We start from the raw sequence: 72,089 nt of genomic DNA, 5'->3' as shown, positions 1-72,089 counted from the left end.
TGGAGCCAGGTCTCCGTGATGCCAATCACATCATACCCGTTAACTGCTATCTGCGCAGTTAATTCGTCCACCTTATTCCGAATACACCTCGCATTGAGCCACAGAGCCGTCAGGCTTGTCTTTTTAACACACTTTGACCCTTTTTGTTTTTTGCCTTGGGTTTCTCTGCCCTCCACTTTTACTATTCTCGTTTCTATATTTTGCTTCTGTCTCCATTTTATTCCCCTCTGTCTCCCTGCATAGGTTCCCATCCCCCTGCCATATTATTTAAACTCCTCCCAAACAGCACTAGCAAACACTCCCCCAAGGACATTGGTTCCGGTCCTGCCCAGGTGCAGACCATCCGGTTTGTACTGGTCCCATCTCCCCCAGAACCGGTTCCAATGTCCCAGGAATTTGAATCCCTCCCTTCTGCACCACTGCTCAAGCCACGTATTCATCTGAGCTATTCTGCGATTCCCACTCTGACTAGCACATGGCACTGGTAGCAATCCTGAGATTACTTCTTTTGAGGTCCTACTTTTTAATTTAGCTCCAAGCTCCCTAAATTCGCCTCGTAGGACCTCATCCCGTTTTTTGCCGATATCGTTGGCACCTATATGCACCACGACAACTGGCTGTTCACACTCTCTTTTCAGAAGATCCTGCACCTGCTCTGAGACATCCTTGACCCTTGCACCAGGGAGGCAACATACCATCCTTGAGTCTCGGTTGCAGCCGCAGAAACGCCTATCTATTCCCCTTACAATTGAATCCCCTATCACGATCGCTCTCCCACTCTTTTTCCTGCCCTCCTGTGTAGCAGAGCCAGCCACGGTGCCATGAACCTGGCTGCTGATTCTCTCCCCTGATGAGTCATCCCCCTCAACAGTACCCAAAGCGGTGTATCTGTTTTGCAGGGGTATGACCGCAGTGGACCCATGCACTACCTTCCTTGCACTGTTCTTCCTGTTGGTCTTCCATTCCCTATCTGGCTGTGGACCTTTGACCTGCGGTAAGATCCACTCACTAAATGTACTATTCACATCATTCTCAGCATCGTGCATGCTCCAGAGTGAATACACCCGCAGCTCCAGTTCCGCAACGCGGTTTGTCAGGAGCTGGAGACGAATACACTTCCCGCACACGTAGTCGTCAGGGACACCGGAAGCGCCCCTGATTTCCCACATGGTACAGGAGGAGCATAACACGTGTCTGAGCTCTGCTGCCATGACTTAACCCCTAGATTAACTTAATTTGGCAACAACAATGCTAAAGATTCCTTCCTGATTTAGAAAAGAAAAAGAAAAGCTACTTACCAATCACCAGCCATTCATTTACTCCGTTGGCTGTGATGTCACCTTTCGATTTCTTTCTACTTCTTTTTTGCCTTCTGTCCCCGCTGAAGCTGCACAAGCTGAGCCTTTATAGGCCTCACTCACACTGCTCCCGCCTCTCGCCAACTGCCGCTGCCTCAGGAACACCCGCTGAGCCTTTATAGGCCTCACTCACACTGCTCCCGCCTCGCGCCGACTGCCACTGCCTCAGGAACACCCGCTGAGCCTTTATAGGCCTCACTCACACTGCTCCCGCCTCTCGCCAACTGCCACTGCCTCAGGAACACCCGCTGAGCCTTTATAGGCCTCACTCACACTGCTCCCGCCTCTCGCCAACTGCCACTGCCTCAGGAACACCCGCTGAGCCTTTATAGGCCTCACTCACACTGCTCCCCCCTCTCGCCAACTGCCGCTGCCTCTCGATCTCCCGCTGAGCCTTTATAGGCCTCACTCACACTGCTCCTGCCTCGCGCCGACTGCCACTGCCTCAGGAACACCCGCTGGGCCTTTATAGGCCTCACTCACACTGCTCCTGCCTCGCGCCGACTGCCACTGCCTCAGGAACACCCGCTGGGCCTTTATAGGCCTCACTCACACTGCTCCCGGCTCTCGCCAACTGCCGCTGCCTCTCGATCTCACGCTGAGCCTTTATAGGCCTCACTCACACTGCTCCTGCCTCGCGCCGACTGCCACTGCCTCAGGAACACCCGCTGGGCCTTTATAGGCCTCACTCACACTGCTCCCGCCTCTCGCCGACTGCCGCTGCCTCAGGAACACCCGCTGGGCCTTTATAGGCCTCACTCACACTGCTCCTGCCTCTCGCCAACTGCCGCTGCCTCAGGAACACCCGCTGGGCCTTTATAGGCCTCACTCACACTGCTCCTGCCTCTCGCCGACTGCCGAGGGGATCAAGGGGTCTGGAGAGAAAGCAGGAAAGGGGTACTGAGGGAATGATCAGCCATGATCTTATTGAATGGCGGTGCAGGCTCGAAGGGCCGAATGGCCTACTCCTGCACCTATTTTCTATGTTTCTATGTTTTTATGTTTCTAATTGCCTAATACTATGGTTTAATTGACAAATTTCTTGTCTTAAATGCTGTATTTCTCCCTCTTTTAACTGCTTCACAAGTTGGAGGCCTTCTTCCTTTTGTTGTTTTATACCTTGATACTCTTTTTCTTTTAGTTGAATCTCTTTTACTTACAATTCTTTTGATTTCCTGTATTTCTTTTGCCCTTTGTTTCACGCTTTGAACCTCTTTTACTTGGAGTTCTTTTAAATCTTGTATCACTTTGGCCTCCTGCCTTATTAATTCCTCATCTCTCTGGGTACAATAAAATGCAGTGAATGCCCAAAGACCATTTGCCCGTTTTGGCCTTGGCTCTCCTTGATCTACTTTCTCCTCGATAAATGTCACAAGCTCCCCAAAGGACGCATGTTGGTCCTTACGGAAATATGGTGCCTGTGCCTGTAACTCTTCTATGGGCTAGAACCTCCACTTTTTTTGCATGCTTAACGCCCACTTAACGTCCATTTTACTGCTGAAATGACGTATAACGCCCATTCTGGCACAAAATGGAAACTGACAGGCTTTTTTAGGAGATTTATCGCTGAGCGTTAATTTCCCAATGGGCTTAATGCCGGGGAAAAAGATCACCGCCCACCCACTTTTTTGGGGCAGAATCAGCAGAATGGGCGAATTCAACCCCCATAATATCGCCCAGCATTACTTTCCGCACGGAATTAACATCGAGATTCAATATTGACGCCCGCACACAGTTTTTTGTCATAAAGAGCATATTTACCCAAACTAGCGACCATGCAGATCGCCCATCTTCAATTTCATCACCTCGCACACATATCGCCCACAATATTGCTCGCTCAAAAACCGCCCACAAAAAATGGAACTAACCGGTGTGACTGGCATTTGTTAAATTCCTCTCTTACATGAGGAGCTGATGTCTGAAAGATTTGACTGAAAGAGCACTGATGTGAGTGACAACGCTGACACACTACTGTGTGTGTACAGCTCAGACATCAATGGTGCCCATCACCTTGGTGCCAGTTAAGGTTTACGTTAATTGATGTTAATTTATATTTAACCCTTTCATGGGTAAGTAATCACCAGTGTGTAATGGTCCAGCTATCTGAGACAATGCACAACAAGGTTATGTTCAACAACAAAAGTTTAATACCAATATTGGTCTGAAATCATAAGTATCACAGCCAATAACACCCAACCGCCGCTCACACCCCATTTTTTCCACCATTGACATAAATCATATGTTCAACTTGTCCAGCAACACAGAATACAAAGGCAAAGCAGGAGCGTGGTCCCCAGCCCCCATACATTGCAACAAATTGCATACACCCAGATGGAGATATAACACAGCCATCACCTGCGCACATGCACCTCACTTTTCTTCCCCCCTGTCCTTCTTCTCCCCATCTCTACCCCTTCGCCTACTTGCTCCATGGCGCCTGACCGAGGAGCTCCTCAGGTGGTGCCTCAATGGGGGGGGTGGATGAAGGCAGATGCATTGGTTGGATGGGTACAGGAGCAGGGTGTGCTGAGGGGCCAACATTCTCTGAGGCAGAAGCAGGATCTTGGTCCTTGCTCTCATCTGTCGGTTGCAGTGGTGGTGTGGAACCTAAGGGTGGAGTGCTGTGCTCGGGGACCACTGGGAGGCCTGTGGGAGCAGCGTTCCTGGCTATTGCATCCAGGAACTCTGCCATGCATGGAATGTACTCAGTCATGGTGGCCAGGTGTCGGGATATGCCCCCCAACGCTTTGATGAGCAGGTCACCAATGTCTACAGTCCTCCTGGACAATTGTATCATCTCTCTGCTGTCATGTTGCGCTGGTGGAACAAACTTGCCACGTCCATGAGGTCTCCGCAGGCTTAGCGCCGTCCTGGGGACGAATGGGATGCCCTGTGGAGTGGTACTTGGAGCCGGCACCTCCAGAGTGGAGGCGGGAATGACTGGAGGACCACTAGATGGCGTGGAATGGGTTCTGGAGCGTGGCGATGCAGGTTCTTCGAAGTTTGCACTCATATCCGTTGAGAACAGACCCAGTGGATTGACGGGTGACAATCGGAGCTCCTTATCACCAGATGTAATGGGATCATCCGCTGACTCCTGCCCCACACCCCCACCTTCTGGCCTCTGTGGCCTTGCTTGGGGCCGCGCTGCTGGCTGAGCTGCAAGACACAAACGAGGTTATTAGAGGAGAAGGGGTTACTAGGGTGACAAGGTGAGTCCAGCGCTACACACAACATATGCACGACAAAAGCACCACCACTCTCAAAATCATCGCAGACATCACATTTCATGACCATCAACACATTGTGCATTGCAATGATTTTCATTAGGCCAGAATTATTTCTATGACACTTTTAGAAATCATCTATCATATGTCGGAGCAGGCTTGAGGTGCCGTATGGCCTACTCCTGCTCGTATTTCTTATGTTCTTATATTCTTATGTTCTTTGTTCTTATATGATTGTTTGGATATGAGTTGGTGTGGTATCTATTGACTTTACATCACGCAATGGTGTAAGCTTTACTCACGTGGCATCACTTCAGTGTCTGCAGATGCATCCATGGCTGTCCGGGGGTGCTTTCCCATGAGTGCTAGCACTCACTCCTCCACCTCTGTGATGTCGCTGGGGACTGGTGGCCGCCCACCCCTTCACCTCAGCACAGACCTCATCGTCAATAGCTTCTTCTGTAAAAGGTGACAGGACAACATAGCATGAGATCATTGCGTAATATCATTGCTAGGTACTGTTACAGAGACTGATACAACACATAACCAACAGATTTCATCAACATTAATATGAATATTATCATTCTTTACCAAAAGACATACACCATGACCACAGGCTTTGAGTAAAGCATTCCCGGTAAAAGTGCAAGATCTCACATCTGCTGATAGTCAGTCATGACTGTCACAAATCAAGTTATATAAATATATAAGTACATGTAAATCAATGTAATACTTACTCTTGCAGATCCCACAAACGTTCCATCGTTTGCGGCATTGGTTGCCCTCACGCACCTCGTTGGTCACCGACGAGACCACCTCTGCTATCTCAGTCCATATCCTCTGGTAGGCCTTTGGGGTGGGTTTCCCACGCCCTCCCTGTGTCAAATCACCCCAGTGTGAGTCGACCTCCTGCAGGAGGGAGGCATTTGTCTCGTCCGAGAACCTCCTGGCAATTTTGCGGCCTCCAATGTGCTCCTCTCCCACCTTACTGCTCTCTCCAGTGTCAGTCTCCACAGCGTGCTGTGATGCCTCCTCTTCTCCCTCCATTATAGGGCAAATTCAGTCAAATATGTGGCTTTTTGTTTGCCTACTTGCTGTGAAGCTCTAAAGTCTCCCTCCTTTCTCCCAAAGCAGCCACACCACACCCAGCCACACCTTCAGTCCCTATGAACTGCCTCCCTCTCTGTCTTCTCTTCTGCCCATGTCATGGTGACCCCTGACCTCCAGAGTCACGGGAATCGAGCGTTGCCAGGCCATTGCTAAGGACGGCCACACTTTATGGCAGAAGGCCAAAAAAATTTTACGCTACCGCCCATTTGATATCGCTCATGGTGAAGGACATTTTCAAAAATGTAAACTAGGTGTTTTCAGAATGGGCGAGAAGCCAGTGATCTGAAAATCATTTTTTACTGCCCATGCAGGAAAGAACGCCCATTTTTGGGCAATAAGTACAAAAGTGGAGGTTCTAGCCCTACGTCCTTTATGGATACCTTTTTGGACAACTCCTGATAAACTATCTCAACATTTTTTTTGTTAGCTTTCTGTTCATGACCGATCCCTTCATCCTGTGTCTTTTGAATGTAACTACTGGTGGATGCCCACTGAACCAGTTCCAACTATCGAAACAACTGCTCCTTAAGACGCAACTTCTCCCGATCCGTTTAACAGTTTATAGTTCACACTTCGCAAAACAGGTTAGAATCGCAACTCTCGAAATTTCCAATTGTTCAAAGAAATAATTAAAAGCTGTCCCGCCAGATCTCGGACGAGTCCCCAATTTTGTAAGATTTTTAAATCTCTGGCATTAAATTGACAGCAAGACTGATTCTTGTAAGTGCTGCAGTACAGCGGGACCTGGGGGTACTTGTGTATGAAACTCTTTTGAGTTCACCTGTGAAAACATAAAAACAATAAACGGTGCCACCCGACCTGGGTGACACTCCAGACATTTACAAGGCCCTTTTTTTCCCCCCTTTTTTGTTTTTTTTTGTGTTTTTTTCTTTTTTTTTTGTTTTTCTTTTGGGCACTAAAATCACAATTTTTCCCCAGTGCCCCCTATAAAAGGGAAGGGGACACTAAAAGCACCGGCAATTAAAACAAATTAACTTTAAAACGTAAAATCAAATTAAAATTTGGTTGCCGGGCGTGATGATGCACTCCAGTCCCTCCGGTGCCCACCTCTTACTTGTGTATGAAACACAAAAGGATAGTATGCAGGTGCAGCAAGTGATAAGGAAGGCCAATGGAATCTTGGCCTTTATTGCAAAGGGGATGGAGTATAAAAGCAGGGAAGTCTTGTTACAGCTGTACAGGCTATTGGTGACGCCACACCTGGAATACTGCATGCAGTTTTGGTTTCCATATTTACGAAAGGATATACTTGCTGTGGAGGCAGTTCAGAGAAAGTTCACTAGGTTGATCCTGGGGATGAGGGGGTTGATTTATGAGGAAAGGTTGAGTAGGTTGGGCCTCTACTCATTGGAATTCAGAAGAATGAGAGGTGATCTTATAGAAATGTATAAGATTATGAAGGGGCTTGACAACATGGATGAGGAGAGGATGTTTCCACTGGTGGGAGAGACTAGAATAAGGGGCTACCCATTTAGAACTGAGATGAGGAGAAATTTCTTCTCTCTGAGGGTTGTGAATCTGTGGAATTCGCTGCCTCAGAGAGCTGTGGAAGCTGGGACATTAAATAAATTTAAGACATAGATAGACAGTTTCTTAAACGATAAGGGGATAGGGGAACGGGCAGGGAAGTGGAGCTGAGTCCATGATCAGATCAGCCATGATCTTATTGAATGGTGGAGCAGGCTCGAGGGGCCTTATGGCCTACTCCTGCTCCTATTTCTTATGTTCTTATGTTTAAAACAATTCCGAATAGTTTATTATCACACACAAAAACACGTCTTATCACAGAAACAGCAGTCATCAGTTCGCTTACGGATCTATTTAGTTACAACAGATTATAAAAGGGTATACTTCACTTTCCTCTGGCTGGCTGGCTGTACACACGGCCTGCTGTTTGGGCTGGTCTTGAGAGGACAGTTTTCCTGTTTTGCCTTGTGCTCAGGAGAGAAGAAGAGAAACCCAGCAATCTGTGTTTGGGTCTTTATAGTCCTTAAATACATTGTTTCTCAGAAAGCCCCAGGATTAGCTCTTGATTCCAGGGCCGTTTCTGATTGGCTTCTCTTCATACATGTGTCTGTCTGGGGGACCAGTGCCATTCCTTGATTAGGTTAATGGTTTTCCAATTAACACCTTTAAGTTTCGATGGGTTTCAAAGACATTTCCTTTGTTCCTTTAAGCTCTGTCCAGCCAGAAGACAATATACAAACAGAACATGCTGGAAGATTTTGTCTCTTTCAAAACTGTCTTTTCGTATAATCTCATTTGTTAACATTTTTATATATATATATATATATATATATATATACACAGAATCAATTTTGTCATTACTAAACACTTTTATTCTTACACCTGGCAACCCGCTCTTTTGGAGCTTACGGACTATGCCGGGCCATATTCACAAGTTAAAACGGGAAACTTGCAACTTTTTTTTGGCATATTCGGGCATAAAAAAATCTGACGTAACTCTTCAACTACGCCAAAACCTGAAATTTGGGACAGTAATGTGGGCGCCTCTCGCACTACGTAGGCGCATGCCGGTGTTACTGATACACTCATAATAAATGGTCAGACTGAGTACTATGTGTAATGAGCAAGTGTGACCTTCGCTCCTTTATTAAGGTTCTAGAGTGCAGGTACCTCATGGGTGGCCTGCTTATATACTGTGCTCCCAAGGGATGCTGGAATCCCTTGGGACTCCAACAGGTAGGACCTCTGGTGGTCAGGTGTGATGCAGGTTACGAGGGGTTAAATACATAACATCACTCCTCCGTGAAGTCAATAACACACTTATTTACAAGGTGAGACGACCTGGGGCTTTGCACTCCCTTGTCGATCGTCTCGGTACAAATGCTGGTGTAGGTAGGTTGGTCAGTTCTTTATTGGGCTGTTGGGCAGCCAGTCTTGCCCGGCTGCTGGGGATGATGAGTTCTGTTTCGTTGTCAACTGTGATGTCAGTTACCACTTGTGTGTGTGTTTTAGAAGGTCAAAGTTGGTGGTGTCCTCTTCAGGTTGTGCGTAGCTGTTGGTGAACCACAAGTTAATTTGGTCCAAATGTTTTCTGTGTGTTTGTCCACTGATCAGTTTGACTTGAAATACTCTCTTTGGCTGTGACTGTGCCAGCGAGCCATTTGGGACCATGTCCATAATTGAACACAAACACAGGATCATTGATCTCAATATCGCGTGACAAGTTTGTGGGGTCATGGTACACACTTTTTTGATGCCGCTTGTCCTCCACGTGATCATGTAGATCAGGATGGACCAGAGATAGCCTTGCTTTAAGCGCCATTTTCTTGAGCAGCTCAACTGGGGGAATCCTGGTGAGTGAGTGGGGTCTGATGCGGTAGCTGAGCAGGTTCTGCAGGGAGCCTTCCGACATGTGTTTTAAGCTTTGCTTGACGGTCTGGACTGCCTGTTCTGCATGGCCGTTGGATGCGGGCTTGAATGGGGCAGATGTGACAAGTTTGATCCCATTGCGGGTCATGAATTCTTTGAATTCCGCACTGGTGAAACACGACCCATTGCCGCTGACTAGGACATCAGGCAGGCTGTACATGGTAAACATGGCTCATAGACTTTCAATGGTGGCCGTGGATGTGCTTACAGACATTATTGCACATTCAATCCACTTTGAGTAAGCGTCCACGACAACTAAAAACATTTTGCCTAGGAATGGGCCCACATAGTCGACATGGATCCTCGACCACGGTTTGGATGGCCTGGACCACAAACTTAGCCGTGCCTCTCTGGGTGCATTGAGAGCAAGTGTTGCACTGGCGCACACATGACTAAATCTGCGTCGATGCCAGGCTACCACACGTAGGATCTGGCTATGGCTTTCAGCATCACGATGCCTGGGTGGGTGCTGTGCAGTTCGCAAATTAATGTGTCTCTGCTTTTCTTGGGCAAACTACGCGATTGCCCCACAAAAGACAGACCGCCTGCAGGGACAGCTCATCTTTGCGTCTGTGGAATGTCTTAATCGCTTCCTGCATCTCCACTGGGACACTGGACCAGCTCCCATGGAGGACACAGTTTTTTACCAGGGACAGTAAAGGATCCTGGCTGGGCCAGGTCCTGATCTGGCGGGCCATAACGAGGGATTTCTCATTCTCAAATACCTCCTTGACCAGAAGCAAGTCCTCTGGCTGTGCCATTTCCACCCCGGCGGTGGGCAATGGTAGCCAACTGAGAGCATCTGCGCAGTTTTCTGTGCCCAGTCTGTGGCAGATTACATAGTTGTATGCCAACAGCGTGAGCGCCCATCTTTGGATGCGGGCATTGGTATTAATCCCTTTGCTCTCTGAGAATAGTGATATGAGTAGTTTGTGGTCAGTTTTAAGTTCAAACTTGAGGCCAAATAAGTACTGGTGCATTTTTTTACCCTGTAAACGCAAGCCAGAGCCACTTTTTCAACCATGCTGTAGGCCCGATATTGAGTTAACAGAGCTTGTGTGTTCGGGTCTGTGTGTGTTTGTGTGTAACTACCTCATATGTCTCGGGCTCCTCAATCGCAGAAACAACATGAATGTCCGATATCGCTCTGCCGTGAGAATTTCCTTTCCCAAACCACAGTAGATCATTCACATAATCCACAATTACACCACATTTATCCAGGAAATCAGACCCACAGTACCTTCCCCATTCATTAAGTGCATCACAACCGGCCTCTCTAGAATGACTTCCACCAGTCTAAATATAAACCATCCCTCCTTTGTCTCGGGTGCCTTTTGCATCGATCCGACAAAGGCAGTCAAATAAATAATCTTCCCTGTGGCCAGAGGTGGTGTTGAGGGCATGGGGTGTGTTGAATGGTAACAGCCCAACCAGTGTCCACAAGCATTATCTGTCGCTGGCCTCCATTAATTACCACAGGATCTACCGGACGGTTATTATCATCACGCCGGAACCCCATTACCCACTTCGGGGAGGCCCCGCCCATCAGTAAAGATTCCATTAACCACCTGGTCTGTCTATGCCTGAACTCCCTTTAAAATTGTACCATTAATTTATATTGCCTCTCCTCCTTCATCCTTCCAAAATGCATCACTCCGCACTTCTCAGCAGTAAATTTCATCTGCCGTGTGTCGGCCCATTTTACCAGTCTGTCTAAGTCCGCCTGAACTCTGCTACTGTCCTCCTCACTAAACTTGAGTTTCGTGTCATCTGCACAATATGAAATTATGCCCTGGATATCCAATTCCAGGGCTTTGATATCGATCAAAATGAACAGTGGTCTGAATACCGACCTCTGGGGACATCATTGGGACATCAACACCCGTTCACCACTGGTCTCTGCTTTCTGTACCTTAAGCAATTTTATATCCACACTGCCGCTGGCCCTAGAATCCCAGGGCCTTCTATGTTATGTTCTCAGAACACATTCATATACTTCCCAAAACACATTTATATATCCAGCACACATTGATATAGAAACATAGAAAATAGGTGCAGGAGTAGGCCATTCGGCCCTTCTAGCCTGCACCGCCATTCAATGAGTTCATGGCTGAACATTCAACTTCAGTACCCCATTCCTGCTTTCTCGCCATACCCCTTGATCCCCCTAGCAGTAAGGACCTCATCTAACTCCTTTTTGAATATATTTAGTGAATTGGCCTCAACAACTTTCTGTGGTAGAGAATTCCACAGGTTCACCACTCTCTGGGTGAAGAAGTTCCTCCGCATCTCGGTCCTAAATGGCTTACCCCTTATCCTTAGACTGTGACCCCTGGTTCTGGACTTCCCCAACATTGGGAACATTCTTCCTGCATCTAACCTGTCTAACCCCGTCAGAATTTTATATGTTTCTATGAGGTCCCCTCTCATTCTTCTGAACTCTAGTGAATACAAGCCCAGTTGATCCAGTCTTTCTTGATAGGTCAGTCCCGCCATCCCGGGAATCAGTCTGGTGAACCTTCGCTGCACTCCCTCAATAGCAAGAATGTCCTTCCTCAGGTTAGGAGACCAAAACTGTACACAATACTCCAGGTGTGGCCTCACCAATGCCCTGTACAACTGTAGCAACTCCTCCCTGCCCCTGTACTCAAATCCCCTTGCTATGAAGGCCAACATGCCATTTGCTTTCTTAACCGCCTGCTGCACCTGCATGCCAACCTTCAATGACTGATGTACCATGACACCCAGGTCTCTTTGCACCTCCCCTTTTCCTAATCTGTCACCATTCAGATAATAGTCTGTCTCTCTGTTTTTACCACCAAAGTGGATAACCTCACATTTATCCACATTATACTTCATCTGCCATGCATTTGCCCACTCACCTAACCTATCCAAGTCGCTCTGCAGCCTCACAGCATCCTCCTCGCAGCTCACACTGCCACCCAACTTAGTGTCATCCGCAAATTTGGAGATACTACATTTAATCCCCTCATCTAAATCATTAATGTACAGTGTAAACAGCTGGGGCCCCAGCACAGAACCTTGCGGTACCCCACTAGTCACTGCCTGCCATTCTGAAAAGTACCCATTTACTCCTACTCTTTGCTTCCTGTCTGACAACCAGTTCTCAATCCATGTCAGTACACTACCTCCAATCCCATGTGCTCTAACTTTGCACATCAATCTCTTGTGTGGGACCTTGTCGAACGCCTTCTGAAAGTCCAAATATACCACATCAACTGGTTCTCCCTTATCCACTCTACTGGAAACATCCTCAAAAAATTCCAGAAGATTTGTCAAGCATGATTTCCCTTTCACAAATCCATGCTGACTTGGACCTATCATGTCACCTCTTTCCAAATGCACTGCTATGACATCCTTAATAATTGATTCCATCATTTTACCCACTACCGATGTCAGGCTGACCGGTCTATAATTCCCTGTTTTCTCTCTCCCTCCTTTTTTAAAAAGTGGGGTTACATTGGCTACCCTCCACTCCATAGGAACTGATCCAGCACACATTTATATATTCAGAACATATTTATATATCCAGCACACTTTCCTGTACTTCCTGTACTTCCCAGAACACATCCATGAATTTCCCAGAACACATCCATGTATTTCCCAGAACACATTCACACACATTCAGAGAAGTGTGAACCTGTGGAATTCTCTAACACAGAAATTTATTGAGGCCATCTCGTTAGGAATATTTAAAAGGGAGTTAGATGTGTCCCTTACAGTTGCAGGGATCAAGGGGTATGGAGAGAAAGCAGGAATGGGGTACAAAAGTTGCATGATCAGCCATGATCATATTGAATGGTGGTGCAGGCTTGAAGGGCCAAATGGCCTACTCCTGCACCTATTTCCTATGTTTTTATGTTTCTATACTCTCCAGATATATAGGGTGCTCATAGGCACAAAGCATTGACGGTGACAGAAAAAAATGATAAACGTGTTTAGGATGCATATGGGGTCCTTAGTTTTATAAATACCAACATAATGGCTTTTTGTTTTGTTGCTGGGATGTGAACATCGCTGGCAAGGCCGGCATTTATTGCCCTCCCTAATTGCCCTTGAGAAGGTAGTGGTGAGCCGCCTTCTTGAACCGCTGCAGTCCGTGTGATGAAGGTACTCACATAGGGTTCAATTTTCCCCAATTATAAGAACATAAGAACATAAGAAATAGGAGCAGGACTAAGCCATTTGGCCCCTCGAGCCTGCTCCGCCATTCAATAAGATCATGGCTGATCTGATCCTGGCCTCAACTCCACTACCCTGCCCGCTCCCCATAACCTTTGACTCCCTTACCATTCAAAAATATGTCTATCTCCACCTTAAATATACTCAATGACTCAGCCTCCACAGCTCTCTGGGGAAGAGAATTCCAAAGATTCATGACCCTCAGAGAAGAATTTCCTCCTCATTTCCATTTTAAACAGGCAACCACTTATTCTGAAATTATGCCCCCTGGCTCTAGATTCCCCCACGAGGGGAAATATCCTCTCTGCATCTACCTTGTCGGGTCTCCTCAGTATCTTATATGTTTCAATAAGACCCCCTCTTATTCTTCTGAACACTGATGAATATAGGCCCAACCATTCTTCAAAAGACAACCCCTTTATCTCAGGAATCAACCTCATGAACCTTCTCTATACTGCCTCCAATGCAAGTAGGAGACCAAAACTGTACACAGTACTCCAGGTGTGGTCTTATCAACACCCTGTACAGTTGTAGCAGGAATTCTCTACTTTTATACTCCACCCCCTTGTAAGAAAGGTCAACATTCCATTTGCTTTCCTAATTACTTGCTGTATCTGTATGCTAACTTTTTGTGTTTCTCTGTACCTCCGCATTTTGTAATCTCTCCCCATTTAAATAATTATGTTTTTTTATTTTTCCTATATGTCGAGGAACCAACTATGTGGAAGGCCATCTTAGACTGGGTGTTGTCTAATGAGAGAGGATTAATTAGCAATCTCATTGTGCGAGGCCCCTTGGGGAAGAGTGACCATAATATGGTGGAATTCTGCATTTGGATGGAGAATGAAACAGTTAATTCGGAGACCATGGTCCAGAACTTAAAGAAGGGTAACTTTGAAGGTATGAGGCGTGAATTGGCTAGCATAGTTTGGCGAATGATACTTAAGGGGTTGACTGTGGATGGGCAATGGCAGATATTTAGAGACTGCATGGATGAACTACAACAATTGTACATTCCTGTCTGGCGTAAAAATAAAAAAGGGTAGGTGGCTCAACCGTGGCTATCAAGGGAAATCAGGGATAGTATTAAAGCCAAGGAAGTGGCATACACATTGGCCAGCAATAGCAGTGAACCCGGGGACTGGGAGAAATTTAGAACTCAGCAGAGGAGGACAAAGGGTTTGATTAGGGCAGGGAAAATGAAGTACGAGAAGGAGCTTGCAGGGAACATTAAGGCGGATTGCAAAATTTTCTACAGGCATGTAAAGAGAAAAAGGTTAGTAAAGACAAACGTAGGTCCCCTGCAGTCAGAATCAGGGGAAGTCATAACTGGGAACAAAGAAATGGCAGACCAATTGAACAAGTACTTTGGTTCGGTATTCACTAAGGAGGACACCAACAACCTTCCGGATATAAAAGGGGTCAGAGGGTCTAGTAAGGAGGAGGAACTGAGGGAAATCTTTATTAGTCGGGAAATTGTGTTGGGGAAATTGATGGGATTGAAGGCTGATAAATCCCCAGGGCCTGATGGACTGCATCCCAGAGTATTTAAGGAGGTGGCCTTGGAAATAGTGGATGCATTGACAGTCATTTTCCAACATTCCATTGACTCTGGATCAGTTCCTATCGAGTGGAGGGTAGCCAATGTAACCCCACTTTTTAAAAAAGGAGGGAGAGAGAAAACAGGGAATTATAGACCGGTCAGCCTGACCTCAGTAGTGGGTAAAATGATGGAATCAATTATTAAGGATGTCATAGCAGTGCATTTGGAAAATGGTGACATGATAGGTCCAAGTCAGCATGGATTTGTGAAAGGGAAATCATGCTTGACAAACCTTCTGGAATTTTTTGAGGATGTTTCCAGTAAAGTGGACAAGGGAGAACCAGTTGATGTGGTATATTTGGACTTTCAGAAGGCTTTCGACAAGGTCCCACACAAGAGATTAATGTGCAAATTTAAAGCACATGGGTTTGGGGGTAGTGTGCTGCTGTGGATTGAGAACTGGTTGTCAGACAGGAAGCAAAGAGTAGGAGTAAATGGGTACTTTTCAGAATGGCAGGCAGTGATGAGTGGGGTATCGCAAGGTTCTGTGCTGGGGCCCCAGCTGTTTACTTTGTACATTAATGATTTAGACGAGGGGATTAAATTTAGTATCTCCAAATTTGCGGATGACACTAAGTTGGGTGGCAGTGTGAGCTGCGAGGAGGATGCTATGAGGCTGCAGAGTGACTTGGATAGGTTAGGTGAGTGGGCAAATGCATGGCAGATGAAGTATAATGTGGATAAATGTGACCTCGCCATGACCTCGCCACTCCTTCTCCCCGACCTCACCGCTCCTTCCCCCCGACCTCACCGCTCCTTCGCCCCGACCTCGCCGCTCCTTCGCCATGACCTCACCGCTCCTTCGCCCCGACCTCACCGCTCCTTCGCCCCGACCTCACCGCTCCTTCGCCCCGACCTCACCGCTCCTTCACCCCGACCTTGCCGCTCCTTCGCCCCGACCTCGCTCCTCTTCTGCTGTCATCTGAAAGATGTTTAGTTCTCCTCCAGCAGATGGGATATAATCAGTATATAAGCAGACAGCTCTTTGCATATTATATTGCTCGTAAATGGATTTGTATGTGGTTAGGGACTACTTCCAAGTGTGAACAGATTATGAGAATGACCATACCTGTCAGATCAGAAGAAGGGACAAATTATTGGAAACCTAATGAACGGCTCTTGTACCCATTCTAATGGTTGGCTGCCCAGTAGTTTTGGTAGCATCTGCCACAAATCCATTCGACATTTTTCATTTTCCAGATTGAGTAACGGGAGAATGTTATAATTTTCACCAAATATGACTTTCATCACTATTTGAAGAAAGTTTCATTTTGTGATTGTACATTCATTAATGCTTTTCTTCTTTCTTTAAATGGTCCCTCTCTCAATTATGTAGCCACCTTCTCCATTTACAGAAAGGGATTTATTTCAATGGTGCATTCATTCACATGCCATTTACACAGAAAAAACTGGGTAATGTTTCAACTTTTTTCCATGTGTGGCTTGCAAGTACATTGAAAGAATGATGTAACAATTGAAGATTCATTTATAGTTTGTTTGCCTTTATAGAATCAAAGAAATTACAGCACAGATAGAAGCCTTTCATTCCACCGTATTTAGCTATTAAACTGGAGTAATCTACTCTAATCCCAATTCCATGTCCTGTCTCTATATATAACTTTTTACATTCTTTTTCTGTGTAAAAAATTATATCCGCTATATAAGCATAATACCTATATTTAATAAGGGAGATAAAACATGTCCAGGTAATTTTAGATCAGTCACTTAACATCGGTGGTTGGAAAAGTAATGGAACCCCTATTAAAGAAGAAAATAGAAGAACATCTAGAAACCAAAAATATAATAATGAATAGTCAGCATGGATTTCAAAAGGGAAAGTCTTACTTGACCAACCTCATTGAATTTTTTGAAGAGGTAACAGAGAGAGTAGACAATGGTAATGCAATAGATGTAATTTATCTAGATTTTCAAAAGGCCTTCGATAAGGTAGCCCATAATAGACTGATGAACAAGGCCAGAGAATGTGGAGTCAGGGCACAAGTAGCAGAATGATTAATACAAGCTGTGGTTAATGTCTGGTTATTGCATTGATTTTTATATTCAACAGTCCAACACTGGAGGGTGGCATTGCCTTGGGAACGATGGGAGTGCGGGTTAAATCCTCAGAGTGACTATTTGCACTCGGTTTTTCAGTGTCCTTCTGAGCATGCGCATTGGACTCCGCCCGTTTTTTGAGCATGGGCCCTCAACTCGGTCGTGCATGCGCAGTGTGACATACAAGGAAGTCGGAAGTGGGGCGCGAGACAGAGAGACAGCCGCTGGAGCTGCTTCTAGCTTTTGGATTATTTGGAACGTTTTCATGACCTTCTGTGGGAGAGAAAACATCGGAGTTAGTGGAAGAGAGAGAGAGACTGGGGAGGAAGAGAAGAGAAGAGAAGAGAGACTGGGGAGGGAGAGAACAGAGAGAGAGGGAGACTGGGGAGGGAGAGAAGAGAGAGAGAGACTGGGGAGAGAGAGAGAGAGAGAGAGACTGGGGAGGGAGAGAGAAAGAGAGACTGGGGAGGAAGAGAGAGCGAGAGAGAGACTGAGGAGAGAGAGAGAGAGAGACTGGGGAGGGAGGGAGAGAGAGAGAGACTAAGGAGGAAGAGAGAGAGAGAGACTGGGGAGGGAGGGAGAGAGAGAGACTAGGGAGGGAGAATGAAATTGGGGGAGAGGGAGTGAGAGGGAGACTGGGGTGACCCACACACAATGCCCCATCTATGGTGGGGATGGGGCAGGAACTTGGGCTGGGATGGGGAGATTTATCCTGTCTGAGCTCTGAAGTCAGAATGGTTCGAATTATATTTTTCAAAGTCACTCAGAACTTGGGCTGGGCAGTTCCAATTACACATTCCAGAGAAACGTCTGGGTGTGTCTTACCCGCCAAGGGGACCAATCAGCAATCAGATCATGTGATCAAGGAGAGCCAATCAGAGCATTTTGTAGTGCAAATAGCTGCGTCGCGGCTTAATGAGACCCCTGAGGTAATAATTATACAGAGATCCGATATATCAATGTTTGTACTCTGAGTTGGGGAGGGGGGCGGAGTGATATATCAATGTGTTTTCACTGAGCTGGGGATGGGGAGTGATATATCAATGTGTTTACTCTGAGTTGGGGAGGGGGGGGAGTGATATATCAATGTGATTACTCTGAGGTGGGGAGAGGGAGTGATATATCAATGTTTTTCTATTCTATTCGAACAGTGAGCCGTTTGATATCAATTCGCGAGGCTGATTGACAGATTGCTGGCCGCAATTGTGTCTTTGGTATCCTGGCCTGCCCCGGGGTTAATCACATCGATTGATCACCAGAAATATCAGGCAGAGGGAGAAGGCCAGAAGGAGGCAGTAAAGGGGTTGGATTTCTGTACAGTTGAATATTCTCTCAGATGTTCCCGTTCACACACTGAGCTGTGTTTGAGGATCGGAGGGCGAGTGTTGCACTAAATCTCATGGACTGTGGGACCCGGGTTAACACAATGAGACATTAATTAAAGCGATGAACAGATCACTATTAGTCAAATGTGGCCCAGAATCAGAACTGAGCATCAAAGCGAGAGAGCGGAGCCCCCGGATTATGGGCTGTTTGGGAGGTCAGCTTTCATTCGCTGCCAGAGGCAGAAATCTTTGTGAAAGATCGCACTTAAAGACAATGTTCAGATTTTCAGTGTTGTTGCGTTTAACCAGAATCTTTAAACAGATTATTGAGGCTCAGCGGGTCTCAGATGAAACAATCTAATAACATTGAAGTGTGTGGGAGCTGTGATATATCAGCTGGTGAACACGGGCGTGTCATTTCACTGGAGGGGCGGATACAGCGGGAGCAGTAGATCGCATCGTGACCAGAAATGGGGGTGAACGTATTTAACTCCCGATCTCTCTGCAGCCGGCTCCTCACTGCTGCTCTTCTCTACCTTCGTGTCTGCAGTAACTCGCCAAGGCTTCTTCAACAGCACCTCCCAACCCACTACCTCCACCCACACCGCACCGTGGCTGCAGTGTGTACCATCCACAGGATGCACTGCAGCAACTCGCCAAGGCTTCTTCAACAGCACCTCCCAACCCACCAACTCCACCATCGAGAAGGACAAGGGCAGCAGGCGCATGGGAACATCACCACCTGCAAGTTCTCCTTTGAGTCACATACACCATCCTGACTTGGAAAAGATCAGCCATTCCTTCATCGCCGCTGGGTCAAAATCCTGCAACACCATGCCTAATAGCTCCCTCAGTACTGCTCCTCCGCCAGTGCAGCACTCCCTCAGTTCTGCCCCTCTGACAGTGCAGCGCTCCCTCAGTACTGCCCTTCTGACAGAGCAGCACTCCCTCAGTACTGCTCCTCCGACAGTGCCACGCTCCCTCAATATTGCCCCTGTGACAGTGCAGCGCTCCCTCAGTACTGTCAGTACTGCCCCTCCAATTGTGTAGCGCTCCCTCAGTACTGCTCCTCCGACAGGGCAGCACTCCCTCAGTACTGCCCCTCTGACAGTGCAGCGCTCGCTCAGTACTGCCCCTCTGACAGAGCAGCACTCCCTCAGTACTGCCCCTCTGACAGTGCAGTGCTCCCTCAGTACTGCCCCTCCAATTGTGTAGCGCTCCCTCAGTACTGCTCCTCCGACAGTGCAGCACTCCCTCAGTACTGCCGCTCTGACAGTGCAGCGCTCGCTCAGTACTGCCCCTCTGATTGTATAGCGCTCCCTCAATACTGCTCCTCCGACAGTGCAGTGCTCCCTCAGTACTGCCCCTCTGACAGTGCAGCAGTCCCTCAATACTGCCCCTCTGACAGTGCAGCGTTCCCTCAGTACTGCCCATCCGATTGTATAGCGCTCCCTCAGTACTGCTCCTCCGACAGTGCAGCGCTCCCTCAAAAGTGCCGCTGTGACAGTGCAGCACTCCCTCAGTACTGCCCCTCTGACAGTGCAGCTCTCCCTCAAAAGTGCCGCTGTGACAGTGCAGCACTCCCTCAGTACTGCTCCTCCGACAGTGCAGCACTCCCTCAGTACTGCCCCTCTAATAGTACAGCGGTCCCTGATGACTGTGACATATCCTCCTGTGAACTTTGCAAATCTCTGTCACGAGTTTCAAGTGCATTTAAAAATGCCATTCTTCTCACCTCTTCCCGTGTCATTGGGATTGGAATCCGAGAGCAGATGGATTCTGGTCGCCAGTAAATCCCAACCCTTTGAACGGAGACAAGGTTCCAGTATTCCCACACTGTGCCTGCACTGGGAGCCTGTCCCTGTGTCCTGTTTTACATCGGCCTTTACTCCCATATTACTCCAGTATTCCCACACTGTGCCTGCACTGGGAGCCTGTCCCTGTGTCCTGTTTTACATCGGCCTTTACTCCCATATTACTCCAGTATTCTCACACTATGCCTGCACTGGGAGCCTGTCCCTGTGTCCTGTTTTACATCGGCCTTTACTCCCATATTACTGCAGTATTCCCACACTGTGCCTGCACTGGGAGCCTGCCCCTGTGTCCTGTTTTACATCGGCCTTTACTCCCATATTACTCCAGTATTCCCACACAGTGCCTGCACTGGGATCCTGCCCCTGTGTCCTGTTTTACATCGGCCTTTACTCCCATATTATTCCAGGATCTCAGTCAGAGTCTCATTGAACTGAAACTGCTCCTCCGAGGAATCTCTCCCTATTCTGTGATTTATAACTTCATCTTCAGACTGTCTCTCCCGAGACTCTTTAAGGACGGAGATTCAGTCCTCGATTGGCTCCCATCAGCCCTCCTCCCCAAGCTTTAAACTTCACTGCTCATTCCCAGAGGGAGAGTCATGGCTCAGAGTGTTGGTGCTAGATTCTCCCAAACATTCCTGGGCTGATCCAGTCCCATTTCTAATTGATTCTACCACATCCTCCTTCCAGAAAATCACTCCCCCAGAATCCCAAAGGAAGTGTCTGGGCCCACTGCCCCTCCCTGTGTAACCGTAACCCTGAACAGGACCCAGATTCTGAGAGGGGAGAACCAGCCTGGGAGACATTCCAACCATTCCCATTATCAATGACCAGCTTTATTCGGTCGCCTGAGGAAAAGAGTGTTTGAAGACCAGGCCCTCCAAACTGCTACCAAGCTCATGGTCACAGGGCTGTAGTAATACCTGCCCTCCTGTATGGCTCAGACATGGACCATGTACAGTAGGCACTTCAAGTTGCTGGAGAAATATCACCAATGATGACTCCGCAAGATCCTACAAATCCCCTGAGAGGACAGGCGCACCAACATCAGTGTCTTCACTCAGGCTAACATCCCCAGCATTGAAGCACTGACCACACTCGATCAGCTCCGCTGGACGGGCCACAGTCTGCATGCCAGACACGAGACTCCCAAAGCAAGTGCTCTACTTGGAGCTCCTACATGGCATACGAGTCAAAGGTGAGCAGCGGAAACGCTACAAGGATACTCTCAAAGCCTCCCTGATAAAGTGCAACATCCCCACTGACACCTGGGAGTCCCTGGCCCAAGACCTCCGTAAGTGGAGGAAGTGCATCCGGGAGGGTGCGGAGCACCTCGAGTCTCAACGCCGAGAGCAAGCAGAAATCAAGTGCAGACAGCAGAAAGAGCATGCGGCAAACCAATCCTACTCACCCTTTCCCTCAACGACTATCTGTCCCACCTGTGACAGAGTCTGTGACTATCGTATTGGACTGTTCAGCCAGCAAAGAACTCACTTTAGGAGTGGAAACATATCTTCCTCGTTTCCGAGGGACTACCTATGATGATGATGATGAAGATTATTATTTGAAGTAAGATTGTTTCATCTCCTGATGATCCTTTTGTTTTTTGTGCTTTACACATTTGTTCATTTCAGAAACAAGGTTGGGATTTATACGGATCATTATTGCGAACAATGTGATAATTTGCTAGAACAGACTCACAGCCCAGGGACCGTCTGTCTCGGGATCCCCACTGTGAACAGGGAAAGAGTTAAAGATTTGGCTCAGAAACTGGCAGAGTGCCGGCAAATGTTCACAAGTTTTGTGAAGGGTAATTTCTGTTGAATATCCATTGGGATTCTTCCGATTGTTATTCTGTGTGAATGGTGAATATCCCAGCACCAGGTCCCTTGTTGGAGAACAGAATTTACACTGAAACAAGACCTTTACATATTGACATATTGGGAAGCCCAGAGCCATTGTCTTCAGTCCCCGTCACAAACTCTGTTCCCTGACCCCGACCCCATCGCTGACCACTGTCTGAGGCCGAACCAGACCGTCCACACCCTTGGAATCCTATTTAACCCCGAGCTGAGCTTCCCACCCCAAATCCTCCCCATCACCAAGACCGTCTATTTCCACCCCCGTAACATCACCCGACTCCGCACCTGCCTCAGCTCATCTGCTGCTGAAACCCTCATCCATGCCTTTGTTAACTCTGGACTCCACTATTCCCAAGCTCTCCTGACCGGCCTCCCATCTTTCAACCTCCGTAAACTATAGCTCATCAAAAACTCTGCTGCCCGAGTCCTAACTCGCACCAAGTCCCACTCACCCATCACCCTTATGCTCGCTGACTTACATTGGCAATACCTCGATGTTAACTTCTCATCCTTGTTTTCACATCCCTCCATGGCACTGCCCCTCCCTATCTCTGTAACCTCCTCCCACCTTCCAACCCTCTGAGCTCTCTGTGCTCCTCCAATTCTGGCCTCTTGTGAATCTCTAACGAACAGTGTCAACTAACGATGGCCTGAATTGAGCTCAAACTCTCCAGGAATCAGCGAGTGCCTCCTGGCTCCGTGGATTGAGGCAGTGTGTTGAGAGCGGGCTCTCTGTTACTCTTCCTGTGATTATATTGATGCTCAGATCTCCTGGTATTACTGGGAGCACTAACAGTATCAATAACCTAACCCATAACCCTGACAGATTTTGTTAACACAATCTCAATACCCAGAACATCTGTACATTTAACAGGCAGCAAAATTACACAAAATTACTGGAATAAGACAAGGTTAAGTCTCGCTCAATGCTCTCACTGAGTGGTCTAGTCCCATCTCTTGCAGTAATGGCCTGGTGCAGATCGAGAATTTCCAGCGGTAACGTTCAGTTATAGAGTGTGTTGGCCTCGATTTATTACAATCATTAACCATCAGATCATCCTCTCTGTTTCTCAGAATTCCATGACAAATCTTTCATTTACATTATCCCAAATACCTTACAATTATTTCCAACCACAGCATATTCCACACACTGTGCTGTATAATGAGCGATATAAACCGTGCAAAACTCCCTCAGTACTGCGCCTCCGACACTGCAGTGCTCCTTCAGTACTGCACCTCCAACAGTGCAGCACTCCCTCAGTACTGCGCCCCGATAATGCAGCACTCCCTCAGTACTGCGCCTCCGACAGTGCAGTGCTCCCTTAGTACTGCACCTCCAACAGTGCAGCACTCCCTCAGTACTGCACCTCCAACAGTGCAGTGCTCCCTCAGTACTGCACTGGAAGTGTCAGCCTGGATTCTGTGCTTGAGTCTCTGGAGTGAGATTTGAACCCACAACCTTCTGACCCAGAGGTGAGAGTGCTGCCCACTGAGCCACGCCTGACACTGAGCTGTGGGTTGCAATTGTTTTTTCGCTGATGCATCGAATGAGAAAACGAGGTCAGTGTTTAGATTGAAGAATGAAATGTGGCCGGACTGGGACAATGTCAGTCTCATTCCTCTAAACCCTGGGATTATTCTATAAAGAGCTTCCTACACACAAAGGATCAGAGATTTCAGTGTTTGCAAACTGATGGGCTATTGAGATTCTCATCCTGCTTCTAGTCTCTGGATTTCAATTTTATTTCACTCCCGTTATTAAACTGTGATACAACAACAACTTTCCTTTCATCAATTCCCTGTCCAATCAACTTGATTGACCCTGGGGTTCATCAGACTGACCCTTGACCCCTGGGCCAAGTGGTGTCCATCAGACTGACCCTTGGACTGAGTGGCGACCTCAGACTGACCCTTGGACCGAGTGGTGTCCACCAGATTGACCCTTGAACTAATGGGTGTGGATCTTGCAGGGATTATATGTTATTATTGGGGTTTGAGGTCTGGTTGGGGTTGGGTTTGGGATTATTGCTGCTTATTATCCTGTGCCAGCAATGTCCTGATTTATACTTTGCTCACACTGACCCTGGATACTGAACCCATGATTAGAATCTGATTTCTTTTCACATTTAGAGAGGGGCGGAATCCTGAGCTCTGCTCCCTGGAGTTACAGAAATCAATGTGACCATTTTCTAATGACGGGAGATTGGTGGAAGGAGGTCACAAGCTGCAAAACCCAAGGAGTAAAGTGAGAAAGTGTGGGAGCCGCTGTGATGTGAGGTGGATATGGGGGAAAGGTCGCTTGGTTTGAATGCTGGAGCTGTCTGATCTCAGGCACATCATTAGTTTAGTGAGGGGAGAAATCTTTCTTTGACAAATACCAGGAGAAATGAAACAGAAACCACATTGCAGCATCTGAGCTCAGACAGGAGACAGAAGGAGCAAAGATTGGGGCCTTCGAGACTGAACCTATTACTGAGATTTCATATTTGTGGAAAGAGGATCAGGTTTTTATAATGGTGATATCAGAAAGGATTAGATATTGGAGGGGGATTGGATCTGTCATTTTCATAAGGAATTACGTTAATAAATATCTATCATTTCCTGCAAATTAAGAGTGAACAAGATTTAATTATTTGAGAATTAATATTCTCAGCCTATGTCCCTTGTATTGTACAGACAGACAGATTTATCTTTCATAAATCCATGTTGACACTGCCCAATTTTATTATTATTTTCTATGGGCCCTTAATAATAGATTTGAGAATTCTCCCTGCAACTGACGCTAGTCTAACTGGACTGTAGTTCCCCGTTTTCTCTCTCCCTCCTTTCTTAAATAGCAGGGTTACATTTGTTACCTTCCAATCTGCGGGAACTATTTTAAAATCTATAGAATTTTGGAAGATGACAACCAATGCATCCACTATTTCTATAGCCACCTCTTTCAAAACCCTAGGATGTAGACCATCAGGTCCAGGGGATTTATAGGCTTTCAGTGCCATTAAATTCTCCAGTACTATTTGTTTACTAATATTAATTTCTTTCAGTTCCTCATTCTCGCCAGACACTTGGTTCTCCACTATTTCCACTAAGTTGTTTGCATCTTCTTCGGTGAAGACAGACAGACACAAAATATTTGTTTAATTTCTCTGCTATTTCCTTGTTCCCTGTTATAATTTCTCCTGTCTCAGCCTGTAAGGGACCCACATTTACTTTTGCTAATCTTTTCCTTTTTATATACCTATACCTTTTTAATATACCTATACCTTTTTACATACCTGTAGAAGCTTTTACAGTCTGTTTGTATTTCTCTCGCTAGTTTACACTCATATTCTATTTTCCCTTTCTACATCAATTTCTTGATCCTCCTTCCTATTAATCTGTGCCATTAATTCATCTATTTTGTTGTCAATACTTCACGCATTCAGATATAGTGCTTTTAGCTGTGACTTATTTATATTCTTTCCTGATGTCACCTTAGTCACTGATGCCTTATTACCTTTGTTACTTTCTCCGTCTCTTCCTGACCCACTCTGCTTATTTTTACCCAAAACTCTACTCTGCTCCAGTGCCTTGATATTTCTCTTGCTGTTTTTAAATTTACTCTTTCCTGAAACCTCCCACCCACCCTTCATTAGTTTAAAGCCCATTTCAAAAAATAATGGAGGTTAGAGAAATATTTCTATATTCAAGGACTTTCTATCTCCTGAGCACCATTTATATCAAGGCAAGGTCTTTCTTTAAAGGATGTTGTTGTTTGAGTCTAAGGCCCTTCCCCAGATGTTGCAGCAGCTGTGGCAGAGGCCTGGGAGGGAGTTACAAGCCCACCCTCCCATCCAGTCAATGTTGGGCAGTGAGAGGGAGGGAAAGGGAAGATGGAATGGTTATAACAATGAAGGAGGAAGAAGGGAGAAGTTTACAAATAAACATTGACACTAATAAAAAGGTCACTGGAAAGTGAACACACAGAAACCCAAATACTTTCCACAGGCTCTCCCTGTCCCGTGTGTCTGGGCCTGAGATTTATATTTCAGCTGACTTCAGTCAGAAATAAGAAACACATCTTTAAATTATTGATCTTTCCAACCTGTATATTTCAACTTCTTTTAACTCTCATTCGACATCCTGTCAAAAGAGGCAGTAAATATTTCATTGAGGAAGTCTGTTGGTATCATTGTCTGCTCAGGTTTCTGTCTGACAGTCGATAAGAAACAGGTTCGGAGAAATTTCAGAGTTTTTTTAAAAGGAAAGTTGACCTTTAGGTGTGAGCTGTGGTTCAGTGGCAGCACTTCACCTCTGAGTCAGAAGGTCATGGGTTCAAGTTACCCCCTAGAGATTTCAGCCCATAATCCAGGCAAATAATCCCAGTGCATTACTGAGGGAGTGATGTCATCTCATCTATGCACTGTCAGAGGGGCAGTACTAAGGGAGTGATGTCATCTCATCTATGCACTGTCAGAGGGGCAGTACTGAGGGAGTGATGTCATCTCATCTATGCACTGTCAGAGGGGCAGTACTGAGGGAGTGATGTCATCTCATCTATGCACTGTCGGAGGGGGCAGCATTGAGGGAGTACTGCACTGTTAGAGGGACAGTATGTCACTTGTGACTTTTATGAGAGTTGTTTTGATACTGTGGCAGGGCAGGAAACCTGGTGCTTCACAGGAGCGTAAATCATTTGACACCGAGCCACGTAAGGAGATATTCGGACAGGTGAGGTTTATGGAGCATCTTCGAGGAGGGAGAGGCGGAGAGGTTTAGGGAGGGAATTCCAGAGTTTGGGGCCCAGGCGGCTGAACGTACGGCCGTCAATTTTGGTGTGATTAAAATCGGGGATGTACAAAAGTGCAGGGATCTCGGAGGGTGGTAGGGCTGGAGGAGGTTACAGAGATAGGGAGGGGTGTAGGGCTGGAGGAAGTTACAGAGATAGGGAGGGGCAAAGCCATGGAGGGAGATGAACACAAGGGTGAGAATTTTAAAATCGAGGTGTGGCCACACCGGGAGCCAATGTAGGTCAGCGAACCTCGGTCAGGTGATGGGTGAACGGGACTTGGTGCGAGTTAGGACACAAAGGGGCTGAAATTCCCCTCCGACCAAAACGGGACACACTCACCGTTTCCTTTGCTGATTTACCGCCCCAATCGTTGTGTCTGGATCGATTTTGGACCTTTGTTAAATGTTTCTCTGGCGGGACGGTGAAGCCGGGCTGCGGCGGGGCGGAAGTCGGTGGGGAGCGGGGCGGAAGGTGGGCGGATTCAGGGGCGTCGCTCTGACGTGTCACAACGTCCCTCCCCTTCAGTTAAAGGGGAGGGCCGCTGCCAGCTCTGCATCAACTTTAGTGGTGCCCACTGAGCCACCAGGGAGGGTTTCGACCGGGCCAGCGACCGACAATTAAAATAAAATGGCCTTTAATGGCGGACGCCCCACCCAGCACGTGGAAAGGGGGTTAACGCTGGGGGTAAGGGGTCGGCGTGCGCCCGATGCGGAAGGAACACGGGCGGGGTGATCGCGCACACCGCCATAAAAATGCACCAGGGCAATTTCTAAAATGGCGTCACCTCTGCCCCGACTGAGCGGTAGCTGCTTACCGACCATTGGTAATGGCTCTTAAAAAAAGGGTCAATTTCAGCCCCAAAACCATTTGATGCAAAGCCACACAACAGAGACAGCTCTTCAAAGCCATAAACTAAAGGGAAATAATTTCCCCAAACACTGGGCTCCAGTTCCAGTCCGTGTGCAATGGCTCGAATCTAAAGAGCAAATCATTGTCTGTCATCAGCAACAAGCAAGTTGTAAATCTGCCGATAAATCTTCACACAACCTGTTGAGCAAGTGCGGAGCGTTAAACTGAGATGAAAGGGCCCAGTGGAGCCATTCTGACCCCGGCGAGTGACTTTTCAACATTTAATATCTGAAACGTCAGATAAATGGGCTTTGACGATAATTCCTTGAAACCAGGAAATATTCTACAAGAGTTTTCGAGACAGGTCAGGAAAAGATTCTCTGGAACAGGAAGTAAATGATGATTAATGTCCCTGTCTAGAGAACCATCGACTGAAATATTTTCAGGACACAATCTCTCGTCTATTTTATTCTAAAAGCTTCGAATCCTCTGTGTAAAATAAACTCAGAGCAAAATGGATCATTTCTCAGCCGTGGTCAGTCAAGGCCTCAGGTCAGAGTTCATCTGCACTGTCAAGAGGCACATAACTGAGGGAGCGCTGCACTGTCGGAGGGGCAGTACTGAGGGAGCACTGCACTGTCAGAGGCACAGTGATGAGGGAGTGCTGAACTGTCGGAGGGGCAGTACTGAGGGAGTGCTGCACTGTCGGAGGCGCAGTACTGAGGGAGTGCTGCACTGTCGGAGGCACAGTACTGAGGGAGTGCTGCACTGTCGGAGGCACAGTACTGAGGGAGCGCTGCACTGTTGGTGGGGTAGTACTGAGGGAGTGCTGCACTGTCAAATGGAGTGAGAGAGGGAGTGAGGAAGGGAGGGAGTGGATGGACTGAGAGTGATGGAGTGTAACTGTTATATGTGCAGACTATAGATATACTCTCTGTGTAGTCACTGTATAGTTACATAAGATGGAGACTTGTTACCTGATGTACTGTCAATAAGGTTTACACTGTATATATACTATGCTGGCACCACTAGAGGGTGCAACTGGTGGAGACTGGGGTTTCCTGTCCCTGTGGCAGAGGCTGTCCACCAGAGGGCAATGCGGTGGGAGACGTGAGGGTCACCTGCATAGATCTGCAGGGCCCAGTGTAAAAGGCTGCCCACCAAGCTTGTGCCTGACTCTGGAATTACGAATAAAGGACCAAAGTCACTATAGTTTGAGTACAACACATTGCCCCGTGGAGTCATTCATAAGTGTATTACAGACATAACAGTAACAAGTGTGAGTGAGTGAGTGCTGCACTATCAGAGGTGTTATCTTTCGGATGAGACATTAAACCGAGGCTCCGTCTGCTCTCTCAGGTGGGTGTAAAAGATCCCATTTCACTATTTCGAAGAAGAGCGGGGGTGTTACCCCTTTGTCCTGGTCAATATTTGTCGCTTGACCAACATCACTAAAACAGATTGTCTGGTCATTATCACATTGCTGTTTGTTGAGAAAGTCCTTCATTATCTGTGAGGCGCTTTGGGCCATCCTGAGGGGGTGAAAGGCGATGTAGAAATGCAAGTCCTTTCTTTCTTTCTTTGTCCCAAAGCTGGACATGGGCCGAGCGGCTGGCGATTACAGAATGAATATTAGCAGCTGCCTGGGCCCCGCGGGGAGTCCGAGAGTCCAGTCCCCACTGACTGCCCATTCCTTCCGGCCTCTCACATCCAGTCGGGCTGGGTGGGCTCCGGCCTCGGTTCCACTTTGCCTTTCCCAGGTGTGGGAGTGGGGGAGGGGAGCGTGTTTTACCGGCGACGCAGTAAACGCTGGATTCTCCTGCGCTCTTCGCACCTTCCCATGAGCGGCCATGGCGCTGGAAGCCGGTCAGAGCGGCGGGCGGCCGTTAGCGGTGGTTAGCAGCGCAGTCAGCGACAGCAGCACCCGGTGTAAGGTGGGGTCCTGCGGGGATTGGGAGACACACCCTCCCACTTCCTCCCCACACTGGCCTTTCTCACACAGGAGCCCGGTGTAGGGAGCGGGGCACACACACCTCCCATTGTCCTCACACACTCCTCCGTTCTCACACCGCGTCAGAAAGTTATCGCACACGCCCGCTGCAAGAGGTCAGAGAAAAGAAAGGTCAGGTCATAGAAACTCTCCCACGTTACAGATTGTTCCAATTGTCTCCCACTTTTACAACAACTTGCATTTATATAGCGTCTTAATCGTAATAAAACGTCCCAAGGTGCTTCGCAAGTTATCAGACAAAATTATGTGATGGGAGAGTCCAGGGGGATTCACTCACTAAAAGCCTCTGTGTTTCCCCCCACGGTATCTCTGCTATCGGATACTCTGCTGACCCTGACACCCAGAAGCCGGGGTGGAGTGAGGGGAGGGGCTGGTGCTGGAACGGTTACTTACCTCGACAGCCCCTGTGCCAGTAATATCCGGGCAGGCACCTGTCACACTTGGGCCCTGTCGCCCCCTCCTTACAGTCACAATATCCCGTGTCATTACAGCGATGGTGGAGCGAGCCATCAGGGTGACACTCACAGTCTGCAGAAACAAGACAACACACACACTGCACACGGCTGTTCGCAATAAACACAGCGACACAACCTCAGCGACAGGAATGAGTGCGAGGCGGGACAAGGGAGGCTCAGATTGTGGGGGTGAAACAAGTCTCCAACACTTTACAAACAGCTTCAATCCTCCACACACTGACTGCACACGGCCCATGTTCCACTCCCTGGGGTGACTGCACAGAATTAACGCAGGTTAACAAGGCCAGAAAAAACAAACCAGGTTCATCAATAGAGGATAGAATGCACAAGCACAGAAGTGATGTTAAACTTGTATCGAACCTTGGTTAGACCGCACTTGGAGCACTGGGCACAGTTCTGGTCTCCGTATTATAAAAAGGACATAGAGGCACTGGAGAAGGTGCAAAGTAGATTTACAAGGATGATACCAGAACTGAGCAGTTGTACCTATCAGGAAAGGCTGACCAGGCTGGGGCTCTTTGCTGGGAAAGAGAAGACTGAGGGGTGACCTGATCGAGGTCTTTAAAATTGTGAAGAGGTTTGATAGGGTGGACGTAGAGAAGATGATTCCACTTGTGGGGAGTCAAAAACTAGGGTCATAAATATAAGATAGTCACTAATAAATCCGATAGGGAATGGAGGAGAAACTTCTTTATCCAGAGAATGGAACTCGCTCCCACAGGGAGTGGTTGAGGCGAATAGTATCGATGCATTTAAGGGGAAGCGAGATAAACACATGAGGGCGAAAGGAATAGAAGGATTTGCTGATTGGGTGAGATGAAGAGGGGTGGGAGGAGGCTCGGGTGGAACATAAACACCGGCATGGAGCAGTTGAGCTGAATGGCCTGTTTCAGTGCTGCACATTCTGTGTAATTGTGTGTGTGGAGAATGGGAGGAGATGAGGAAATGGAGAGAGAGGATTGTTGGTGGACACTGGGGGGGAGGGGTAACATTGAGCAGAGGGAAGCGATGCTGCTACGATGCAGGATGGTCGTTTATCGAGAGTATAAACAACATAGCCATGATCCACAAAGATTCGGAGAACAGGTTGCCACTCTGGATTTTCCCGGGGGACGGTCCTGCACTACTGAGGAGGAGTTGGCTTGCTGTCATGAACTGGAAGTGGGCGATGTCAATGCAATTTCTTCTGTGGAGCGAGTATCATTCTCACAGGTCCTGCACAAATTTGACTCATTATTTCAACCCGGCATCGGTACTTTCATGGGGACCAAGGTAGTGATTCACATAAACCCGGATGCCAGGCCAGTATACCACAAGGCCAGAGCGGTGCTGTACGTGATGCGGGAAAAGATAGAATGCAAATTGGACCGCCTGCTGAGGGAAGGCATCATCTCGCCAGTCGAATTCAGTGACTGGGCGAGCCCAATCGTGCCGGTGCTCAAGGCGGATGGGCCGGTCAGGATATGTGGCGATTACAAGGCCACCATCAATCGGGTAGCACTCCAAGACCAGTACCCGCTACCGAGAGTGGAGGACCTTTTTGCGACGCTATCCGGTGGCAAACTTTTTTCAAAATTGGACCTGACCTCAGCTTACATGACCCAGGAGCTGGCGAGTGAGTCAAAGAAGCTGACCACAATCACGACACACAATGGGTTGTTTGAGTATAACAGATGTCCGTTCGGGATTCATTCGGCCGCCGCGATCTTTCAGCGAAATATGGAAAGCCTCCTCAAGTCAATTCCAAGGACAGTGGTCTTTCAAGATGACATCGTCATCACGGGTCGCGATATTGAAGAACACCTCCACAACCTGGAGGAGGTGCTACGCAGACTGGACCGGGTCGGGCTGCGACTGAAAAAGGCGAAGTGCGTCTTCTTCACTCCAGACGTAGAATTCCTGGGGAGGAAGGTAGCAGCAGACGGGATCAGACCTACTGCGTCCAACACGGAATCGATCCAGAGAGCTGCTTTCGTTCCTGGGGCTCCTGAACTATTTTGGTTACTTTTTTCCCAAATTGAGCACGCTGTTAGAGCCGCTACATGTGCTCCTACACAAAGGTCGTGATTGGGTCTGGGGGGACAGCCAGGAAAGGGCTTTTGATAGAGCACACAATTTGTTGTGCTCTAACAAACTGTTAACGTTATATGACCCGTGTAAGAAATTAATTTTAACGGGTGATGCGTCGTCCTATGGGGTCGGGTATGTGTTGCAGCATGTGAATGCCAATGGTCAGTTACAGCCGATAGCTTATGCCTCCATAAGTCTGTCCCAGGCAGAAAGGGGTTACGGGATGGTAGAAAAGGAAGCGCTAGCATGTGTATATGCAGTAAAAAAAATGCATCAGTACCTGTTTGGCAGGAAATTTGAGCTGGAGACAGATCACAAGCCCCTATCATCCCTTTTGGCCGACAACAAGGCCATAAATGCGAATGCATCGGCCCGCATACAGAGGTGGGCACTCACGTTAACCGCCTATGACTACACAATTCGGCACAGACTGGGCACTGAAAACTGCGCCGATGCACTCAGCAGGCTCCCACTAGCCACCATGATGCTGAGATGGTCATGGCTGTTGAAGCTTTCGAAAGCGAAGGCTCACCTGTGACAGCCCGTCACAATAAAGTCTGGACAAATAAAGACCCGCTACTGTCTTTAGTTAAGAAATGTGTCCTGAATGGGGACTGGGCAGCCACATATGGGGCATGCCCTGAGGAGTTTAAAACTTTTCATAGGCGCAAGGATGAACTCTCGATTCAGGCCGATTGCCTACTGTGGGGAAACCGAGTAGTCATGCCCCAGAAGGGCAGAGAGGTGTTTATCAGAGAACTTAACAATGAGCACCCGGGCATTGTCATGAAGAAGGCAATTGCCAGGTCATACGTTTGGTGGACATAGAGAGATGCAGACCTGGAACTTTGTGTTCGCAGATGCAACACGTGTGCTCAGCTGGGCAACGCAGCCAGGGAAGCCCCCCATAGCCCTGGCCCTGGCCCGCCAAGCCATGGTCACGCATCCATGTGGACTACGCAGGTCCTTTCATGGGAAAAATGCTTTTGGTTGTGGTAGACGCTAACTACAACCATTACTACAGTGTGCCATTTTAAATTCAAGCATATCCTCTGCCACGGTAGAAAGTCTACGGGCAATATTTGCTGCCCATGGTCTACCGAACGTCTTGGTCAGTGACAATGGCCCGTGCTTCACAAGCATTGAGTTCCAGGACTTCATGGCAGGCAATGGAATCAACCATGTCAGAACGGCACCGTTCAAGCCGGCCTCAAACGGCCAGGCGGAACAAGCAGTGCAGATAATCAAACAGGGGATGCTCAGAATCCAAGGGGGTTCCCGACAAAGCTGCTTATCATGTCTCCTGTTGGCCAATAGATCCCGACCACACTCGCTCATAGGGGTTCCACCCGCAGAGCTGCTATTGAAAAGGAAGCTCAAAGCCAGGTTATCCTTATACACCCTACTATGAAAGAAATTGTTGAGAGCAGTCGTCAGTCACACTGTGACTACCATGACAGGAATGCGAGGGCACGATGTATTGATGTCAATGACCCTGTTTTTGTCCTTAATTACGCTGCAGGGCCCAAATGGCTTGCAGGCACTGTGATTGCCAAAGAGGGGAATAGGGTTTTGGTAGTTAAACTTACCAATGGACAAATCTGCCGCAAACACGTGGATCAAACTAAAAGGAGGTTCAGCAACCCCATAGAAGAAGCAGAGGAAGAACACGACGTAGAGTTTACTCCACCACACGTGACCGAACACCGGAACCTAGTGGAGGAGAGCCCAGTCATTGTGGGCAGTCCGGACAGGCCTGAGGCACCGCAACCAGCAGACACTCAGGCCAGCACCCAACAACCGGAGCCCCAACTCAGTCGCTCTACAAGGGAGCATCAACCACCAGAGAGACTTAACCTGTGATCCCAATACGACTTTGGGGGGAGGTGATGTCATGTATTCAACTGTCATTGTGACCCATGTATAAGCTGACCTAAGTTGTACACCTTGAGAACACTGACCACAGGGGGCGAACTTGTGGGAGACACTCCTAACCTGGACTTTCCGGTAGAAAAGGGGAAGCTCCACCCACCGTCTTCCTCTTGAGGTCTTGGCAATAAAGGTAACTGGTCACAGAGTGACCTTCCCTCAAGTATGGGCCTCGTGTGCATTTATACTGTACAGTAAGGACATATTACAAACAACATACAAATTCCTGAAAAACAATGTAGACAGGGAGGCAACGATTATATCGTCAAAACACAGAGCTTTCAATTTACCTCAACACAGCCTGGGCCAGGCCTCATCGCCAGGGAAAGGGTGGACCCAGGCCTCATCGCTCGGGAAAGCCTGGGCCAGACCTCATCGCTAGGGAAAGCCTGGGCCAGGCCTCATCGCTGGGGAAAGCCTGGGCCAGGCCTCATCGCTTGGGAAAGGTTGGGTCGGGTACCAGTCACTGGGGAAAGATGGGTCAGGGTCTAGTCACTGGGGAAAGGTTGGGTCAGGGTCTAGTCACTGGGGAAAGATGGGTCGGGGTCTAGTCACTGGGGAAAGATGGGTCAGGGTCTAGTCACTGGGGAAAGATGGGTCGGGGCCCAGTCACTGCGGAAAGGTTGGGTCGGGACCCAGTCACTGGGGAAAGATGGGTCAGGGTCTAGTCACTGGGGAAAGATGGGTCAGGGCCCAGTCACTGGGGAAAGGTTGGGTCGGGGCCCAGTCACTGGGGAAAGGTTGGGTCAGGGCCCAGTCACTGGGGAAAATTAGGTCGGGGCCTAGTCACTGGGGAAAGGTTGGGTGTGGGCTAGTCACTGGGGAAAGGTTGGGTCAGGGTCTAGTCACTGGGGAAAATTGGGTCGGGGCCTAGTCACTGGGGAAAGGTTGGGTGGGGGCTAGTCACTGGGGAAAGGTTGGGTCAGGGTCTAGTCACTGGGGAAAATTGGGCTGGGGCCTAGTCACTGGGGAAAGGTTGGGTGGGGGCTAGTCACTGGGGAAAGGTTGGGTCAGGGTCTAGTCACTGGGGAAAATTGGGCCGGGGCCTAGTCACTGGGGAAAGGTTGGGTGGGGGCTAGTCACTGGGGAAAGGTTGGATCGGGGCCTAGTCGCTGGGGAAAGGTTGGGTCGGGGCCTAGTCGCTGGGGAAAGTTTGGGTTGGGAACTAGTCACTGGGGAAAGGTTGGGTCGGGGCCTAGTCACTGGGGAAAGGATGGGTCGGGGCCTAGTCACTGGAGAAAGGTTGGGTTGGGTGCTAGTCACTGGGGAAAGGTTGGGTTGGGGCCTAGTCGCTGGGGAAAGGTTGGGTCGGGGTCTAGTCACTGGGGAAAGGTTGGGTCGGGGCCTAGTCACTGGGGAAAGGTTGGGTCGGGGCCCAGTCACTGGGAAAAGGTTGGGTCAGGGCCTAATCACTGGGGAAATGTTGGGTTGGGGCCCAGTCAATGAGGAAAGGTTGGGTCGGGGCCTAGTCATTGGGGAAAGGTTGGGTCGGGGTCTAGTCACTGGGGAAAGGTTGGGTCGCAGTCTAGTCACTGGGGAAAGGTTGGGTCGGGGCCTAGTCACTGGGGAAAGGTTGGGTCGGGGCCTAGTCACTGGGGAAAGGTTGGGTCGGGGCCTAGTCACTGGGGAAAGGTTGGGTCAGGGCCTTGTCACTGGGGAAAGGTTGGGTCTGGGTCTAGTCACTGGGGAAAGGTTGGGTCGGGGCCTCGTCACTGGGGAAAGGTTGGGTCGGGGCCTAGTCACTGGGGAAAGGTTGGGTCGGGGTCTAGTCACTGGGGAAAGGTTGGGTCGGGGCCTAGTCAATGACTCTGTTTTTGTCCTTAATTACGCTGCAAGGCCCAAATGGCTTGCAGGCACTGTGATTGCCAAAGAGGGGAATAGGGTTTTGGCAGTTAAACTTACCAATGGACAAATCTGCCGCAAACACGTGGATCAAACTAAAAGGAGGTTCAGCAACCCCATAGAAGAAGCAGAGGAAGAACACGACGTAGAGTTTACTCCACCACACGTGACCGAACACCGGAACCTAGTGGAGGAGAGCCCAGTCATTGTGGGCAGTCCGGACAGGCCTGAGGCACCGCAACCAGCAGACACTCAGGCCAGCACCCAACAACCGGAGCCTCAACTCAGGCGCTCTACAAGGGAGCATCAACCACCAGAGAGACTTAACCTGTGATCCCAATACGACTTTGGGGGGAGGTGATGTCATGTATTCAACTGTCATTGTGACCCATGTATAAGCTGACCTAAGTTGTACACCTTGAGAACACTGACCACAGGGGGCGAACTTGTGGGAGACACTCCTAACCTGGACTTTCCGGTAGAAAAGGGGAAGCTCCACCCACCGTCTTCCTCTTGAGGTCTTGGCAATAAAGGTAACTGGTCACAGAGTGACCTTCCCTCAAGTATGGGCCTCGTGTGCATTTATACTGTACAGTAAGGACATATTACAAACAACATACAAATTCCTGAAAAACAATGTAGACAGGGAGGCAACGATTATATCGTCAAAACACAGAGCTTTCAATTTACCTCAACACAGCCTGGGCCAGGCCTCATCGCCAGGGAAAGGGTGGACCCAGGCCTCATCGCTCGGGAAAGCCTGGGCCAGACCTCATCGCTAGGGAAAGCCTGGGCCAGGCCTCATCGCTGGGGAAAGCCTGGGCCAGGCCTCATCGCTTGGGAAAGGTTGGGTCGGGTACCAGTCACTGGGGAAAGATGGGTCAGGGTCTAGTCACTGGGGAAAGGTTGGGTCAGGGTCTAGTCACTGGGGAAAGATGGGTCGGGGTCTAGTCACTGGGGAAAGATGGGTCAGGGTCTAGTCACTGGGGAAAGATGGGTCGGGGCCCAGTCACTGCGGAAAGGTTGGGTCGGGACCCAGTCACTGGGGAAAGATGGGTCAGGGTCTAGTCACTGGGGAAAGATGGGTCAGGGCCCAGTCACTGGGGAAAGGTTGGGTCGGGGCCCAGTCACTGGGGAAAGGTTGGGTCAGGGCCCAGTCACTGGGGAAAATTAGGTCGGGGCCTAGTCACTGGGGAAAGGTTGGGTGTGGGCTAGTCACTGGGGAAAGGTTGGGTCAGGGTCTAGTCACTGGGGAAAATTGGGTCGGGGCCTAGTCACTGGGGAAAGGTTGGGTGGGGGCTAGTCACTGGGGAAAGGTTGGGTCAGGGTCTAGTCACTGGGGAAAATTGGGCTGGGGCCTAGTCACTGGGGAAAGGTTGGGTGGGGGCTAGTCACTGGGGAAAGGTTGGGTCAGGGTCTAGTCACTGGGGAAAATTGGGCCGGGGCCTAGTCACTGGGGAAAGGTTGGGTGGGGGCTAGTCACTGGGGAAAGGTTGGATCGGGGCCTAGTCGCTGGGGAAAGGTTGGGTCGGGGCCTAGTCGCTGGGGAAAGTTTGGGTTGGGAACTAGTCACTGGGGAAAGGTTGGGTCGGGGCCTAGTCACTGGGGAAAGGATGGGTCGGGGCCTAGTCACTGGAGAAAGGTTGGGTTGGGTGCTAGTCACTGGGGAAAGGTTGGGTTGGGGCCTAGTCGCTGGGGAAAGGTTGGGTCGGGGTCTAGTCACTGGGGAAAGGTTGGGTCGGGGCCTAGTCACTGGGGAAAGGTTGGGTCGGGGCCCAGTCACTGGGAAAAGGTTGGGTCAGGGCCTAATCACTGGGGAAATGTTGGGTTGGGGCCCAGTCAATGAGGAAAGGTTGGGTCGGGGCCTAGTCATTGGGGAAAGGTTGGGTCGGGGTCTAGTCACTGGGGAAAGGTTGGGTCGCAGTCTAGTCACTGGGGAAAGGTTGGGTCGGGGCCTAGTCACTGGGGAAAGGTTGGGTCGGGGCCTAGTCACTGGGGAAAGGTTGGGTCGGGGCCTAGTCACTGGGGAAAGGTTGGGTCAGGGCCTTGTCACTGGGGAAAGGTTGGGTCTGGGTCTAGTCACTGGGGAAAGGTTGGGTCGGGGCCTCGTCACTGGGGAAAGGTTGGGTCGGGGCCTAGTCACTGGGGAAAGGTTGGGTCGGGGTCTAGTCACTGGGGAAAGGTTGGGTCGGGGCCTAGTCACTAGGGAAAGGTTGAGTCGGGGCCTAGTCACTGGGGAAAGGTTGGGTCGGTGTCTAGTCACTGGGGAAAGGTTGGGTCGGGGCCCAGTCACTGGGGAAAGGTTGGGTCGGGGTCTAGTCACTGGGGAAAGGTTGGGTCGGGGCCCAGTCACTGGGGAAAGGTTGGGTCGGGGTCTAGTCACTGGGGAAAGGTTGAGTCGGGGCCTAGTCACTGGGGAAAGGTTGGGTCAAGGTCTAGTCACTGGGGAAAGGTTGGGTCGGGGTCTAGTCACTGGGGAAAGGTTGGGTCGGGGTCTAGTCACTGGGGGAAGGTTGGGTCGGGGTCTAGTCACTGGGGAAAGGTTGGATTGAGGCTGGTCACTGGGGAAAGAGGGGCTGATTTCCGACGCGCTTTGCTCAGCCCTATTGAAGGTATTTTCTTTGTTTCTTTATCTTGTTTTGGGCTGAAAGCAGAAGGGTGAAAGAAGGAGAGAGCAGAGATTGTAACAGGAACTGACCTCGGCAAATGTTGTGGTGGTCCAGCTGTGCTGAAGGGTTTCGGTGGTAGCCCAGCCGACATAACTGGCAGTGTCGGCCTCTAGTGTTGTGCTTACAGCTCACGCAAATGGCGGTGGTGAGCAGCTCGAGGTAACTGCACCGGTTCGAATGGCCGAAGCATTCGCAGGCTTGCAGGGAAAAGACAGAGAGTGTAGACGGGACACAGACAGTTTGCAGACTGTGAGAGGGTCACATGCTGCAGGAATGAGAGGTGGGGAGGAAATGGCTGGAATGGGAGGGAGGGAGGGAACACTGAGGCTTTTAGCCGTGAGGGGAAAACATCAGCCTCCTGGCTAGTTACGGTTTGCATTGAATCAGGCAGATGGCAATGGATGGTCTCAATCCCAGGTTTATAGATTCTGTGCCGGGTTTTACACAGCACTGCCAAGTTAGGGGCCTTTCAACTGTGGCTCAGTGGGCAGCACGTTCGCCTCGGAGTCAGAAGGTCATCGGTTCAAGTCCCATTCCAGAGATTTGAGCCCATAATCCAGACTGACGCTCCCAGTTCAGTACTGAGGGAGTGGTGCACTGTCGGAGGGGCAGTTCTGAGGGAATGCTGCAGTGTCGGAGGGGCAGTTCTTAGGTAGCACCGTGCTGTCGGAGGGGCAGTACTGAGGGAGTGCTGCACTGTCGGAGGGGTAGTACTGAGAGAGCACTGCACTGTCGGATGGGCAGTACTGAGGGATTGCTGCACTGACGGAGGGGTAGTACTGAGGGAGTGCTGCACTGTGTGAGGGGGAGTACTGAGGGAGTGCTGCACTGTGTGAGGGGCATTACTGAGGGATTGCTGCACTGCCGGAGTGGTAGTACTGAAAGACTGCTGCACTGCCAGAGGGACAGTACTGAGGGAACACTGCACTGTTTGAGGGGCAATACTGAGGGATTGCTGTCCTGCCGGAGGGGCAGTCCTGAAGGAACAATATATAAATGCAAATCCTTGCTGTCTCCTGTGCTCTGAGCCAGTCGCGGTGTTTGAGAGCTCCTACCTTGCTCTGGGGTCGTGACCTCTCGTGATGAGATTCTTGGCCGTGTGCGACCGAGCTTTGGGTCAGCTGCATGTGTCAGGAGAAATCAGCAATTATTAATCCCAGCTGGAGAACAATGCGTGTTCTGAACAGAACATCTGTACTGTGCGCACAGACATCGAGTGGAGACTGTCCGGGATGGCAGGATTATCCGAGAGACAAGCAAACAGACATTTCCATCTCCGCTACACCGCCAATCAGACAGAAACTCACACCGAGACTCGGGAGGAGATATTAGGATAGGTGACCAAAAGCTCAGTCAAAGTGGTAGGTTTTAAGGAGATTCTTAAAGGAGCAGAGAGAGGTGGTGTGGAGAGGTTTAGGGAGGGAATTCCAGAGCTTCGGGCCCAGGCAGCTGGAGGCTTGGGAAGGCGTTAGGGATGGAGGAGGTTACAGATATAGGGAGGGTTGTAGGGTGGGAGGGGGTTATAGAGATAGGGAGGGGTGTAGGGTGGGAGGAAGGTTATAGAGATAGGGAGGGTTGTAGGGTGGGAGGGGGTTATAGAGATAGGGAGGGTTGGAGGATGAGAGGGGGTTACAGAGATAGGGAGGGTTGTAGGATTGGAGGGGGTTACAGAGATAGGGAGGGGTGTAGGGCTGGAGGGAGGTTATAGAGATAAGGAGGGCTGTCGGGTGAGAGGGATTTACTGAGATAGGGAGGGGTGCAGGGTGGGAGGGGGTGAGAGAGATTGGGAGGGGTGTAGGGTGTGAGGCTTTACTGATAGGGAGGGGTGGGGCCACGGAGGGATTTGAACGCGAGGATGAGAATTATAAATTGGAGGCGTTGCAGGAGCGGGAGCCAATGTCGGATCAATCAATCACTTCCCCGGGTCTACTCACTGCCCGGGCTGTCGCTCGAAGCGGATCGATGAATAATTAGCGGGAATCTGGTCCGCGGAGCGATGATTAAATGGGGTGAGGCCGTGACAGGCTGTTATTGTGGGATTTCGGTAAATTCGAGTGGGTTGAGGGTTTGAAAGGCAAACTGTGTAATGCCGGATGTGACGGAGTCTCCCTGTTATTATTCAGTGTGACTGAATACAGCAACAACTCATTCAATAATTCAGCAGAAAATGGAGATTCTTCGCCAGATATTAGAACTAGTTTGTCTTTAGTTCAGTTTGTGTCGGTGATGAAGGTTTTGAGTATCGGTTCTGGATGTACCTGGGCAGGAAAGGAGCAGGTTTGGGGTCAAAGTGTAACGTTTCATAGACACCCAGTCTCGGTCAGTGTGGTGGGTTATGGTTACTCCCGGTCAGTGTGGGGAGTTTTGGTCACTCCCGGTCAGTGTGGAGAGTTATGGTCACTCATGGTCAGTGTGGGGAGTTATGGTTACTCCCGGTCAGTGTGGGGAGTATTGGTCACTCCCGATCAGTGTGGAGAGTTATGGTCACTCCCGGTCAGTGTGGAGAGTTATGGTCACTCCTGGTCAGTGTGGGGAGTTATGGTCACTCCTGGTCAGTGTGGGGAGTTATGGTCACTCTGCTCCCGGTCAGTCTGGGTGTTGGTTCAGGGTTGCGATATGGTGGATGGTTTGGAATGACATAGACAGCATGCGAAGGGTTAAATAAACGGGAACAAGTTGATGTAAGATCCAGGAACAAAGGGGAACAGATTGAGGCCAAGACACTCACCCAGTTCCCATTCCTGCATCTGGGATAACAGGATTACAACAGGTCCCCATTGATCTCGGCCTCAGCAACCATATGGATTTCTACAAATCTTCCCTCCACTTCCCACTGAACGTTCTCACTGAGACACAGTTAAGAAGCATTTTCGTCTCAGCTAAGATGTGCGTCGTATATATTACATCTTCCCTGCTTTATATCTGCTGCACTGCTCGAGGAGATTATACTTTACTGCATAGATACACAAGCAAGCAGACTTCTGATCCCAGCCCTGTTCATACCTAATCTGCCTCACACTTTCATCTGTTCACACTCAGCCCCTGCTCACACTCAATCCCTGCTCACACCTACACCTGTTCCTCGCTCACTGAGCGACAAGGGAGGTTTGAGGGAAGCGCATCATTCCCGATACAGGAATGAGCTCTGGGTCAGCAAGTCACAGGTCAGAGAGCAAAGGTCCTACTTACGGCCACTCGCCACGGGGTCAGGGAGGCCTGGAGAGGGAAACGGAAACAGAGTTAGAGAGACATCTGATTAACAATCTTTATCGATAAACACATTAACACAACCCATCACATGGAGTGTTCATCAGATCGACATCACTCAAACTCACGAACAAGGAACTGATGGGGGATTGGCGTGCTGCATCCTCTGAGCGCTCACACCAGCCCTGTGTGAGACCAGGTAGAGTTGCTAAAGTGCTCCCGTAAGGTGTGTGAGAGTAGTACGTGAGGACGTTCCCACTACGTGCGATTAGTGTGTAAGTACGCAGAGTTAATACGTAAGGCCATCAGTGGTCACACGCACCCCTCCCCCATTGCCCAGTCAGCTCACTATCTGGATATTGATCTCGGGACATTCCACACACAGCAGGCCACAGATCTCCCTCACAACCTTCACTTCCTGATCTGCTTCAGATATTGATTACACAGAGGCTAATTCTCCTCTCACCCTCCCCAGCTGTTCCCCAGATGTTCATCCAGCTGTGAACATTCCATTCTCACATCAGTCTGCACCTCACTGCTGGCTCTGTATGTGTGGGTGTCCGGAGTAAGGTTTCAGCAAATTCAACCCCTGCGGCTATGACAACCTCACCCTCTACATAATGCCAGCGATCCCCCTCGCTCACTGACCCCGACATTACATTGATAGAGGGCTTCAAAATGAGGAAGGGTTTTGATGGAGTGAATAAGGAGAAACTGTTTGCAGGGGCAGGAGGGTGGGGAACCCAAGGACACAGATTGAAGGTGATTGGCCAAAGACCCAGAGGGAGATGAGGATTATTTTTACGCAGCGAGTTGTTGTGATCTGGAATGCGCTGCCTGAAAGGGCGATGGGAGCAGATTCAATCGTAACTTTCAAAAGGGAGTTGGATAAATACTTGAAAAGGCAACATTTGCAGGTCCATGGGGAAAGAGCGGGGAGTGGGACTTTCATTTTTATTTCCTTTTCTAGATCTCTTCCATTCTCTTTCTCACTTTCCTTTTCTCTCTCTTTTCTTCTCCTTTATTTTCCATCTCTCATTCTCAGTTACTTACTCTGCTTCTCTCTCTCCCTCTTTCTCACATTCTCTATTTCTCTGTTTCCCACTTTCTCACTTTCCGTTTGTTCTCTTTCATTCTTTACTTCTCTCTTTCTCTCTCTACATACCTCTCTCTCCCTCCGTCTCTCTTTCTCTCTCTACACACACCTCTCTCACCCTCTGTCTCTCTTTCTCTCCCCCCTTTTTCGCTCCCTCCCTCTGCCCTTCTCTCTCTTCCCTCTCTCTCTCTCTCCCCTCTCCCTCTCCCCCACCCGCCCCCTCAGTGTGGAGCTGTGGGCTCGGACCCTATTTCTGTCCCTGGCTCTGTCCAATCTCCCTCACACTCCCTCACTTCCTCACCCCCCTCTCCCTCTGCCCCCACACTCCCCCTCTCTCTCCCTTCCACTCCCCCCCTCTCTCTCTCCACCCCCCTCCCCCTATTCCCCCCCCCCCACTCCGCCCCCCGCCCCTCTCAGTGTGGAGCTGTGGGCACGGACCCTATCTCTGTCCATGGCTCTGTCCAATCTCCCGCTGTGAGTCTCTGTTCCCACATGAACACAATGACAAAGATGGGTGGGTTGTATTTTGGAGTCGGTGCGTTGCCGGGAGTTGGGCTGAGAATGAAATGTGAAGGGAATCTGGTGCCGGCACTGGGCCGGGCTGGAGCAGCTCTGGTTACTCACAGACATTGGCCGTCCCTTTGGGGATTGGGAGGTACGAGCCCGCTCTCCACGCTCGGCCTTGAAAGCCTTTCTTGCATCTCCCGCAGTCCGGCCCCGTGGTGTTGTGCTCACACTCGCAACTCAGCTTCCTCTTCTCCCAGATACAGTTGTTGGCGTGAAGGTTGCACTTACACCTGGCAAAAAACAACAGCAAGCTGGTTTCAAATAAGCTGAGCAGCCGGGTTAGACTGGGGACTGGCCGCTCCGCGAGTCCGCTCTCCCTTTCCCAGCTTCGCTCTGCAAACAGCAACATTTTTCTCCCACTTATTGCCTTTCAACTCAGGCGGCGGGTCAGTTTCTGGGTGTGTTTCCGCTGATTGACGATCAGATTCTGGGCAGCAACAAGAACATGTTAGTTTCTGATCAGCTCCGGCCTTCCAGGCCCCTCAAAGGAAGAGCTTGCATTTATAGAGCGCCTCTCACAAGTTATTTCTTTACAACAACAACAATAACACCTGCAACAACAACAACTTGCATTTATATAGCGCCTTTAACTAGTAAAATGTCCAAAGGTGCTTCACAGGAGCGTAAATCAGATAAACTGACACCCAGCCACATAAGGTTATATTTAGACAGGTGACCAAAAGCTTACTCTTAGAGGTCAGTTTTAGGAGCGTCTTAAGGGAGCGAGAGGTAGAGAGGGAGATGCTTAGGGAGGGAATTCCAGAGCTTCGGGCCCAGGCAGCTGAAGGCACGGCCGCCAATGGTGGGGCGAAGGGAGTGGGGGATGGGCAAGAGGCCTGTGGTGGAGGAGAGCAGAGATCTCGGAGGGCTGTTCCTGGTGTTGGAGGAGAGCAGAGATCTCGGAGGGCTGTGGGGTGGGAGGTGGTTACAGAGATAGGGAGGGGGAGAGGCCATGGAGGGATTTTTAGACAAGGATGAGAATTTGTTGTTGTGGTTCAGTAAATGCGATTTGGAAAGGCCCAAAGTGCTGTGACGGTCTCTGTGCCGTGAAGCGTGAGAACGCTGGTCTCGGTGATTCTGTGCTAACAGCATCGAGCCGCTGTTTAACTCACTGCGAGGGTGAAGCTTCACAATCCGCAGATTGTACGTTGCACATTCAGCAAATTGTCAGTTCTGGGCACTGTTTGCTGAACTAAGCAGATACCCAGACAGTTCCTTGGAGTCACATTAATGGCAGCATAAACATTTTACTGCTCCTGTTCTCCAATTAGTGTCTGAAGATTGTCCTTGGCTAAAAGCTGGAGCGAGCCTCCCAGAAGCTGAGTGTGGAATAATGAGGGAATGCCTCCGAGCCCCAGAGATTGTGTGATGGGAGAATGGGAACTCACTGACCCAGACTGAATATAGATCCAACAAGAAGGAAGCCTTCAGTCGCAATCATTCCTCAAAGTGGAGCTGAGTCCACGGCCACATCAGCCATGATCTTGTTGAATGGCGGAGCAGGCTCGAGGGGCTAGATGGCCTACTCCTGTTCCTAATTCTTATGTTCTTATGTTCTTATGTAAATCAGGAAGGGCTTGGATCGAGTAAATAAGGAGCAACTGTTTCCAGTGGCAGGAGGGTCAGGGACCAAAGGTCACAGGTTGAAGGTAATTGGTAAAAGACCCAGAGGGGAGATGAGGAGAGTTTATTTACACAGCGAGTTGTTGTGATCTGAAATGCCCTGCCTGAAAGGGCGGTGGGAGCAGATTCAATCGTAACTTTCAGAAGGGAATTGGATAAATACTTCAAGGGAAAGATTTGCAGGGCTATGGGGAAAGAGCTGGGAGTGGGACTAATTGGATATCTCTTTCAAAGACCGGCACAGGCCCGATGGTCTGAATCGCCTCCCCCTGTGTTGTGTGATCCTCTCACTCTCTGAATCCTGATCAGACTGGAGCTCGGCAGTGTTGAGAGTAAAGGGACAGATTCTGCTCGCTTCGTGCTGTTCGATTGTCTGAACACTGAGCAGAAACTCGCTGACTCATCGCCAGCCAGCCAATGGGACTGTGAAAACTCGCTAACGGGCCCATCACCAGGGGCAGGGAGAGCTGGCACAGTGCTGGTCTGTGCCCACTGTCGCAGGGCCATTCTGGGAAGCTCAAACACCCGACACAGGAGAAGCTGACAGTGCCCAGTGGGCCGGGGGAGGGATCCCCATCTATCGCTGTCAAACCTCCCCAGTTACCCAGCGTTCACATCGGAATAGGAGGAGGCCACTCAGCCCCTCGAGCCTGCTCCGCCATTCAATGGGATCATGGCTGATCTGTGACCTAACTCCATTCACCCTCCTTTGCCTCATATCCCTGAATACCATTGGCAAATAAAATCTATTAATCTCACATTTAAAATTAACAATTGGTCTAGCATCAACTGCTGTTTGTGGAAGAGAGTTCCAAACTTCTACCACCCTTTGTGTGTCGAAGTGTTTCGTAATTTGACTCCTGAAAGGTCTGGCTCTAATTTTTAGACTTTTCTCCCTACTCCTAGCATCCCCAACCAGGGAAATAGTTTCTCTCTATCTACCCTTTCAGTTCCCCTTCATATCTTGAAAACTTCAATCAATTCACCTTCTAAATTCTAGGTACACACCCTTGTTTGTGTAATCTCTCCTCGTAATTAGATGTTGGCCCTGATAGACTGCCCTTCAGATGTTCATTGAGATTGTGTGTCAGATGTTAACTCCGATAAGTGCCCTCCAGATGATAACTGATAGCGTGCCATGCTAGATGTTATCCCTGATAAAGTATCCCAGATGTTAGCTCTGATAGGGAACATCAGATATTTGCCCTGATGGAGAATCACCAAGTTCATAGACTGAGAGTATCCCCCAGATGTTGGCGCTGATAGTGCCTCCAGATGTTGCCTTGATAGAGTGCCCCAGATGTTGACCCTGATAGAGTGCCCCCAAATGTTGACACTGAGTGCCCCCAGATGTTGACCCTGAGCTCCCCCAGATATTGACCCTGTGAGTGCCCTCCCAGATGTTGGCTGCGTGAGTTACCCAAGATAGTGACCCTGTGAGTGCCCCAGATATTGTCCCTGTGAGTGCTCCCCAGATCTTGTCCCTGTGAGTTAACCCCAGATATTGTCCCTGTGAGTTAATCCCAAATGTTGTCCCTGTGAGTTACCCCCAGATGTTGTCCCCGTGAGTGCCCCAGATGTTGGCCCTGTGAGTGCCCCCAGATGTTGGTCCTGTGAGTGCCCCAGATGTTGGCCATGTGAGTGCCCCAGATGTTGGCCAGACACGGCGCCCCCTGGATGTGAAGTGTGGGGTCAGCGACTCTGGCCAGAAGGGGCAAGGAGCTCTCACCGGCCGCGAATGTCCAGGTTGGAGATGGCGTAGAAGTATGTGGAGAGGTTGTGCTGGTCAACACTGGTGGCCCCAGTGGCCGGCCGGAGCAACCTGATCCGCAGGTCGGTCAGGGTAAAGAAGTCCCTCAGGTCCTTGGTGGTGTCCAGCTGGCCGTACAGCGAGGCCATGTCCCGGAGACGGGGCCCCCCGAACAGGGCAAAACGCTCCTGGACCTCGAAGCGGACCACCTTGTCCACCTTCCACACGTAGCCCCTGGAATATTCCTCCGTGCAGATGATATCCAGCACCGAGGCCGGGCTCAGATCCCAGGCACTTCTCGGCTCCATCCCGAAGGAGGTGAGGCAGTCGGCCGCGTAGAACTAGTAGGGTTGCCACGTCCGGCCGTGGTCCAGAGACTTCTCCAGGACCATCTGCTCCGGCCGGCTCGACTCGAAGGTGATGACTATATCCTCGGTCAGCTCGATGGTCTTGCCCCAGGACAGAGTGATGTTGATCAGGAGGGGCTCGGGGAAACTCCTCCAGGAGACGCTTTGCCAAAAGGTGTTGGGAATCCGCCCCTCGTCATCCAGCATCAGCTCGGGCGGGTGTGCGAGCTCGGGCGTGTGAGCATCACACTCGTTGTTGCACATGTACGGGTTCTCCTGGAAACAGAGACGCAACAACACGTGTTAGATACAGAGTGAAGCTCCCTCTACACTGTCCCATCAAACACTCCCAGGGCAGGTACAGCATGGGTTAGATACAGAGTAAAGCTCTCTGTACACTGTCCCATCAAACACTCCCAGGACAGGTACAGCACAGGTTAGATACAGAGTAAAGCTCCCTCTACACTGTCCCATCAAACACAGCCAGGGCAAGTACAGCACGGGTTAAATAAAACCCCAGGTCTGGACGGAACACTTTGTGCTTTTTAAATTAATCTGGGGAAGAAATAGCAGAGGCACATATTTAATAATTAGTTAGAAAAAGGTGTCGTACCCGAGGACTGGAAGATAGCTAACATAATACTTATATTTAAGAAGGGAGATAGAACATGTCCAGAGAACTGTAAACCCGTCAACTTAATATCGGTGGTAGGAGAAATAATGGAATTCTTACTAAAGGAGAATATAGAATAACATTTAGAGAGCAAAAGTATAATAATGAATAGTCAGCATGGAGTTCAAAAGGGAAAGTCTTGCATTCTCTGAAGAGGTAACAGAGAGAGCAGACAAGGGTAATGCAGTCGATGTAATTTATCCAGATTTCCAAAAGAACTTCGATAAGGGACCACATAATAGACTAATGAATAAGGTCAGAGAATGCAGAGTCAGGGAGCCAGTAGCAGAATGGATAGCTCGCTGGCTTCAGGACATAAAGCAGAGAGTAGGGGTAAAGGGCAGCTATTCAGAGTGTCAGAAGGGAGAAAGTGGGTTCTCCTCATCTCCCCTCTGCTACTTTCACCAATCACCTTCAATCTGTGTTCTCTGGTTACCGACCCTCCTGCCACTGGAAACAGTGTCTCCTTATTTACTCAATCAAAATCCCTTCATGATTTTGAATAGAAACATAGAAAATAGGTGCAGGAGTAGGCCATTCGGCCCTTCGAGCCTGCACCACCATTCAATAAGATCATGGCGGATCATTCCCTCAGTACCCCTTTCCTGCTTTCTCTCCATACCCCTTGATCCACTTAGCCGTAAGGACCAAATCTAACTCCCTCTTGAATATTTCCTATGAGCTGCCTCAACAACTCTCTGCGGCAGGGAATTCCACAGGTTAACAACTCTCTGAGTGAAGAAGTTTCTCCTCATCTCAGTCCTAAATGGCCTACCCTTTATCCTAAGACTATGTCCCCTGGTTCTGGACTTCCCCAACATCGGGAACATTCTTCCCGCATCTAACCTGTCCAGTCCCGTCATAATTTTATACGTTTCTATGAGATCCCCTCTCATTCTTCTAAACTCCAGTGAATACAGGCCCAGTTAATCCAGTCTCTCCTCATATGACAGTCCAGCTATCCTTGGAATTAGTCTGGTGAACCTTTGCTGCACTCCCTCAATAGCCAGAACGTCCTTCCTCAGATTAGGAGACCAAAACTGAACACAATATTCCAGGTGAGGCCTCACTAAGGCCCTGCACAATTGCAGTAAGACCTCCTTGCTCCAATACTCAAATCCCCTAGCTATGAAGGCTGTGGAAGAAAGAATCTATGAATCTATGGCTTATGGTAAAGGAATGGGTTAAATTCTGTTTTTGCTATATTTGAAGACATAATAGGACTAGAACAACACCCACACTTTTTAGCCTTGAAACTTAGAAATGTAATTAAATGACTATTTGGTATTAAAAGGGAGTCTCCTGATATTCTGCTTATCAGACTGTGAATAGGGAGAAACTATGCAAGGACAGATAAAGTGTGTGCCTCCCGAGACGACCTTTGTACTCACGGAACTAATGAATAAGATTCCTTTTCTATTTCTGTATTCTATTTCTGTATAAAGATAGGGACAATTTGCTTGTACAACAGAGTTTTCTGCCTTGGTACGGTCCAAGCAGGCTCTCCGAGATATCTCGCTTTTTTAAATAAAATTCTCTCGAAGTGCAATTCTGAAAGTCTCCGCCTGAGTTAATTTAAGCTAACTATTTCCTCGACAGATTCTGGCGTAGTCAGGCAGGATCTCTAAAAAACGAGATCCAAAAGAACTAAATTTAACTTTTAAAGAGAAAAGAGGAATTTTAAGGACTTTCCTAGCTGAAAGGAGGAAGGTGCCTAGGCCGTCCTAGCTGAAAGGGGGACGAGCCGCCGAGATCCCCTGGAGGGGGTGAGGCATTTAAGGTAGCTACCGCAAAGAAGCTAAAATAACAAAAAGGCAAAAGGAGACCCCGAGCTGAGCGGAAAAGAGAACACCGGTGAGCGCTTTGTAAATTATTGTATATTTTGTAGGATTGTCCTAACTCTCATTTCAGAAAAGACCGCGAGACGTTGCACCCGGAAGAATGGGAAATGGCTCTAGTCGAGCAGGGCGCTCGCGCCCAGGTCCTAGAAAAGGAAAGAAAGACGACCTCTCGACTGAAAGAATGAAAGTACATCCTAAGACTGAGAAAAGAATCCGTAAGGTAGTAAAGCAACGAGAGAAGGTAGGAGATCCCATTGTGCCGCCCGGCTCGCCGGCGGACACTGTAATTAAAGAAACAGGAGACGACAGATACGCGGTAACGTTTAGTCGCGATTTGTACGGTTGGTCTGATGGGGATTGGCCATATGGAGGAAGTTTTAAATTGTCCTTAATTGAGGAATGGAAACAGACCACCAAAAATGGGGCGGGGGACCCCACTTGGGATAAAGATTATATGGAGAATTGTTTTAAAAAATGGACAGAGGTGGCAAAGAGGCACCAGTCCCCTAAAAATAAAAAGAAAGAGGAGGAGGGTAAGGAGAAGCCCCCTCCCTCTTACAGCCCCCCGAGTGCCCCGGTTATGACCGTTTCCCCTGTCGTCTTATACCCCCGTCTTCCAACCACCAAGCCGGATGATTGGCAGGAGATTATAGAAATAGTGGCCGTCCAGCTAGATCAGGCCTCTAGGTGATGAGCCCACCCACAAGACCCACCAGAAGATGAAAATGGAGAAGGGGGGGCGGATGGAGGAATCGAGAATAACGACACACCCCCTAACCCAGGAATGAGTACCAGGACCACTGAGAGGCAGGCTGATTCCACCACTATCCCCCCGTTACAGGCCCCCCGTGTAATGATCGGAACAACTGCTGTTCTAAAGCCCTGGACACTGGGGGAAGCTCGGGATATGATATCAGCCGCCCCTAATCCTGTTAAAAAGCCAGTAGCCTTTCACAACTGGCTTGAGCAAACCTGTACCATTTATAACCCCCTCCCCGGGATGTGAAATTATTACTGCAGGCAGCATATGGGTCCACTTGGCAGGGGGTAAAGGATATGTTCCCTATACCCGCCGGTGAAAACGGAGATTGGCGGGAAAATAATGAAGAAGAAGGAAATGAGTCCCGGGAACATTGGTTGCAGCACAGGGGCAAGGATGCCATACTAAAGAGAGCTAAAAAGCATGGAGATATAGGGAAAGTCACGCGCTGTCTGCAGAAAGCAGAAGAATCAATAATAGATTTTGCAGGCAGATGGAAAAATAGTTGGGACGAGCATGCAGGAATACCAATGGATCAAAATGAACCTTTGGCAGTGCAAACCTTGTTAAATTGTATGTTGCCGCAACACGCGAGAACCTATAAAATTAAGGTTTTGGACTGGCAAGGAAAAAGTTGGAAGGAAACAATTACAGTACTGGCCAACATGGATAGGGAGGGACTATTCACCTATAAGGAAAACAAGGCTAAAACAGCAGGTCAGTACTATCAGCAAAAAGAAAGAGGACAAGCGCAGAATAATAGAGGAGGGTGTGGGGGACGAGGACGAGGAAGAGGGAGAGGACAGTGGCCCCAAAGAGACCGCTCTCAAGATGAGTGTAGAAATTGCGGAAGAAAAGGGCATTGGGCTCGCGATTGCAGGTGCCCCCCGAAACAGGGTGGAGGATTGCAAGGGGGTTTCCCCGAACCTCCACCTCCCTTGGCCCCTCAGTTTTTGTTCTCTAACCCCAACCCGCACCAATCAGCATAGGGATGCCCCGGAGGCTTAGTGGTACAGGCGCCAGCCCTCCGCCTATCAGCGGACATAGAAGAAAACCCTCTGGCAGTAGTAAAAGTAGGAGACACTTATGTGAAGTTCTTGGTGGATACCGGTGCTACTATGTCTTCTGTACCATCCTCTGTGGGATTACCTGTAAGCAACACCACCGTCTTAAGTATGGGTGTGGCCGGTATCCCCATGAAAGAATTTTTATCTGAACCTATCAAATTGATGATTGAAGGACAACCAGTTAATGATGAGACTTTGATAGTCTCTAAAACAACACCTCTCCCTTTATTGGGAAGACAGACTTTGTGCAAACTAGGAGCCACAATTTATTGCACAAAGGAAGGAATGTTCATGGAGCTCCCTCCAAATAAAATTCACCAGTTCTTTAATGGGATTAAAGAAGAGAAAAGGGAGGATAACAAAGAAAAGGCTGCCCTCTATTGTTGGCAATTGAATGGCAACTTCTACTCCCCCTTGATACATGAAGTTATACAAAACTTAAAAGCTAAATTTGACTCTAATACTGAAGAATTGATGTATATAATTTTGACAAGCTTTGAGGCAGTTCAGCTTCACTGTACAGCCTGGTACACTCGACAAAAAGCTGAAAGTTACCAGTGTTTGGTACAATCCTTTTTAAATAGAGAAGAAATAGTAGAAGCTATGCCCCGCATTTATTTTGGACCAGAAGGATTGGGGGTAGCCATGGATTTGACACCCTTACAGCAGCAGCGGTAATGAGAAGAGAACTCGACACCCCATCTGACATTGGCTGTAAAACCGCCAGCGAAACCCAAAGATATGGGTCCGATGATTGTAGGAATAGAAAAAGATAAACAGCAACAAGGCTATCAACCTTGGGCAGTAATAGAATTGCAGAATGTTCAGATAGAATAAGAATCATGTTGGGCAAGTACATTCTGCAGTACCCCATCGGGTACAATTGATAAAGAACGCCGTGTTACCAAGCATTAGGCAGTACAGACTGCCTCCAGAGGCAGAAAATGGGATAGAGCCAGTCATTTCATGCATTGTTGGAACAAGGAGTTTTAGAAAAGACACAGAGCCCGTGTAACAATCCGATACTGCCCATACCAAAGGTTAATAGGCCGAATGAATGGAGATTTGTGCAAGATCTGAGAGCTATTAATAAGATAGTAGTCCCTATCACCCCTGTGGTACCGGACACCAACATTATACTATCGGCTATACCACCAACAGCAACTGTCTTTACTGTGATAGACCTGTGTTCAGCTTTTTTCTCCATCCCGTTAAATCAAGAAAGTCAGTATCTGTTTGCTTTCACCCACAAGAAGCAGCAGTACACATGGACCAGATTGCCCCAAGGATCACAAGAGATTAATGTGCAAAGTTAAAGCACATGGGATTGGGGGTAGTGTGCTGACATGGATTGAGAACTGATTGTCAGACAGGAAGCAAAGAGTAGGAGTAAATGGGGACTTTTCAGAATGGCAGGCAGTGACTAGTGGGGTACGCAAGGTTCTGTGCTGGGGCCCCAGCTGTTTACACTGTATATTAATGATTTAAACGAGGGGATTAAATGTAGTATCTCCAAATTTGCGGATGACACTAAGTTGGGTGGCAGTGTGAGCTGCGAGGAGGATGCTATGAGGCTGCAGAGCGACTTGGATAGGTTAGGTGAGTGGGCAAATGCATGGCAGATGAAGTATAATGTGGATAAATGTGAGGCTATCCACTTTGTTGGTAAAAACAGAGAGACAGACTATTATCTGAATGGTGACAGATTAGGAAAAGGGGTGGTGCAACGAGACCTGGGTGTCGTGGTACATCAGTCATTGAAGGTTGGCATGCAGGTACAGCAGGCGGTTAAGAAAGCAAATGGCATGTTGGCCTTCATAGCGAGGGGATTTGAGTACAGGGGCAGGGAGGTGTTGCTACAGTTGTACAGGGCATTGGTGAGGCCACACCTGGAGTATTGTGTACAGTTTTGGTCTCCTAACCTGAGGAAGGACATTCTTGCTATTGAGGGAGTGCAGCGAAGGTTCACCAGACTGATTCCCAGGATGGCGGGACTGGCCTATCAAGAAAGATTGGATCAACTGGCCTTGTATTCACTGGAGTTCAGAAGAATGAGAGGGGACCTCATAGAAACGTTTAAAATTCTGACGGGGTTAGACAGGTTAGATGCAGGAAGAATGTTCCCAATGTTGGGGAAGTCCAGAACCAGGGGACACAGTCTAAGGATAAGGGGTAAGCCATTTAGGACCGAGATGAGGAGGAATTTCTTCACCCAGAGAGTGGTGAACCTGTGGAATTCTCTACCACAGAAAGTTGTTGAGGCCAATTCACGAAATATATTCAAAAAGGAGTTAGATGAAGTCCTTACTACTAGGGGGATCAAGGGGTATGGTGAGAAAGCAGGAATGGGGTACTGAAGTTGCATGTTCAGCCATGAATGGCCTACTCCTGCACCTATTTTCTATGTTTCTATGAAAGCCCCGCAGTATATGCAGCAGCCGTAAAAAGGGACCTTGAAGACTGTTCATTATCGGACCAGTCTGTGCTGTTGCAGTATGCGGACGATTTGCTTGTGGCTTCTAGCCACGGATACAGGTGCATGCAAGACTCCCTGAAACTGTTACAGCACCTATGTGAAAGAGGGCACCGAGTGTCGTTACAAAAGTTACAATTTTGTCAGACTCAAGTCCAATACCTGGGTTTTCACATATCTCAAGGGCAGAGGCAGCTAGGACCAGAAAGAATTTAGACAATTCAAAGTGCCACCATACCAAAGACAAAGAAGGATATCTTGTCATTTTTGGGGATGGTTGGGTACTGTAGACAATGGATCCCCGATTATCGAGAATGGGATGCGGTCCTAAGATCAGCTGTCCTAAATGATGCCCCACCCAAGGTGGAATGGACCCCAGAGAGAGAGGAGGCATTTAAACAGTTAAAGAAAGCCATTACTAATGCTCCGGCGTTGGGACTTCCAAATTATGGTAAACCTTTTCAGATGTATGTGAACGAGAAAGAAGGATTCGCAACAGCAGTACTAACCCAAGAACATGGTGGGGGAAATAGACCAGTTGCTTATTATTCGGTTTTGCTGCCTCCAGTAGTAAGGGGAATGCCAGCATGTCTACGTGCTGTAGCTGCTACTGCGATCATGGTGGAGAAGTCGGTATCTATTGTTTTGGACTATCCATGTACTGTCATTACAGCCCATGCTGTGTTATTACTTTTGAATTCAGCTGCCACACAACACTTTACAGCATCTAGAAGAACAGGTTATGAAGTATTACTGCTGTCCCACCCTAACTATACCTTTCGACGTACACCAGTAGTGAACCCAGCCACCTTTCTTCCTACTAAAGAAGTAGAGGATCCAGACCAGCATGATTGTCTGTTAACAATGGAAATAGCCACCTTACCAAGACCAGATTTTCTCACAGAGCCCATGGACAACCTGATCTTATTCTCTATACGGATGGATCATCGTACAGGCCGTCGGATGACTTGCTGTTGGCAGGCTATGCTATTGTAAATCTCCACGAAACTGTTGAAGCATTTGCCCTGCCTCCCGGAACCTCGGCTCAGGCTGCTGAATTGTTTGCCCTCACTAGAGCTTGTATAATAGCTAAAGATCATACTGCTAATATCTATTCTGATTCTAGATATGCATTCGGTGTAGTCCATGATTTTGGACAACTGTGGAAAAACAGAGGCTTTATCACCTCTGGTGGAAAGCATATTAAGCACTCTCAACTGGTGCTTAATCTATTAGACGCCATTCAGTTGCCAAGTAAGGTAGCCGTTATCAAATGTGCAGCTCACACAACCGGTGAGGATGAAGTATCAGTAGGAAATAGGAGGGCTGATGCAGCAGCCAAACAGGCCGCTTCGGCACAGGCAGACTGCCTTCAAGCAGTCTCAGTCTCCCCTCCACAGGTACTTGACATCCAACAACTTAAAACAGCCCAACAACAAGTTACTCAGCAAGAAAGAAGAACTTGGGAAAACCAGGGTTGTTTTCTCAAAAACGACATCTGGTGTCACCCTGATGGGCGAACTGTTTGCCCTAGATCTCTATTTTTGTCCCTGTCTCGCCTAGCACACGGTCAGGCTCACATGGGCAAAGGAGGGATGATACATGCTATTAATGCACAGTGGTATGCACCAGGAATAACAGTAGTAATTGAGAAAGTTGCTAGAACATGCCAAATTTGTCAACAAAATAACAGAGGTAAAACACCTGCTGAATATGATCATCTACCCCAGCCAAGTATGCCCTTTGAGAATTTGCAAATTGATTTTGTCCACATGCCTCCAGTATCAGGACTTAAGTACCTATTAGTCATAGTAGATATGTTCACAAGGTGGGTAGAAGCGTACGCCACTAGGAGAGACGATGCCCGAATAGTAGTAAAAATTCTATTTAAAGAAATAGTACCAAGATATGGGATACCTATGGGAATCAACATTGACAGGGGAACACACTTAACCGGAAAAATAGTGCAAAATCTTGCAGAAGCGTTAGGTTTCCAGTGGAAGTTACATATACCATATCAGCCACAGTCCTCGGGAATGGTAGAAAAAGTAAATGGGATAATAAAATCTACCCTTACCAAGGTATGTCAGGAGACTGGACTAAAGTGGCCAGATGCCTTACCATTGGTATTGTATACAATGAGAAACCAGAAAAACCGAAACACTGGTTTGACACCACATGAAGCCTTGTTGGGAAGACCAATGCCTACTGGCGTAAAACCACCACTGGCAGCTGAAAAAATAGCATTAATTTGGAATGATGAAAAATGACTAAAGTATGCTCAGGCCATGTGTGAAATAGCGAGGAGTCTGCATGAACAAATAAAGCAGACACAGGTGCTCCCGTCGGAAGGAAATAAGCACCCTTTCAGGCCTGGAGACCAAGTGTTGGTAAAAACATTAAACAAAGAATCCTTTTCTCCTAGGTGGAAAGGACCATATCAGATCATTCTCACAACACGAACCGCGCTGAAGTTGGAAAAGCATCCAAATTGGGTGCATGCAACCCGTTGTAAATATTATTTTCCCGACGAAATACAGCCAAAAGAAAAGGCATTGAACCAGGACGTACTGCGATTGCCTGACTAAGAAAAAGGCCATCTTCTCGCTGAAGAACTGTACCTGCTCTTGTATTAAATTAAATATTTGGACTTGAAAGTACTGCCCAAAAGTTCAGGAATGGATGTCAGAGCTCATTTGTGTGCCAGTTTGGGCCTTTATTATTTGGGTCACTGTTACTATCGTGTGGACGTGTTGTTATTGTAACGACTTAATTCAAGAGTGGTATAGAAACAAACAAGAAAGGGAAGATGGGAAGGGACTCTTGGAAAAATTATAAATGGACGTTAGGTATACTGATCATTTTAGCGACAGGGAACTCCCGGCAGGAGGAGGAAGTCCTAAAAGAAGGAAGAGTATGGAAGGGAAATATGGTATGGGAAAGAAGTAATAGTGCAAGGCAGCAAGGCAATTTTATATGCCCAGTAGGCCAAAGTTGTAAAGTAGGGAATTTTACGGCACGATGTGAGGCATGTGGAATGAAGGAAGAAAGAGGGGAATTCCAGTTTATATTGGGGAAAGGGTATCAGTTGTTCATAGAATACCAGGCCGATGTGTGGATGAAGTGTACCCTGAGCACAGGGAAAAACAAGAGATGGGGGTACATAGGAGGGCCGGACGAGAGAAAAGACTTCCTCCATTATTCATTTACAAGTATGGTAGAAGGGCAGCGGATGTTGTGCATGAATAACACCCCGGTGAATGGAGGAGACCCATTCGTGGTAAAATGGTCAGTAAAAGAATCCGGCCACCCAGAAGACCGGGACCCGGGACATCTAAAAAGGATACTGACCACTTGCATCCCAGTGGTAAGATCCCCAGGTGTATTAAATCTAACAATACGAATTAAATATTCCCCAAAGAAAGAAGATGGTTGCCACACAACCAGTGTTAAGATATCTTTTGAAAAAGAAAGACCCCAAAGAAAGAAACGGGATGTATTAGAGACTGTGTTAGGTGGAGTGGGAGCAGTAATAGGAGCATTGAACTCCATGGATATCGAGACCCTACAAAATAAAATCCAGGCCGTCGAAGGACTGGTAGGGGAAGATATAAAAATCAGAAATGCCTGGGATGAAGGATTACAGCAATTACAGATATCAGGTTACGTCATAAATTAAATGGCCTGGGAACAGAATGAAAGGTTAGAGAAGGAAATAGAGAACCTAATGAAAGAACAACAGGGAGTAAACAAGTACACCCATTGCCTGTTTAAAGAAATGATCAGACAGCTATTAAGAGCCGAGTTAGAAAGGAAAATATTATCCTTCCATGCTAACACATGGGAAAGGTTGCTGGAAATTAACAAAAGGGATAAGCTTCTTAATTTAACCATTAACCCTCAAAAAAGATATACCAGTTGTAATTCAAAAGGATGTAATGTTACTGTGGAGAGAGTAAGTAAGACACGAAAAGAAATTTGGTGTCAGTTCCAAGTAATGCCCCAGCTGTTTGGACAGAACTTCTGGTACCCAGAATTTAAAGGAGATTGGGTCAATGAGAAGAATATGACACATCACCAGAGGGGATGTGCTAGGTGGCCATTCGGAATGGTATGTCCCTATCAGACTGCCATACACGAACCATGCTCACTGCAGCACTCCATTGGAGTATGTAAATGGGAATTGAAGCCAACAAATGACACTGAGATTACGGAAATTGGACAGAATGAGATCTGTATGACAGGAAATAAACCTGTCTATCTGGATGGAATTCTGTATCGGCCCCCCATTAATAAATGCGTGAAAGGAGTCTACACCCTGTATGACCCTGAAGAAAAAAGAACTTATACCTTCAGGCAATGGCAAAATGTAGAAAAATATCTGTCTATGCACAAGATTGAACCCTTACCCCCCATAATTAATCTGACCAGACTGCACAATTTGATACGGAATGACAAGAAAATTGAGGAAGCTCTGTCAAAGCAAGGCAGAGACATCCACCAATTTAGAGTCGAAATGAGTTACAAGAATGGGCAACTAGTGAGAATCGCAGACGAAGTCACCTCTTTGACAGTACACCACTGGTGGGATGTGTTTACCGGATGGTCCCCAAAAGCTACAGCAGTACTGAAGCTTGCTATACACCCCATAGTAATCGTAGGTGTGGTTATGCTTGTATTATTGATAATAAAATTAAAAAATGTAATTAGTCAAGTAATAGGCCTGATCTCCGAAATAGAAAGGAAAAGTGTGTGCATGAAAGGAAGGTTAAGTCGCTTAGAGGAAAAGGTTGATGAAGACGAATATCTCAAAATGCGACCCTATCCTGAAGGGTATGAACACCCTTTTGAGCAAGAAGAGAATATAGGAAATTGTGTTGATCTACAAATAAAAAATAAAAAGATCAACAAGGAGGGAATTGTGGAAGAAAGAATCTATGAATCTATGGCTTATGGTAAAGGGAAGGGTTAAATTCTGTTTTTGCTATATTTGAAGACATAATAGGACTAGAACAACACCCACACTTTTTAGCCTTGAAACTTAGAAATGTAATTAAATGACTATTTGGTATTAAAAGGGAGTCTCCTGATATTCTGCTTATCAGACTGTGAATAGGGAGAAACTATGCAAGGACAGATAAAGTGTGTGCCTCCCGAGATGACCTTTGTACTCACGGAACTAATGAATAAGATTACTTTTCTATTTCTGTATTCTATTTCTGTGTAAAGATAGGGACAATTTGCTTGTACAACAGAGTTTTCTGCCTTGGTACGGTCCAAGCAGGCTCTCCGAGATATCTCGCTATTTTAAATAAAATTATCTCGAAGTGCAATTCTGAAAGTCTCCGCCTGAGTTAATTTAAGCTAAATATTTCCTCGACAAAGGCCAACATACCATTTGCCTTCTTCACCGCCTGTTCCACCTGCATGCCAACTTTTATTGACTGATGAACCATGACACCCAGGTCTCGTTGCACCTCCCCTTTTCTTAATCTGCCGCCATTCAGATAATAGTCTGCCTTCGTGTTTTTGCCCCCAAAATGGATAACCTTACATTTATCCACATGATACTGCATCTGCCATGCATTTGCCCACTCACCTAGCCTGTCCAAGTCACCCTGCAGCCTCTTAGCATCCCCCTCACATCTCACATCGCCACCCAGTTTAGAGTCATCTACAAACTTGGAGATATTACACTCAATTCCTTCATCCAAATCGTTAATGTATATTGTAAAGAGATGGGGTCCCTGCACTGTATTAAATCTCCCCTTAACCTTCTCTGCTCTGAGGAGAAAATCCCAGCTTCTTCAGAGTCTCCACATAACTGAAGTCCCTCATCCCTGGGACCATTCCAGTAAATCTCATCTGCTCCCTCTCCAAGGCCTTGACATCCTTTCTAAAGTGTGGTGCCCAGAATTAGACACAATTCTCCCGCTGGGTTCTGCCTCCACCACCCTTTCAGGCAGTGCATTCCAGATCCTAACCACTCACTGCGCAAAAACAATTTTCCTCATGTCGTCTTTGGTTCTTTTGTCAATCACCTTAAATATGTGTCCTCTGGTTCTCGAGCCTTCCGTCAATGGGAATAGTTTCTCTCTATCTACTCTGTCTAGACCCCTCATGACCATGAACACCTGTATTAAATCTCCCCTTAACCTTCTCTGCTGTAAGGAGAACAATCCCAGCTTCTCCAGTCTCTCCCTGTAACTGAAGTCCCACATCCCTGGGACCAGGAACGAGCGCCAGCCTGTTCAGCCTTTCCCCATAGTTAGATCCTTTCAGTTCCCCAATCATCCTTGGGAATCGTTTTGAGCCAAATAAAATGGACTGTAAAGAGACCAGGGAGCTGACATTTGGACAGATTTCTGACATGACGACATCTAGGACGTTTTCTTTGTTTAGATTTTCCAAAGTTCATGTTCAGTGAAAGAATCTCCGACCTCTGACATCGAGAGATGGGAAAATGAGTCTCACTGCAGCTGTCTGTTTGGGTTGGAGAGAGAGAGAGAGAGAGAGAGACAGGGCGAGAGTTTTGTGGGCGGAATAATTAACAGGAACTTGTCTTTTTATCGTCTGTTGTTAAAACAATCCCTTATTTGTGCTCAGGCCATACCCCTGGGCTCTGTGTGTCGGACCCTCGCCCAGCCTGTGGGCCTAATGATGCTTTACCTCAGGCTGGTTTGTGAGGGAGCAGTCGGAGGTGGCAGGGCTCCCTCGGGGTCACTTCAGGTCATTGACCTTCCGCGGTGAAGCAGCGATGGACACAGCGGCAGCTCCACATGTTGTGATCTGGAATGCGCTGCCTGAAAGGGCGGTGGCAGCAGATTCAATCGGGAATTGGAGAAATACCTGTAGGGGAAAGATTTACAGGGCTGTGGGGAAAGAGCGGGGAGTGGGGTTAATTGGGTAACACTTTCAAAGAGCCGACACAGGCACGATGGGCCGAATGGACTCCTTCTGTGCTGTATCATTCTATGATGCTGTGATTCTAAGTCGGGACACTGTGTGACTCGAGGGGAACTTGGAGGTGATGGTGTTCCCAGGCACCTGCTGCCCTCGTCCTTCTCGTTGGTGGAGGTGGCAGGTTTGGGAGGTGCTGCTGAAGAAGCCTTGGCGAGTTGCTGCAGTGCATCCTGTGGATCAGACACACTGGGACTCTGCCTGACATCGGCAAAACAGAATCAGCCCGACATCTTTTTCCAAATAATCAGACAGCTCACCTGTAACATCCTCATCCCCAGCAAGTGGCTGTTGCAGCAATCAATAAAACTAATGTGTGATAAATATGGAGAGCGCGGCAATATACAGAGATCATAGAGATTAATGAATCTACAATTTTCACAGCATCGACCAAAGGCAGTAACTAAAGCCGCATATTGGATTGGTTATTTTTAATACTCGATGTAGAAGGAATGGAGTAACATTAGTACCACAATCCTAAAGCTGTGTAAAGTATAAATGAATAATGGAACGGTGCAGATGTGACGTGCTCCTGAATTGCCGTGTCCTCGGGACATAATTAACAGCACCATGCCCCAGCGCTACAACTGACCTCCGACTGCTCCATCACTGTGTGTCCCAGGCCGTGGTCTTTGTTGGTGAAGGCACCATAAAGGTTCAGGCTCAGGTCACCAGCCATGCCCGGCCCATCCAAACCTCGCTCACCTTCTGGTTCCCTACTCAGCCTCACCCCTCCTCACACTACCCTTTCACAAGACTTCAGCCTCAACCGTAATCTGAGGCCCTTCTCACCTCATCCCACCGTTCACACATGCACTGTGAGCAGCCACGCAGATTCAAATGCACGTTTGCACACATCCACACAGCAGCAGCTATTCAACTATGGAAGGCACATGTGGCACACGATGAGCTGCACACTCACTCACACCTTCTTGTGCTTCTTACTGCAGGTGAAACTGGCTCACAACAGGACAGAGCAGCAGTGCACCGGTGGAGGGGAGCCTGACATACAAGCCCTCAGTGACGTGGAGGAGCGAGTGTCCATCCCCATGGGCACACCAGTTGGTGCGATAGTGGCCGGAGAAGCAGCGCCCCCTGTGGACCATGGCGGTATTTGAATGCCCTTTGGCATTTCTGTGAGATCCTTGATCCTTGATAGCAAACTCTGTCACCTTTTACATATAAATGCCCAATGACACCTTCTCCTTCACTCCCCTGCTGCTAACCACAGTTGTGTTGCTTTGTGCTTACAGATGATGAGCCAGAAGCACGGCAGCCTGCCCGTGAGCCGTCCCTTCAACTGACGGGGAAGATGACAGACACATAGAAAATAGGTGCAGGAGTAGGCCTTTCGGTCCTTCGAGCCTGCACCACCATTCAATATGATCATGGCTGATCATGCAACTTCAGTACCCCATTCCTGCTTTCTCTCCATACCCCTTGATCCCTTTAGCCGTAAGGGCCACATCTAACTCCCTTTTGAATATATCCAACAAACTGGGCTCAACAACTTTGTGTGGTATAGAATTCCAGAGGTTTACAATTCTGTGAGTGAAGAAGTTTTTACTCATTTCGGTCCTAACTAGTTTACCCCTTATCCTTAGACTGTGTCCCCTGGTTCTGGACTTCCCTAACATCAAGAACACTCTTCCTGCATCTAACCTGTACAATCCCATCAGAATTTTATATGTTTCTATGAGATCCCCTCTCATTCTTTGAAATTCCAGTGAATATAAGCCTAGCTGATCCAGTCTCTCCTCATATGTCAGTCCTGCCCTCCCGGGAATCAGTCTGGTGAACCTCCGCTGCACTCCCTCAATAACAAGAATGTCCTTCCTCAGATTAGGAGACCAAAACTGTACACAATATTCAAGGTGTGGCCTCAACAAGGCCCTGTACAACTGCAGTAAGACCTCCCTGTTCCTACACTCAAATCCGCTCGCTATGAAGGCCAACATACCTTTTGCCTTCTTCACCGCCTACTCGACCTGCATGCCATCTTCCAATGACTGATGTACCATGACACCCAGGTCTCGTTGCACCTCCCTTTTTCCTAATCTGTCACCATTCAGATAATATTCTGCCTTCCTGTTTTTGCCACCAAAGTGGATAACCTCACATTTATCTACATTATACTGCATCTGCCATGCATTTGCCCACTCACCTAACCTGTCCAAGTCAACCTGTAGCCTCTTAGAATCCTCCTCACTGCTCACACTGCCACCCAGCTTAGTGTCATCTACAAACTTGGAGATATAACACTCAATTCCTTCATCTAAATCATTGATGTATATTGTAAATAGCTGGGGTCCTAGCACTGAACCCTGCGGCACCCCACTAGTCACTTCCTGCCATTCTGAAAAGGACCCGTTTATCCTGACTCTCTGCTTCCAGTTCTCTATCCACATTGTTGTAGGCATTAGGCACCTGCTGAATATATCAAAACACTAGGCATTAGGCACCTGCTGAATATATCTAAACTCATATAGGTTTAAAGTGGTCACATATAAAATGGCTGCCCAAGCATGATGGGAACTCAGTTAGTCAAGTAATGAACTGGGGCTGACCGAGCAATGACCGAGCAATGACCCTGTGAGGCCCACTACCGGGAATGCCTTGGCTCACTCACTTGAGACAAGATTACTGTAACGAACCATTATAGTACCTGATGTGGAATGTCCTTGATTAAGGACTTCACACAGCAGAGTCCGAGGAACAGAGATAAGGCGGGGGGGCACCTCTCATAACGAGGTCATTAATCAGTCCGAGCTGACAAAAAACGAAAATACAGCCCCTGAGGTATCAGGGGAATTCTATTGGGTTAAAGAAACCTATATGTAATCTATAATCGTTATGATTGGATTGTGTCCAGCTGAAGTGGGCTGAGTAACTGTAAAGAACTATTGTAAAACATATCAATATCGATTAATTTCTTTGTTCGCTGGAGTAGAGTGCCTGGAGTTAATCAGAGGCTCTCTCCCCGCCGGAAAATAAAGGTCGCTTTGGCATTGGAACTGACTCTGAGTGTTGAGTGATTCTTCCGAGAAAACATTCACGCTAACAGTGACGTCACGAACAGGATTTCGAAGTCGCTGAACGCTCTTGGAGAAACCGGGTCAGTATACCTTAAACAAAATTTTATAACGGGTGCGGAAGGTGGATGCTGGTTGATAGACACGAGGAGACAGTCCAATATCTCAAACACCTAGCCTGAGCCTGAATTAAGAGGACTTTAGTCCCACGTGATGGCCAGGAGCTAAGTAGGTGCCGGGAACACACTTGGACCGTGGGATTGTGATACCGAAAGACATCTTCCGGACCCAGTAGTGTGATTTGAAATATACACTGGGGTAGAACCAAGCGGTGTACAGTGACTAACGGAATCCAAACCTGTGAACAGGGTCGGACCAACGGGCAGAGCGGTGGTAGGTATTCGTTAAGGATACGTAGAGCACTGCGGGAATTGCTTAAATGCAGTTTAAGAATTGTATAAGTTTGTGTAACAGCATAACTTGTGACCTGACAGTAGCCAGGAGACGGTCTACTACAAGTTACGCTAGGTAGAAAGCGGACCTCTGAGAGTAGATTCCTAACGGTTCTAGTCCTACCTAGGAATGGCCAATAAAACAAATAACCTCGAGTGGGGACCAGAAGGGTCCCTAACCCGCCACCTGGTGGAAAAACAAAAGAAACTAATTGAGAAGACGATTAAGTCAGGATGGGACCCCCAGGACCTGCCAGCAAATCAGCGGGAATGGTGGGAGAAGGAAAAGAAAGATAAAAATGAAAAGGCTGTGGTCTTGATACTGCGAGCCCACGTAAAACTAACAGAGGAAGTAAATCAATATGTAAGAAATAAAAAAAAACCTGATAGTGATTATCTTAAGTGAAGTATGGATCCAAGAATAGAGCAGGCCAAAAAAAAATTAATAAGCTTTGTTGAATGAAGAGAGACATTTGCGAATGTCTGTCGTTGAGAGTCCTTGTGTGATTTTTTGACTGCGGAATGAATTTTTTTATGTTTTCATGTTTCCGAAAGCCTGGTTGGAAGAGGAGTGCAACTGTCTGTTTATTTTAGCTCCACCCACTTTTCCAAACAGAGTGAAAGTTTTTTTAACCCTTTGTAGTGTTGTCCTGTATGTGGGAAGTTTTAAGACATTTTAAGTTAGAAACGCAGGTGTGGATTTATTCGGATGATAAGTTACGGAGCTAGGAAATGTACAAAGGATAGGTTTGTTGAGCAAAAGATAAAAAATACATGGTCCCGATGGTGAAAAAAAAGAATTTATTTGACACGCTCACTTACTTGTCGAAAGAAAACACGCAATCATTGATTACATTGGGTTGAAAGGCATAAATTTAGTCTAGGAATGAGATAAAGAATGCCTTTTAAAAAAAAAAGCTTCTAGCTCAAAAAACAAGTTTTAAATAAAGATTGAAATTACAAAATTTGAATTGGGATTTTGAGATATTAAGAGAAGGCACAGCAAAATACTGAGATGGATTCAACTAAAAAATTTTTAATTTAATTATTAAATTAAATCCCTTAAAGAAAAAAGGAGAAATAAAACTAAAAGGTTTGGAAACAATCTAGAAATACCTTCACGGATCAGATCAAACTCCTGGGCGAGTGGCGAGCTATCTGCGAAGGTGTAAAAGGGACTTTTGAAAAATATTGGAACAGCAAGCTTTAGCAGTTTAGAAAAAACATTTGAAGAAAGGTGATCTGGAAAAAAAAAAGGACGTAACGCACTAATTAGGTGTTGGAAAAAAAAAAGGGGGGTGTTCGTGATGGAAAAAGACATAACTTATTAAATACTAGTTGATATTGACTGTGAAAAAGATATTGGTTTAATTGGAAAAAAAACATTTTGGAGGAGGTAAAAGACACACTACATTGATAATGATTTTAAATTATGAGAAAGTTTCACTGCAGTTTGAAAAGATTTCCAAAATAGACAGTGTTTATCAAGAAAAGTCCTGAACAGTCTAAACAAGCAGGAGCGTTTTGAAAATAATGAGGAGAAAAGATCTAAACTATGCGAACTCAGCACAGAAAGAAAAAACTGGGAATTAGAGAATCTTACTGAATTTTTAAATTCTTATAGAAAATGGAACTGGCACGAATATTTAGATTTTGTGCTGAGAGAGAAATAAAACACAAGATTTGCTCAGTGAACGGGACCGTAAAAAAAACCGAAATGTTGGAATGTATGAAAATAACGAGAAGAAAAGATCTAATCTATGCTAACTCAGCACAGAACGAAAAAATGGAACTGGCACAGAAGTTTAGATTTTGTGCTGAGAGAGAAATTTAAAAAAAAAATTAATTTCAGTAAACAAAATAGCTATTAAAAATGTGTGGTCTCGTTTTAAATCAATTTAAAAAAAATTCTTTGGCAAGTACTTGAATTAGAAGTTAAGAAAAAATTGGAGTTTAATCTAAAATGCTGTCTTTCCAATGAGAAGATTTTTATTATGACCACTTTACTAATGATTTCTGCTGTTTTAACGGATTCCTAATTTCTAAGCAAGTTTTGAAGGCACAAAGACTTAAAAAAAAATAATTTTTCGGATGATTACGTGAAGTCACGTAATGACATCAGGCTTTCTTACAAACCTGTAAAGGAGTTAACCCTTTCCATTGACAGCTGTTTTATACTGGACATTATTAATTTGGATTTCTTAATAAAATAAAGAAGACTCACCTGACAGACAGAGGAAATGGTGGGATATTCAGAATAAAAATAAAATGGAACTAGCTGGTCAAGAGTTAAAAGCTAAGATAAACAGGCTGGAAGAGATGTTTTAAAATACGGGACTAGACGGATAGTGCAGTGCGCAGCCATAGCACCATCACCTATGGCAATAGAGCCAATGTACCCCACGGTGGGTAGGTGGAGTCCACAAACCCAACCTAACGGTAAAGCAGACAGCGATGTTTGGAGGAATAATGGTGGGATTGGTGTTGATTGCAGTTTGGATCATATTTAGATGGGCCATCGTGCAGGCTCGAGCACAGCAGGCTCAAATGCAAAACCGATGGCAGCCCAGACAGGGACATGAAGTGATAGAGATGGTACGACTATAAAGAATATGGTTAACCTAATCCTTACCTCTGATTCCACAGAGTGACAGGGACACAAGTAGACCAGAACCTAACACCTGGTGATGACCAGGCTATCTGTTTAAAATTTTCAGATAAAACACTCACCAAGATGGGACCGCAGTGGTGACTTCGACTCTGGGGACTCATGATACTGGGAACCTCAAGACCCACGCAAACACTGGATGATACCAACAGATTGCAGCGCACTCAGGAAATAAACAACTACATGAACTATGGAGTCTTGTTTAATTTAACAGATGGAAAGTGCATCCCAGCAGCCAAGGATTGGAGCAAGGACAGGACTTATATTAATACATGGTTGCAAGTGAATCCTAATAAGAACCGGGTATGTGTACAGTGCTCCACGGGTATAAGGAGCAGCTGCATTAAACGGAGGGATGTCAAAGGGCTCGATGAATGTACTTTCGGCATAATTTGTGCGCCTCCGGGACAGTCCCAGCAATCAGTCATCCGCAAAAAGGGAGTGGGGCTGCGTGGGTACTACGAGGAGGTGGGGGCGGCTGCAACATCATTGTATGTATGCTTCTCACCTGTTCCGACACCGCGCCCCATAAGAACCACTACATTGCCCGAGGAACTGCCTTGTCCCATAACTACTAAGGGACCAGAAAATGGGATTGTAATGTACAACGAAGGGGAATTATTGTATGATAATGTTAAACATGAAATTGTGCCTGTCCTGATCAATATTTCAGGCATCCAGATGCCAGAATACTGTACAGAACAGTCAAGGAAAATATACAATGTATTAAGCAGAGTTGTAATGCAGCAGGCTGCCGATGCAATGGGTGCCAGTAGATTCCGAGGACAGGAGTCAGCCCCCAGGATAAAGAGGGGAATAGTTAATGATGTTGCTACCGGCTTCAATACAGGGACCTCCGTAGTAAACTCAATAGACATACAAGGGTTAAACGAGAGGGGGAACAGCTTAGAGGGGTGATGAAGGGGTTATTAGAAAGGGTGGAGCAAAACCAGGAAGACCAAGCCAACCTAGGAAAGGAGGGTGCCGAAATCCAGTTGGATGGCATCTCAGTCCTGGAAGCTCACGCCAAAACCATCAATCACCTCATTGATAGAGAAAAAGAAGATACCGGAAAGCAAAGACAGGGGCAACTCTGTCACGCTTATGGTCTGTGGATGGTGGGACATATCCGCCACAATCTCGACCAGATCCAACGCGGGGAAGTACCCGATTGGATAGACAGTTCACATTTGGCTCAGTTGGCTAACCAAAGGGGGACACTGGATAATTGTACTCTGAAGGGACTGACCCGAGTATACCCAGCAATTCCAGATCGGCAGATGGGTAAGAATACTGGGATAGCGATAGTCCTGATGATCCCTATAGCCACGCCGGACTCAGGGCCGTTCCCCCTGTGCCAACTAGAGAATATCGGAGTAATACGGGAAAATGTCTCCATATGTTACTATCTGATCACCACCTCTGCCGTTCACTGATACTTACCGGTTTTTCCCTAACATAATGCAAGCAAAGCGGGGAGATCACAGTATGCCCTCACCCGGTAGGCCGAGGTGAGCTAGACGAGTGCGGGTTTAACCGAACCGACGGATGTGTACTAGAAATAGTGCCCGCAGATAGGCACTTCGCGAGGGCAGGCTACGGAGGGAAGGGAAGGTACTGCGTTTCTACTACCGAGCGTTCATACCAGTATAATGACCTGCAGTGCCCGATACCACAGCCAAACTTTTGCTTTGCGCCGTTACGACCTGTCACGATTGGGCAAGCGCATATCACCCAGGTTAGGCGCCGGAAGCCTGAAGTTATTAAGGTAACCGATCAGCTCCATGATCATTTGCAGGATTATGACGAGCCAGATCAGGTCCCTATCCCACATCTAACCGAAGTATTACGAGAATTGAGGCTCAGGGTGGGTCAATCCGTAAAGCTCTACCACCAACTGCAAACTAAAATCAAAGTACTGGAAGAAGATATCGATGTAGACTTACAAAGTCAGAGTTGGTGGAGAAAGGTCTGGGACTGGGGAATAAATGTGAACATCCATCCTTGGATTCGAATAATTTCACACATACTGGTCGGGATACAATTGATCTTAGCAGTAACATGGGACATAATGGCCTGCCAGGCATGCAGGCACCAAGCACGACGAAGAGGGACCCATGACTGGTCCCCAAATACTAAACAAGCCTGTCTAATAAAGGGGCAAGAGGATTTGGCCTTTGTCAATTTGATTTAAGCAACCGGGACTCCTGAAACCACGTGACTGGCCAGCACGTTGAGGCAGGGAGTACCGGGCCGTGCACAAAATCTAATAAAAGTAGATTTACCGAAAGGGGGGAATTGTTGTAGGCATTAGGCACCTGCTGAATATATCTAAACTCATATAGGTTTAAAGTGGCCACATATAAAATGGCTGCCCAAGCATGATGGGAACTCAGTTAGTCAAGTAATGAACTGGGGCTGACCGAGCAATGACCGAGCAATGACCCTGTGAGGCCCACTACCGGGAATGCCTTGGCTCACTCACTTGAGACAAGATTACTGTAACGAACCATTATAGTACCTGATGTGGAATGTCCTTGATTAAGGACTTCACACAGCAGAGTCCGAGGAACAGAGATAAGGCGGGGGGGCACCTCTCATAACGAGGTCATTAATCAGCCCGAGCTGAAAAAAATGAACATACAGCCCCTGAGGTATCAGGGGAATTCTATTGGGTTAAAGAAACCTATATGTAATCTATAATCGTTATGATTGGATTGTGTCCAGCCGAAGTGGGCTGAGTAACTGTAAAGAACTATTGTAAAACATATCAATATCGATTAATTTCTTTGTTCGCTGGAGTAGAGTGCCTGGAGTTAATCAGAGGCTCTCTCCCCGCCGGAAAATAAAGGTCGCTTTGGCATTGGAACCGACTCTGAGTGTTGAGTGATTCTTCCGAGAAAACATTCATGCTACCAACATCAATACATTACCCCCAATACCATGTGCTTTGATTTTGCACACTAATCTCTTGTGTGGGACCATGTCAAAAGCCTTTTGCAAGTCCAAATACACCACATCCACTGGTTCTCCCTTGTCCACTCTACTAGTTCTTTCCTCAAAAAATTCTAGCAGATTTGTCAAGCATGATTCCCCTTTCATAAATCCATGCTGACTTCGACCGATCCTGTCACTTCTTTCCAAATGCGCTGCTATTACATCTTTAATAATTGATTCCAACATTTTCCCCACCACCGATGTCAGGCTAACCGGTCTATAATTCCGTGTTTTCTCTCTCCCTCCTTTTTTATAAAGTGGGGTTACATTAGCTACCCTCCAATCCATAGGAACTGATCCAGAGTCTATAGAATGTTGGAAAATGACCACCAATGCATCCATTATTTCTAGGGCTACTTCCTTAAGTACTCTGGGATGCAGTCTATCAGGCCCTGGGGATTTATCGGCCTTCAATCCCCTAACACAATTTTGTGACTAATAAGGATTTCCTTCAGTTCCACCTTCTCGTTCGACCCTCGGTCTCCGAGTATTTCTGGAAGGTTATTTGTGTCTTCCTTTGTGAAGACAGAACCAAAGTATTTGTTCAATTGGCCTGTCACTTCTTTGTTCCCCATTATAAATTCACCTGATTCTGACTGCAAGGGGCCTACATTTGTCTTCACTGATCTTTTTCTCTTCACATATCTGAGGAGGAAGGTGAGGAAAGTGTGGTGCCTGTGAGGGACCCGCCATCAGTTGCATCGAGTGGGGACACCACCTTGGTGGAAGAGCCAACATTCCTGGGCTTTGAAGAGCCTGAGGCTCCTGAATCCAGTGGCTTGCAGCAGCGCCCAGAGCGAGGGGAAGCTCGGGGGCCATCTCCCCGGACAGTGAGTCGACCCATCTGTCCTGCTCAGAGACAGTCAGACGTGGACCTGGCCTTGGAGGCTATGTCCAGAGAGTCCACGCAAATGCACCGCAAGCCAATGGGTGCATTGGAGAAGGTCCCGCAGAGCATGGATACACTTGCCCTGAGGTTGGAGGAGGCCACCTCAAGCATTGTCCCTGCCTCTCAGCAGTTCAATGAACCCATCCTTGCCCACTTACAGAGGGAGATGGACACAACCAACGACAGTGGAGTCGCAGAGGGGAGAGCGCGTACCATGGTTGACGTGGCAGCAGCTATCGCATCACAGGCCCAAGCCACGCAAAGCCTTTGTGATGTGATACTGTCAATGATTGTGGCATCAACTCTCAGACTGCTGCCTTTCAGACTCAGGCTCTCTGAGTCAGTCACAGAGTGATGCCATGCAAACACTGACTGCTGCCATCCTCTCTGTTCCCCACAGTCCAACGGGGAGGTAATGGTGCCGAAGCAGGCCAGTAATCCGCGCTCCCGCATATTGCTCCGGATGCTGAGGCTCCGCCCTGGGGGAGTGGCAATGGGCTGCTGGAAATGGAAGGTGTTGTCTTTGCTCAAAATGACAGCATTCCGCCAATGCTGAGGCAGTGCAGTCCGCAGCCGGGACTTCCAAGCCCAGAGCTAAAGCATCTGTAGTGTCTGTGTTACACTCACAGCAACCCTCAAGCAGCCTTGCTGCAGGCACTGGGGCAACATTGAGGAGGAGCAGGAGGTTTGGGAGGGGGTTGAGGCAAGGGGTAGCAAATGCCAGAGCTAGTCTCAACAAAGACTTTGGCCACAATGGACTGATGGCATCATCCTGTAAATATGTTTGTCAAGATCTGGTTGCAGTTTTTGAGGCCTGCTATTGTTGTAAGTGTATGTGCCTAATATGGCACATGGATACTGTTGAGGAATGACAAATGGCAGGGGCCTGTGTACAGCTATTGTTGACGTTGATTGTGTGTTATGGTGTTTCAAGGGGCTATTGTTAAATGTTTATTGGTTGCTGGTCAGGGGTTGTGTTGTATTGTTGGAGAACCGATGTATGATGAGCCGCTGACATGTGGCCCTTGCATCGGCAGCAGTGCCACGGTGTCTCCTCTGTGGCTGCTGCACCTCCTCCTCGACTGGCTGGCCAGTC

General features: G+C 47.9%; 1 protein-coding gene across 1 annotated transcript; it reads right to left on the bottom strand.

Moving 5' to 3' along the window:
* Positions 1–29,461: 29,461 nt before the first annotated feature.
* LOC139250602 (netrin-G1-like) lies at positions 29,462–47,451 on the bottom strand. The gene is given in 6 exon segments (XM_070873002.1): positions 29,462–29,691; positions 29,999–30,133; positions 38,621–38,788; positions 42,205–42,224; positions 43,515–43,691; positions 46,814–47,451. Coding segments are annotated over 6 exon segments (1,362 nt in total). The 5' UTR covers positions 47,446–47,451.
* Between the last annotated feature and the right edge of the window lie 24,638 nt (positions 47,452–72,089).

The sequence above is a fragment of the Pristiophorus japonicus genome, unplaced genomic scaffold (genome assembly GCF_044704955.1).
Source record: "Pristiophorus japonicus isolate sPriJap1 unplaced genomic scaffold, sPriJap1.hap1 HAP1_SCAFFOLD_400, whole genome shotgun sequence".
In the NCBI taxonomy this organism is placed as follows: Eukaryota; Metazoa; Chordata; class Chondrichthyes; family Pristiophoridae; genus Pristiophorus; species Pristiophorus japonicus.
Note: the sequence above shows the minus strand (reverse complement) of the source record. Positions and strands in the feature narration are given on the sequence as shown.